This window comes from Echinops telfairi, unplaced genomic scaffold (assembly GCF_000313985.2).
Source record: "Echinops telfairi isolate 266 unplaced genomic scaffold, ASM31398v2 ScPeMD7_6;HRSCAF=24_1, whole genome shotgun sequence".
Classification (NCBI taxonomy): domain Eukaryota; kingdom Metazoa; phylum Chordata; class Mammalia; order Afrosoricida; family Tenrecidae; genus Echinops; species Echinops telfairi.
Window position 1 is genome coordinate 15,438,084 of NW_022103903.1, and position 72,089 is coordinate 15,510,172.

General features: G+C 36.4%; 1 pseudogene; it reads left to right on the plus strand.

Moving 5' to 3' along the window:
* The first annotated feature begins 19,109 nt into the window (after positions 1-19,109).
* On the plus strand, positions 19,110-49,892 carry LOC101652522 (annotated as a pseudogene).
* Positions 49,893-72,089: the final 22,197 nt, after the last annotated feature.

A 72,089-nucleotide genomic window follows, 5' to 3' on the forward strand; every position in this document is an offset into this window, starting at 1 on the left:
CTCCCCCTGAGGCACCCATCCCCCATTACCCCTTCCTCTAATGCAGGTTATAGGTTTCCTCACCTGTGAGCTTTGGGACTTTACTGTGGTTACCACCCACCTTGTGAGGCATGTAGCTACTGAATATGCAAAACTTATGGCTACCTATAAAACCCCCCAAATAGTAAAGACACTCTCTCCTCTCCTCTGTCCCCCTTCCTGTCTCCTCCTCTCCTCTCCCTCCTGCACATGGACAACCACAAGGGACTTAGGTGAGCATGGTACTTTTATTTTATCGTCTCTCCTATCTCTCCTGTCTTCTATGACTTTACTCTAATCATTCTTTATCATCACTGTACAATTGCTTCCACAGACCCCCGATGTTGTCACGGGCTGGTTACTGTGACACTTGAAAAGGGTAAAACAGAGGCTCAGGAAAAGTGGGAGGACCTCTGTGAAATGTGTTGACATGGCGGCTGCAACAATGGATTCGCACACATCGACCTTTGGGAGGATGGTGCAGCACCCGACAGCGGTTCATTCTACCGTACCTACAATCCACTTCAATGTCACCTAACCATAAGATCAACAGCGGACATCAAATAAGAAAGGTCACGTGTAGAGAGCATCTGAGGCCAGGTCATAGTGTGGCAGTGTGGGAGGTTCATAGGATTCTTTCTTTGATTTTATGTTTGAAAAATCTTATACCAGGAAGTTTTTAAATAAATGAATGTCATTTTTAAAGAAAATACTTAACCTTTACATAATTCCACTGCTTGGTTGGTATAGCCTAACATTTTTTTTCCTTTCCCTTCTTTCTTCTTTCTGCTATTATTTTTCTCTCTGCTCTCCCTGTCTGCCTCTCTCCTAGTAACAACAACAAGAACAAAGACACAAATGTTTACCTTTTATCATGAAAAGTTGCCACGAACCAGTCCTTGACACTAGCCATAATCAAGACCTCCTTTAACTTAACCAAAAATTTAGAGCAGTCACTGTAGATAAAATTTCAAACTTGTATTTACTGTGTGTGGAATTCTGCTGTTTTTACAAGCACTAAATTATTTACTCCTCACCACTCACCTATGATGGGGACTATTACCATATTAAATCTTAACATTTAAAGAATGTGGCACAGCGATATTAAAGAAATTAAGTAAATCAACTAGCAAGGAAGTAGTGGAAATGGGATTGGAAGCTGAGCTATGTGTTCTGAATTGGCAACTATATAACACTAACCCTGTACTTACAATAATTCTTAGGTTGGCAATTATGTTAGGCTAGGTTGACTAGTGAAACAAATTGAGTGACACTCACATTTGTAAGAGAGTTTTATATCAGGAAGTAATTATGTAACAGGAAAATATCCCATCCCAGTCCCCATCAAGTCCATAAGTCTGATACCAGTCCATAAATCCCTTTTCAGACTCCTGCAACCACAAACACTGAGGTAAAACAGGACTGTCACAGGTTGGTGGGTGAAACGTCTTGTGGATCCAATGATGATGGACACATCTCCAGGACTCCCACAGGTCTCCAGCAGGTCTCCGAATGGCTCACCACCAGGAAGATGAAGCAGAAAGAGAGAGGGAAGTTCCCAGGACCTTCCTTATGAGGAGGTCATGCCCACAAAGAAGCATCATCAGGCTGTGACCTCAATGACAGGCTAGACCACCCTTACACTTCAAGTTGACACGAAATTATGCAACTACCACAGAAATCAAATCCAACAGAACAACCACCCTGCTCCTACAATGACCCTGGGGTGGGGGGAATGGGATGTTTCCTTTTTGTTTTGTTATAAACCTCACTTGTTTGATAACACATGATCTGAATACTCTAAACTTTACTTTTATATGTCTTTACAATATTTTCATCTCATATATTTTGAAGCATGTAAGTTTAGACTGCATCATGCTATTTCATATTTTATATTAAGATAGCTCATGAGTAAGGGGGACTATTTACCAGAATAGACAAGATTTCAACCTCCATTACCTTCAAAACTACTGAAGGCAAGACAGCCTCATAGGTTGTACTAATGCATTGCAATCTAATTAGTTTATAATAAATGTAATAAACTCTCACAAATGTGAAGAGCAAGGAGCCAAGTGCCACTGAATTAGTTATGCTGTCTGAGCATCAATAACTTAACTCATAGTTAATTATATACCTCAGTTTTTATTTTGTCTATTTTAAGGTGCTTACATATGTTTTTAACTTTGTAAATACTTAAAGTGTATTTTTGGTACTTTATGTTAGCATCCTCAACAACTGTATTTTATATACATAATATAAAACCTAGGGCAGAATAACATAGTATCCTAGATTACAGTATAACTTAACATATAGTTCTCTATATTAATTGTGCTTAGAGTAAATAGTTGTATAGCGGATAGATAACTGTAGTTACATATATAAATCTTCATACTAGTTTTTCTTATGAGAAATACATGAGTTTTTATTATTTATTTATATATTTTACATTCTCCAGAGAAATTCTTCAAAATGTGTGCAGTGATTCTTGCTTCCATTTATCACAAGTTATTTTATCACTAAACTCTACACTCTGACTTATATTGTTTCTCCAAAACATTGACTAATCTTTTACTGTATTTTGCCTTCTGTGTGTGTGTGCTCTGCTTGAACAAATACCATATTCTTAGTTATTTCAACTTCCATTAAAATTGGTTTCCACTGTTTTCCTTCTGCCTTTGACTCTGACAAGTGTTTTTTCTCAGGTTATTCCCTTGACACACAAATGCAGGATATCTTAAATTTGACTTTTTGGCTTTCCTGTTTCTACCTCTGCATATTCTTATTCTCAATGACAATTTCTCCATCTGAACTGTCTTGGCTGTCACATATTTCCTTTGATTCCAGCTTTTAAGTTCACACTTTTAGGACCTTTATTATCACTTGCCTATACTTAAGTGATAATAGAACTAACAAATCTGTCGTGGAAGAAGTACAACATGAATGCTCCAAAGATGGAGAGACTTTGTCTTATGTACTTTGGATAGGTTGTCAGGAGAGACCAGTTCTCGAGAAGGGAATTGTGCTTGGTAAAGTAGAAGAGCAGCAAAGCAGAGGAAGACCCTCCGCAGGATGGACTGACACAATAGCTGCAACAAGGGCTCAAATATGGGAATTATTTTGACAATGGTAAAAGACCTGGACGTGTTTCATTCTGTTGTGCTATGGACTCGAGGGCACCTAACAACAGGCCATCTCTTTAATATTCAGTCACCATTAACAGCCCAGTGTCTAGAGATTTTTAAAAGTAAACTTTTGATAGACATACAAATTACGCATTTAAATAAATAAATAAATAATAAATTTTATTTAATTAATCTTTAAAAATGATGTCGAGCCCTGGATCCAGCACTCATTTCATAATATATATTTCTAGTACACTCAGGAAGTTTCTGATGCTGTTCCACCTATTGATTGTCCCTTTAAAAGCATTCTCACTATAAAATAGTTTTCAAATTTCTATTTCATACATGTGGAGTCATATTAGTGCAAGTTATTTAACAATTGTCTCCTGTTTTAAATGTATATTGAGAATAGTTGCAATTTTTGGTACTCACCAATAACTCACATTATATATGTATATACACCACTATTTTTCTTTATCTGCTTTATGATGGATGAAACATTTGTTTACTTACTGTTTGGGAGCTACTATGATGAATGCTTATTATGGAATTTTTTGGTACATTTTTGTGGAGTTGGGATAATGGCATGGAAATGATATCTCCTCCAGCTATATTCCAAAAAAACCAAACCCAAACTCATTGCCATCGCGGATGCCAGATCCCAGGGACCCTACCCAACAGGCGAGGACTGCCCCTGTGCGTATTCCAGACTGTAGCTCTTTACAGGAGTAAAAAGCTGACCTTGCATTTATCAGACCAACAAGTGACCACTCGCTCCGTTGAAAAATAGAAAAATTTAACTCCACACCATCCCCTGACTGATTCCTATGAGGCAGTGGTTAAACATGGCTCTGCACCCACAGCTTTCCACACGACACTCAACGTCTCTCCTGGGCTTGGTAATCCATTGCAATGCCATATGAAACTCACAGACAATATTAATGATTAAGATTGATGATTAATGATGGATTAAATTAAAGAACTTAAGCGGTGACAATAAATGTTATGAATACAATTATTTTGTGCACAGCACTTTTCAGTCAAACTGGCCGGTCCTGCTCTGTCAGATTCTCAGCCTCTTCGGCCTGCGCTAACAGGTGTTACATGTTCCCTTAGCCTTGAAAATGCCCACAGGACACCCCACTGTACAACCAGCCTCCTGCTCCATCACTCAGCTCAGCGAGTCCTATGGCCCCGGAGGTCTGTCTCTGCCTCATGCTCTTTGCTGTTGACAGTTCTTCATACTGGCATCTCCGATGGGTTCCACTCCTGGTTCTTCTTTTGGCTAGTTGTGGGATTCTCCATTTTCAGGTTCTGAGAAGACTCATTTCATGACTAACAGAATGGCAAACCTGCCCAATCTCCCTACGTTAGTTCCATACACTCTAAATAGTGTTCCCACACTCACTTTTGTGTTTTTTATTGATCACAGTAATAAAGAGCCATATCAACCGATTCACTTCACAACATGGGTATAAAACACTTCGATGAAAACATCTTTTCTGTAAAATTACTGCAAAGCCCTGATCACATGGTGGACTGCTAACCACAAAGTCTCCATGGGAGAAACAAAGGGCTTTCTACTCCTGTAAAGATGTAAAGAGTCTTAAAACCTCACAGGGATAATGCTTGCCCACCCACAGGTTGATATGAATCAACATTGACTCGAGGACAGTGAGTCTACCAAGTCACAAACGGAGCACATGTCTACCTTCCAAAGTGATTAAACCAGTGCACATATCAGCACAAATATGTGTAAGCTTCTGTTAGCATATCTCTTGGGGGATTTTGTATATAAATGTTCATAATTGCTTTATTTGTAAAAAAGCAAACAGAATGTCCACGAATACATACATACATAAGTCCATTTAATGAAACACTGCTCAATAAAATAAAACAAACAAAACCTCCGGTGCATGATACCACATAAATGAATCTCAGAATAATTTTACTTGAGCAAAATAAGCATGGCAATAAAGAGTATATATCACATAATTAAGTATGTATGTAATTGTAGGGAAAAAAGCAAACTTGAAGTAGAGTGACAGAGAACAGTAGTTTCCTGGGAAATGGAGTGGATGGGCCTGAAGAAGGTTATAAGAGCTTAGCAAGGGCTGAAGACAGAGGAGCTGAAACATAAGTTCACTACCTTGTTTGTGAAGATGCTTCCACATGAGCTATAATTAAGTCAACACTTACCAAAGTGTTTACTTTAAATATGTGCAGTTCATTATATGTCAAGCATATTCCAATAAAGCTATTACAATGTAATTAAATCTACATTTTAGAGATTCTATAAAACTATCATTTTCATTTTTAAATATTCATTACTTTGATGCATAGTTTGTTTTATTTTTCTGAGAACAGTTGAGAAATTTATTTTTAAATTACAAAGAATAAACTAAATGGCATAAATATTAGTTCACTGGAAAATACTGTGTGTGTGTGTGTGTGTATTCACAGTATAGAGTAGAAACAAAGAATTTTAATTCAATAAATAAAACTAAATAGGAGATCATTCTTGATGATAATAAGGCTACTAGTAGTTAATCATGTGGTGTCTACTGATCTTCTCAGAGCTACATATTACTGTGGTTTAAGCAACCTATTCCTTCGGGTTTGGAAACATAAATTATCATTTGTAGTTGTTCTCCAAGCATTTTATTAGAAACCCACAACACGTAGAGCACAAGAAGGGGCAAGGCTGACATCAGACACCTCAGAAACATGGATGGCTTATTCTGCAAAGCCCAGCATCTGCTTCCTTTGCAAAGGGAGACTGGTTAAAAATGAAATAAAAACCAAAACCTACTGTTGGAATTCACCATCTTTGAGTTCCTGTGTTGTTGATTCGGGTCTTGGGGTGCAGATGATGAGAACTTGTCTGATTTCTCGGAACTCTAATCACACTACTGCCATAATTAACATATATGTTATATAAAATTATTATCAATAAAGTGAAAATACTAATATAGAGCAATGCAACTGTTCAGGCAATGCAAACAATTAATAATTTGTGAAACTGAGACTGTTTGAAACTTCCACAGTAATTTGTCTTTGCCACAGCTATCTAGAAAGTGATATCTTCTTTGTTAACAAAGTACTGCTATTTGTACAAAAATTAAATGGGAAAAAAACTATAAATATATATGTATATATAACATGTATGAGTATATATGTATATATAACATGCATATATAGTTTTACACATGTATATACAGTCATATGTATATAACTACAAACATGTTTCTCCTTTATATTTGCATAAATATACATAAACACATATGCATGAGGTATATATATATGGTATAATTATGTATGTTAGTGTAATATACACTGGCTTATATTACAAAGTTGGAAATAGATCAGAAAAGGCCATACACAGCATACTAAACTGTTATAAATGAAGCTATGAGTAAGATTTTGTGAAGTACAATGTATACCTGTGCATATAACAATTTTGGCAGCTATACAATGCACATATTGAATTAAAGAGGCATTAGAAACAGAAAGACCTACCTGAAAGTGATTGCAGTGGTTCAAGTTACTAGCAATAAAGATTAGGAAGGCAAAGATAGAAAAGTGTAGACTTTAGGAACATTTTAAAAGTAAAATTTACTGATCTGAGTGATACATTGCATTCATTGAAGGGATGGATGATGGTTTAGAGAAAGTAGTTCTATATATGAGTAACTCCAAGTTTTCTACATTTAGAAATTGGTAAGTAGAAGTTTTTTGTATGGGAAAGTGATGTTTACTCTTAAATATTTGAGTTTGAGGTAACTTGGCATTAAAAAAATTTCCTCCCTGCTCCCACTATCATGATGCGAATTCTACCTTGCAAGTCTGGCTAGACCAGAGGATGTACACTGGTACAGATAGGAATTGGAAATCCAGGGAATCCAGGGCAGATGAGCCCTACAGGACCAATGGCGTGAGTGGTGATACTGGGAGGGTAGAGGGAGAGTGGGTAGGAAAGAGGGAACTGATTACAAGGAACTATATGTGACTTCCTCCCTGGGGGACGGACAACAGAAAAGTGGGTGAAGGGAGACGTCAGACAGGGCAAGATATGACAAAATAACAATTTATAAATTATCAAGGGCTCATGAGGGAGGGGGGAGTGGGGAGGGAGGGGAAAAATGAGGACCTGATGCCAGGGCCTTAAGTGGAGAGGAGATGTTTTGAGAATGATGAGGATAATGAATGTACAAATGCACTTTACACACTTGATGTATGTATGGATTGTGATAAGAGTTGTATGAGCCCCTAATAAAATGATTAGAAATAAATAAATAAATAAAAATCTAATAGAAATACAAGTATAGCTCTAAATTTCAGAAGTAGAATCCAAGATGTGTCGTAGCTAGGAGCCAATGGGTCAGCTGTGACCCATAGTGACCCCATGCGCTGCAGAATGAAACACTGCACAGTCCTGCACCATCCTCACAATTGCTTCTATGCTTGAGCCCATTGATGCAGCCACTGTGTCAATGTAGCTCATTGAGAACCTTCCTCTTTTCATCACCCTTTTATTTTACTAGGCATGATGTCCTTCTCCAGGGACTGGCCTCTACTAGCAATATGTCCAAAGTATGTAATATGATGTATTGTCATTTTTGCCTCTAAGGGGTACTATGTCCTTGCTTCTTTCAATACATATCAGTTTGTCTTTTTAGCTGTCCATGGTATTTTCCATATTTAGCGTCACAATTCAAATGCATCAATTTGCTATGGTCTTCCTTATTCAATGTCTAACTTTCACATGATCTTCAATATTCTAAAGAGGTCTTGTACAGCTTATTTATCTAATGCAATATGTCTATTGAACTTTGACTGATGCTTCCATGAACATTGATTGTAAATCCAAATAAAATGAAATTCTTGTCAACCTCAACCTTTTCTCCATTTATCATGATGTTACCTATTGGCCAGTTCCGAGGGTTATGGGTTTCCTTACATTGAGTTGTAATCCATAGTGAAACCTATATTCCTTGATCTTCATCAGCAAGTGCTTCAATTTCTCCTCACTTTCAGGAAGTAAGGTGTGCCATCTGCATGTATCAGGTTACTACTAAGCCATCTCCAATCCTAATGCCACATGCTTCATATAACCCAGCTTCTCTGATGACTTGCACAGCATAGAGATTGAATAAGTATGGTGAGAGGATACAACCCTGACATACACTTTTCCTGCTTTTAAACCATAGAGTATTGCTTTGTTCTGTCCATACAACTGCCTATTAAACCATGTTCAAGTTCTGAATGAGCACAATTATGGAATCCCCATTGTTCTCAAGCTTATTCACAGTTTATTATAGTCCACACAGTTGAAGACTTGATTTTCACATTTTTCAATAATATAACTTGAGGCTTAAAAATTTTCTTTAGTTATTTCAACTTGAAAAACACTAAACTTTTCTTTCCATGTCTTTTCACATTTCATTATAAAACTTTATTTTATTTCATCATTTTTTTGCCTTAACTACTCTTCATATTACATACGATGGTAGGAATACACTGAGTCATTGTACAAAAACAAACAAACTTGTTAGTGTTCATCCAGTTCAAAATGTAGCTTATGATCAAGAACCACAGATATTTGCGGGAAGCTGGGTTGTCTAGAGAAACAAATCCAGTGACAATCATTTATGTACAAGAAACAACTTTATTTCAAGATCTAATGATATATCAAGAAAGCATCGCAGCCCAGTCCAACTCAAATCCAATACTAGTGCATAAGGACCTCTTCAGACTCTTGTAACGGCAGGCCAGTGAACCAGGAATCAGGAAGGTCCCCAGCTAGTGGTGAAGAGTAATATGGATCAAAGTCAGTGGAAATATGGCAAGGGGCATGTAGTTCCAGCAGGCAGGGAAGTGGAGAGGCAGAGAGAGAGAGCTGTTCCCATTTCTCATAGATATGAGAAGAATGTAAATTTCAGAACGCTTAATTTTGTTCATGTAGAATCTCTATATAGACAAAGAGGTGGTACTTCAGACAAAAAAGGGGGGCGGTTACTACATGGTTTACAATCAGGAAAGTTATGCTATCCTTTTACCACACTTATTCCAACTGTCCAGCTGTACAGTCAGTGAAAGTCATGGTCTGGAAAACATGGCTGACCTCCTCTGGCTATATAAGAGAAAGGAGAACTGAACTCTACATCAGCCCAAGGCCAATCCCTATCCTGTATCTTTTTTTTTAATTCTGACACAAACCATCCCAGCCACAACATTTAGTTTTCTGGTAGGTTCCATTGCAGTGGTCAAACAAAACTCATAGACAGGAGTCATAATTAGGGGGCTTTATTTAAAAAATTACAAATTACCACAAGTCAGGATTATAAAACAAGAAAAACACAGTCCTTTGGTCTGCAATCTCTTAACTTCACCATGCTAGCATGTATGGTCCTAAGCCGCAAGCCAAATGGTCCCTTGGTCCCAGTCCTACTCACGTTTTATGATGTTCCTTTATGACTGATAAATGCCCAGACAGTGACTCATTCTGCAAATCAACTTCCTGTCTTAAGGCACTCAACTTTACTCAGTCTGTAGCTTCATAAGGTCACCTGTCTGTTCTATGGCCGCAGTGATACCCCCTGCACCAGCTAGCATGGCTCCTCTGTTCTGTTTCACTACCTGGATGCTGTGGCCTCTGGTGTCTGCTGCCTCCACTACTTTAGACAGGGATGTCTCATGCAATCTGAAAGTGCATCCTATTCTTGGTTGTCATATAATTCCTCCATCTTTACTTCTAAAATGATTCACTTATACCCAGGGCAATGAAAAATTTGACAAATTCCTAAGATAGAATTCTGTAGACTCTATTTGTATGGACCAATTCAGCCAATTGGAAGATAAAAGAATATGAATAGAAAAAAATCATAACACGTAATTTAACTCCACAGAAATCACCATTTGTGCTCTTGAAAAGTAACACAGATGTTCCTCATTTTAAACGTTTGATTTTTGCTTCACTTCATTTTCATCAAAGACCTGCACTCATACCTGTTTTTTGTTAATGGAAATAAATCCAAAAAAGAGTTTCTCTTTACTGGAAGAAGTTGAAAAATACTTGATAAAGTGGAGCTTTGGTGTTTGTTTTGTCGCCAGCCGTTAGACATGACAAGAAACGTGATTAGTATTAGGGGCTCCCAAGTGCCTGCTCTAGAAACTATGCTGTGCATTCATTATTTCTACTTTATATAGACTTGTGTTCCTCATATAATTACTGTTCGTACTTTCTGTTAGTGTTGGCTTCTATTTCATGTGTTATTTGCTCCAATTTGATGAGCAATTTTGGGGTCTAGGAATTCCCCCCAAAATTCCAAAATATATTGAGATAAATGCTCCTTTCCTTACTCTGCTTTAGCATCTAGAAGTTTCATAGCAATGCTCTACTTTCATTAAATGTGGGCAATTGTGTGTCCAACGAATACTTCATTGTTTTGAAAAATTCTATCAGATAATCTCCAGAATGATTTCTAACATGGAGGACACATTTTCCAGCTACAGTACATCACTTGGTAGCCAAGCTTGTTTGGTTCTTGGACCTACATGGACAAGAGAGCTGAGGAATACTCAAACCTCATGTATAAAATGTGTAGGATTTATGTATAACTTAGATATCCTCCCATAAGTTTTAAACCATTCCTAGATTACTTAAGTGCCTAGTAAATTATGAATGTTGTGCAAATAGCACTGCATGCTTCCTCCTCACCTTTAAGAGGTTAATTGTATCACCTGATTACTTTCCTTTTTTTCCTGGTATTTTCTATCTGTGATTGGTTGAATTCTTGGAGGTAGAATAATGGGATGTAGAGGGTACATTGTATTAATCCTTCTTTGTTTCCAGATTTTGCTTTCCAATCACCAGTAATTATCAATATACTTTGATTGTAAGTTTGATGTTGATAAAAATATTTAATTTAATTTCTTTACCTTTGACATTTGTGGTTGGACTAATTTGAGTAATGTAACATCTTAATTGACTCAGCTGTAAAGTGTAGTGATTTCTTTACATCATTTTGAGAGTTCTTCCTAGAAGTAGCATTGTTATGTAATACAATTAATAGACAAAATACAAACACAAAAATGTTTGAAATATGGTCTTAATGTATGTGCAATCCTGATGTTGCCTTTTTCTATAATAAACTAGTGTTTACATAAAGTATACCATGACTATTTTGCTGTTTACTTCCATTTTATAGAATAATACTAAATTATAATTCAATATCATATCACTATCTGAGGAGCCCTGGAAACACAGTGGTTAATATACTTAGCTACTAGCTGAAAGGGGAATGGTTTGAACATGCCAGCTACTTTATGGCAGGGAAATGGAGCTGTGTGCTTTTGTAAAGATTAACCACTTTGGAAACCCTATGGAGCTGTTCTCAATTATAGTATTGCTGTAAGTCAAGATCTATTTTATATCAGTGAGCTTGAATTGGTTTGGTTTAATCATCATTTTAAAATTAGCTTAAAATTCGTGAGAAATGTGACATTTTCAAAGGATTCTTATGTGATACTATTTTAAACCGTTCCGTTTTCTTTTCATTCTTTTCATTTTTTCATGAACTTTTTGAAGCCTCTTTGATTTAGAATCAGAAACCAGATTCTCTTTAGAGTTGTGTACTTTCTTTGTGTAATTGGAAAATGTAATATAATACAAAGAACATACATTTGTATAATTTGAAGCACAATCATAAAAAATTTCTACTATGACATTTTTAGCATTGTTTATTCAATAGATACGGATGCTGGCAATGACAGCTCAGCATTACCTTATAATCAAACAAACAAGTAATAATCCCAGGGGAAAAGGGATGAGATTATTTGTAGACAACTAAATATCTTATTAAGTTGATTCCCAATAATGAACTAAATAAATAAAAACTTGCTACCCATTGAGTTGCACCCATACGGACACTATTGGACAGGGTAGAACTCTCCTCTAGGTTTTATGATGCTGTAACCTTTATAGAAGCAGATGACCGACCGCCTCCTCTTTATCCTACAGAAAGAGTGGTGGCTTGAAAAACTACGTTATTGATCCAGTGCTTAACTAAGACACTACCAAGCCTTTTTTTCTTTTCAGAAAATCCACCTTAATGAAGGGTTTCCAAGACTCTAAGTATTGGGAAGAGCAGGCAGGTTAATCTCTCTTCCAAGAAGCGGATAAATGGCTTGAACCTCCAAATTTAGGAAGCCTATTAGCTAACCCATGCTACTACCAGGGCTCCCTGAGAGCAGCTGTGTATTATGCTCTCATTTGAGTACATGGGAAATAATATATCAATAATCAGTGTTCCCGTATTTTCATCATAATGCATATAGTGTATCCATGCTGTTATACGTAACATAGCAAAATTGACGGCACTTGTGATATTTGGACAAGAGTCAAGTCCTCATTAGGACATGCTGTTTTCTGCTGCCCGCAGGTTAGTTGATGAACATGCATTTGATTCACCAGCATCCTGTTAGTAATTTCTGATCAACATGTGGTCTCTGACTATTTTAATACATACCACCAGAATGCATTAACTTACAAAACAATTCCTTTTTTCATTAACTCTCAGACAGGAACCACTTAATTTACACAATAACATGGTATTGGTATTGGAAGTCTTTAGTAATTGCTCCTCTTAATCACGACTGTGGCCTTTACCAATCTGTCAGGGAATAATTTATTTTGTTTGAAGTATTTATTTTAAAATTGCATGCTTGATGGAAATTTTAACCTATTTTATATCATTTAAAATTCTTCATGTCAATCTGTTTTCCCTTTTCTTTTTAAAGCTAAATTATCTTTCTGAATAAACAGCATTTGAGAAGATATTGTAAAAAAAGATAACTTTTATCTATGGTTGTGTGCACACAAATTTTTATTTGGCAGGTTCTTCTTTTTAACCTTTACATATTTTATTAGGAGTAAATAAAGAAATAAGTCACTTTGAGGACTAAGGATTCATGCCTTGTTATTTTTAATGACCTAAAAATTGGACAAGTCTGGAAGACTACAGAGTAATTGATTCATTTGAATTATTTTTTATGAAGAATATTGAAAGTGTCATGAACTGTCTGAAGAACAAACAAATCTTTCTTGAAAGAAGTAAAGCCAGAATATTCCTTTGAAACCCGAATGATGGGAATTGTCTCAAGTTTTCTGGAACATTGTCCATTCTTGGAGAAGTATGCTTGGTCACACTGAGGATAGGTGAAATAGAGAAGCCTCTCACTGGGATGGAATGACACACTGGCTGCAATAATGTGCTCAACCATAACAATTGGGAGGATGGTGAAAAACTAAGATTTTTCCTACTATTGTACACGGGAGTCAGAGCCGACTTGAAGACGCCTAAAAACAACATGCATTTCGTGCAAATGGACATAATTGAAATGTGTGATTTACATTTTGTGTTCTGTTTTAAAGAGCTCTGCCTATAGAAGAAATTTATATGGCATTTCTTCACTTAATACCAACCATAAAATACTTCCTACAGTTCAGGGGTAGGCAGGGGGTGGGAACGGTAGAGGACAAAAACCAATATTTGATTGGTTGATTATTCATCTTTATATTTAACATAGAGGTTGTCAATACTGTAACTTGTAATTTTTATTCCCAGATTTTAAAAGCATACTTAAGTGAAATAATAAAACACAGTGAGTGGGTCAGAGGAATGCACTGTTATATAATTCTTTACCAACAATGTTTTTCCAGATGAGATTGTGAGGTTTTAAGGACATATAAATATTATTTTTAATGGTGACTCAATAGAGGTCACACACACACAAAATGGGCATTAATTACGCCAACTTTTTACTAGTATAAAATAATATCATATAACTTAATTGTTATGCAAAAGCCCTCTAGAACACTACTGAATTAATTGAGACATTATAGCATAGGTCTTAAAGTAAACCTGCAACCACCACTGCCATCAAGTTTATTCCGACTCAGTTCCACAGGGTTTCCAAGACTGGGCATCTTTACAGGAAAAGATCATTTCAACTTTTTCCTGTGCAGCAGCTTGTGGGTTTGAACCACTGACCTTGCAATTAGTCCTCCAACTTGACACCTTTTCCATAGCTCCTTAAAAGTGAGCAAAACAACATGAAGCCTCAAAAATGTTGGTTAAGTCTATTGGTTAAATTTGAAAGAAAATTCACATTTTTGGAGCCTCCTTGGTATCAGCGGCTTTACTAACAAAGACAGATAATTTCCTACAATAACTGGAATTTTCTTCTCTTTCCCTGTTTAGAGTAAATCTAAACACTTTCAATTTCCGTTTACCTTGCATTTGATTATTGATATTATACTTTGTTCACACCTTAGATTAAATAGTCCTGGTTCCCTAGTTGTATTTGCAAAGAGAAACAGATTTTCAATCTTGAGGGGGTGTATTAGTCTAGGTACTTTAGAGGAACAAATCCACAGCAACTCATGTATAGAGTCTTATGTAAAGAAAGTGTGCATCATGAAAACATCCCAACCCAATGCTGCCCAAGTCCACAAGTCCAACATTAACCCATTAACCCAATACCAGTCCACAAAGTTCTCCACCTCACAAAAGAGAGGCAATGATGCCGGCTGCAGGAGGAAAGCTGAGTCAGTGAGCGAACAAGCATCTCAGCACTAGCAGGGGTCTCCACACGGCTGCTCCTGACCCAGGGCTGCATCAGGATAGGTCCATGTGGCTTCTCCTTGGGGATGTCTTGTAGGAAGTTAATCTTGCAAGCTGAAGCAGGGAACTGCTAATGCAGCTGCACCCTGGTACGACCATCACAAAGCAAGAGACCCGAGAACTAGAAAGGTGAGGCTCACCACCCATTTCTCCTTCCGCCTTTCAATTAGCCCCACATGTGATTATTAGCCAGGTTGGCACAATTAACTAACTCAGGGGGTAACCAAAAAATTTTTTTAAAGGACATTTTTTTTTTTTTTACAAAACAACTTTATCACTTTCAAATTACTTTCTATTACACTTGACACATTTTTCAAATTTGCGATTCCACTCGTGGAAACATTTTTCAAACTCATCCATTTAGATAGCTGACAGAGGCTCCTTCATTTTTTTATTCACCTCTTCTATGTCCTCAAATGGCTGTTCAATCATGTCTCTCTTCATTCACAGAAACAAAATAAAGTTGCACGAGAGGTCAGGTGAGTAAGGTGTGTGGAGCAAGAGAGGCATGCTGTTTTTTTTTGGTCAAAAACTGGCGCCCTGAGATGGCTGCATGAGCAGGTGCATTGTTGTAGTGGCAAAACCCATCTGCCACAAATTGGGCCTTTTTGTTGCACACTTACACAATCTTTTCAGAACTTCTAAACAGAAAACTTAATTTATAGTCTGACCTGGTAGAATGAACTCCTAATGCATTATCCCCTTCACATCAAAATAGCCCAAATGAGCATTGTCTTGATCTTTGATTTTACTTGAGCTTTTGGGGGGGTGAGGTGACAATGGCATCTTCCACTAGCTTGATTGATGTTTGGTTTTGAGGTCTTAAAAATAGCACCACGTTTGGTCACCAATAATGACCTTGAAAAACGTGTGGATCTCTTCAGAGCTGTTTTTTCAAAGCACAGCATGTCTCCAGTTGATGCTCATTTTCCTGGTCAGTCAGAAAATTTTGCAGCAGCCCTTCCCATTACCAAATACTCCATTAAAATTCGCTGAACCAAGCTTCCATATAGTCCAGATTACTTCCCCATCTCCTCAATTGTCCCCCATTGATTTTAGAGCACAAGTGCATGTGTTTTATTGACATTTTCATCAATTCAGGAAGTTGACGGATGTCCAGAATGAGGTTTGTCATCAACTGAATTCTCATCTTTTTTGAAATGAGAAAACCACTTGTACACTTGAGTTTTTCCCATACTGCTGTCCTTCTAAGTTATGTTCAACAACACAGCAGTTTTTGCAGCATTTTTCCTGAGCAGGAAACAAAATTTCACAGCTGCACACTATCTTTTAAATTAACCATCACAAAAAAATAAGATTCCAGGGAAACTATTTTAATGGAAAAATGCACTGTGACCAGAGTGAACCTTCCCAGGCGATGCCATTGAGTGCACTAACTCAGAGCAAGTTCCTGGATTCTTGCCTAGTGGGAAAAATGCGTACTATTAAAGCTCCACCTAGCGGAGCTCTTTCCTGTTTTTTGTTTTGGATACAATTAAGTTAGTCATTTTTCTATTTAAGATGTTGCCGAAATATTAAAAATATTATTTCTTGTAATATCTAGATGGCAAGGTATAGTTCAGAACATATTGTATAGATACTGGCACTAAATTTTAATGACATTTATGATTTTGGAATAGGAAGCAAGCTATAAAAGTTTTGATAAAGAAGTTATGACAAAATTACGCTTAGAAATTATTTTTTAAACTTTTAAAACTTGCTTCTATTTTGTTTACCTTTTAATACATGTATATAATTATCATCCTGAATATCCATATAACCAGTTTGTGTTCACAAAATTAAAGAAAAAAGGGTCTACATTTTTCTCCAAAATTAGGTGATTTTACTGAATAAGGAGTTATATGATTGTTAACCATTTCCTTAGAATACAGAAAGGTAAAAAATCCAAGGTAACTGTACAAATGATTAGTAAACTTTATGAGAACTGACCATTTTAACCCCTCCCCCATATACACATAGGTATTACATGAGGGAAATAATCAACCATTGTTACAGGCCGTTATAAAAAATCAGTGAAATAGGATATTAGGTGATATGGATGCTGAGAGAACAGCATGCTTGATAAAGGTAGTTCCAGGATTATGAACGTGTGAATGAATTCTGTTTGTAAGTCTAATTTTGAGTGGCTTTTGTACACAAATAAAGATGGCTCATACAGAAAGTCAGTTTAGGCAAATATTTAGCTTAGTGCACCTTTCTAGGCTTAAAAAAAAACAGATTTAGAAATGTATTTCCAGGTACATTAAAAACATATTTAACACAATATTGTAATAATGATGATGTTTAGATGCATATTCCAAAGTAGCACCCATTTGTGGTTAAAACCATATGTGCCTTTAATTTTTACCATAATCTTTATGGGGGTTGGGACCACAGAAGTAAGTGCGGCCTGTGAAAAAATTACATGGCACATGACTGTATAGATTAGTCCTGCTGTTTCCTAGCCTTTCCGCGATATGAGAATGTCTTTCCAGATCTTTATAGAAGAGTTATATTTTTGAAAAACATAATTTGAATGTTAATTAATTTTTAAAAGCCCAAGTAGGCTTTCATGTATTGCCGAGTGTTGGTTGGAAATAACAATAAATACATTAAAATGGATAATTGTGATTTTAATGTATTTATTTGTAAACAGATATTGTATTCATTATCAAGAACTTACCATCAATTCAATCATAAACATAACGCCTCATATCCTAAGACACAAAGAACCTATAATACTATTTTTTTTTTTAGCAATGAACTTGAGTGCACAGAAACCTAACACCAAACCAAACTCGTTGCTGTTGGGTCAATGCCGGCTCATGGCCCCCTGCTCTCGGTTTCAGACACTGTAACTGTGTACAGGATGAGAAAGCTTAGCTTTTCTCCCATGGAACTGCTGGTGGTTTCCAATTGCCGACATTCAGTGGCGGCCGAATGTGTAACCACAACTCCACCAGGGCTCCTAAAGGAAATTTCAGTTAATATTAAACACAATTACAATTACAGACTTTACTATGAGATATGCATGAAACACATGATTTTATCTTGCATTTTTAAAATAAATTTAAGCAATATTTAAATAAAATAAGCTTTTATTTGTATTAGAATAGTAATACTATTTTACTAATTATTTGGATTACGTGTACCTCTTAAAAATAAGAGATATCACAATACAAAATAATATTTGTATCTTATTTCCAGTAAATGATACGAAAAAGGCCGAAATAGCCTTGGAGTGACTGAAGAATATTATAACTGGTTTGCTTATCTCAACTCTTCAAACAACTTATACACCACTGGAGAGCCATAAGAAACAGCTGTCTTGGTGGTCATCTACCAGAACTTTTAAGTACAAGCTCCAGTGTACTGTAGAAAGGGAAGAGGTTTAAGATTTTTTGCTAATTCTACTGACTCCGTTTTTACGTGACCTCCCCCAATTTGCTAAAATGTTAGGGATTTACTTTGCCCTTCTTTATAAAAAAAAATACTCTCTGATTTCCAAAATTCAAAGCAGTTTACACATCCTACAACAGATTAGGAATCTACAACAGACTCGGAAAATGGAAATGTTAGCACTAGAAGGTGGAAAGACACATCATCCGCATGACACTTTTGTGCTTGAACCTGAAGAGCTAAGAACATTTCTGAGATTCCAGAGATGGCTGGTCTTCTTTCAAGGCTGTAATGTAGATGTGCTACTGTTCAAGATAATTTATTGCTACTATGTAGAGTTTTGTATTTTTTAATAACAATTAAAACTGAAATGATAGGCAGTATCCAATTCAATGTATCCATGGTCTGTACATTAAGAATATCGCACCATACAGCACACACATAAACCTTAGTTTTATGGCATGTCTTTACTTAATTTTAAACCCTAGTGTTACTTATCAGGGAAAAACTGTATTATATAGTTTTTAAAATTTATCATTCTAACCATCTGAAGAGTAATATTAAATGGGAAAATAACATTAAAATGTCCCCAGCAGTTTGACGCTGTAAAACAAGCAAAATGCCCTACCTTTTTCCCCTTCTTTTTTTCTTTTATTTATTTTTTAAACAAGTGAACAACTTTAACCACTGAACTACCAGGGATCCTTTAGACTTCTGGTGTATTCTGTGAAATTATGGTGGAGTACTATAAAGTGATTCAGGAGGAATTCGTGAATATTCCCACCACTTGTCTGTCAGTTTGTCATGCTGTGGTGGTTTTCCTGTTTTCGTAAAGTTGGAAACTCTGCCACTGATATTTCAAATACTAGCAGGATCACCCAAAATGAACAGGTTTCAGCGAAACTTCCAGATTGAGAACAAATTCCAAAGCAAAAATGAGCCATCCACTTGTGAGGAATTAGCCGCTGAAAGCCTTACTCATAACAGCAGAGCACTGTCATCAGTGAATACCCACGAACAGCTGCAGAACATTCAGAGACTGTGCCAGAAGATGAGCGCTTCAGATCAGAAGACTCTCTGCATTATGCAGGGTTCTCCAGAGAAACAAAACTTGGACACTTATGATCATATATATAAAAGAATTGGTTTATAGCAAGAAGGAATACAACAGCTAATTAATCAACATATTAGTACAGAGGGCTCAGTTCAACTCACTTTCGTGGAACAGTTAATATACTGAAAGTCCTTCAGCTCACACATACTGCTGGTCCAGGTCAAGGAAACAGACTGGAATCTGCCCTCAAGCAAGATGAACAGAGGCCACCCACAGGCAGCAGACATGGCATGGTAGGGTGGCAACAGCAGAAAAATTAGAACTTGGGGCTAGCAGAAGCCGGTAGCACAAGAGTTTAGAGAAGCAGGTCCCAATGGAGCCTCAAGCTCTTGCCATGCATGGCAAGGTGATTCAATCGATGCACAGCACACGATTGAGGCAAAGGACTAGCTTTGCCTCAGGTCCTTTCACCAGGGAGAAAGAAAGGAAGAAGCCAGCTTTGGAGAGCCATTTATCTCAGTCGTCCTCATCAATCTGTGACCTTATTACACTCCACACACATGTTTCTACAGGAGCCTAGTTTGCACAATAAACCTATCATGCTCTCAAAATAAGTCTGAGGAAGAGCTGCCTTCTCAAAGTACTGCCATCTATAATGACGTGGCTGATGTAATGCCTTCGGGACATTCATTTGCTGATGGGGTTCGATGAAAAGTGAGGAATAAAACAATGGAATTGTTTTAATTATTTGTAACTGGAATTTATGAAATATGAATCTAGGAAATTTGGAATTCATCAAAAATGAAATGGACTGTATAAAGACTATCCTACTCATTTATGAGCTGAATTGAACTGGTATTAGCTATTTTAAATCAGACAATCAAATAGGGAATGGCAAATGCAAGAGGAATGGGTCACATTCATCAGAAAAAAAAGGACATTTTAAGATCTACCTTGAAGCACAATGCTGTGTGTGATGGGATAGTAATAAATTGAAATGGTCAAGGATATCGATCCACAGAGGCATCTTTAAAGTGGTGAAAAGTATGGGTGTTACTGTGAGCACTAAGATATGCCTGACCCAAGCTACAGTATTTCATGCAGAACTCATATGCCCTGCACGCGCAAGTTGTACAGTGAATGAGGAAGAACAAAGAATAGAAGTAAATGTCTCGGAAATGTCTGTCTTGGAAGAAGTACAGCCAGAATGTTCCTTAGAAGCAAGGATGATGAGACTTCTTTTCACTTACTTTGAACATACTATCAGAAGACACCTGCCCTGGAAAAGGACATCATGCGTGATAAAGGAGAGGGGTGGTGAACAAGACCCTTAACCAGATGGATTGATAGCGTGGGTGCAATGATGGACTTGCACATAACAACAATTGTGAGACTGGCCCAGGACCGGTCAGTGTTTGGTTTTTTTGGACAGTAGGTGGCTAGGAGTTCAAACTGACTCAATGGTACCTAACAATAGCAACTACTGTGACTCGTCCGTTTAATAATATACTGTGCATGTTTTACATGATAATACATTCATTTATTTTCCTCTTTTGGCTTAATAATTCTACCTGACAATTGTTTATATATTTAATAAAACCACTACAAATAAATGTCTTTAAAACTATAGATAATAAGTATATATATAAACTTCCTCACTGTGCTTGGCATGATCAACATGCACTACTTTAAGTCTTTATAGAATTTTAAAATTACAACTTGAAGAAAATATAAATATGCTACTCTAGACATATATGGTCAATTTCATTGTAGCAATTTTCCTAGCAACATGAAAGCCTGCCAATACAGCATCTTTGTCTATTGATTCAACTCAGCAAGTAGCTATATTAAGACAGATGTTAAAGCCTATTAGAACTATAAATGTCAGAAGTATGTATGACTGTTATTTACAATGTTTTTGTATGCAATGTAGTTTGGACTATTTGCCAATTAATGAAGAAATAGTGAAAATGTAATACAATTTCCAACTACTAGATTCTTTCCACATTTTTCCCTCCACAGTGATAAAAAAAATATTTCCTAGCCAAAGGTTAATCCTAAATCATCAGCAGCGTGACTGTAGATCGTTCACATTCAGTGTTTCCGTTTGCAAACTATCAACTTTGAGTAGCAACAGCTCCTCCTGGAAATGAGTTACTGAATCTTACTCACCCCATTTTATTACTTGTTGGTCATGAGAAATCTGAGACATAGTGTAGGAGGACTGTACAGCTGGGCTGCTAACCACAGTTCAGCAGTTTGAAAAGACCAATGGCTCCTTCAGAGAAAGATTAGGCTTTTTGCTTTATTAAAGAACTGTTATTGTTGTTCTTGTTCTTGTTAGGTACCACTGAACCTGTATGAGCCTTCAGTATGGTTGACAACTAACTAAATGTAAGGAGGACTAAAATCCTCAAAACTTTACATATTGGCAACATAATAAATGGAAAATAGTTGAAGTTGTCAATGATTTTGTCTTACTTGTATCACCATCAATGCTCATGGAAGCAGCAGTCAGGTGATCAAGAGATGTACTGCATTTGATAAGTTTGCTGCACAAGACCTCTTTAGATTTAAATTTTTGCATTTCAAAATTTCAGTATTTTATTTCTTACTTAAAGATTTTCACATTTGTTATATAACCTTCCTTGGTCCTTCCTTCCCCTCCCCCTGCCCACCCTTGATACTGCTAGATATAGCTTTAGATGATATATAGATATAGATATATGATATAAATATATAATCTTCACTTTTTTATTTTTATTATTCTTATGTTATTATTTTTAAAGATTTTAACTCTTTCATCTTCTATTCAATTTAAGACTTTAACCATATTCATGTGCCTTTTTTTTTTAATCAATTTATTGGGGCTCATACAATTCGTCACAATACATAGATCAATTGTGTAAAGCACATCTATACAGTGCCTTTTGATTTAGATGTTTCTAGCATGAACTTTTGTTTTAGTATAACTCTTCTGTGGCTTGTAATGATTTACTTCATTTCTGAATTTTCTAAAGTTTATACATTTTTTTCATTTTTTATGCCACTTATCTAATGTCTTTGGTCATCTTTTGAAATAGGTTGTAGTTGACACAAATTGTGAGAACTTTTGGGAGGGTGGGGGTAAACTTCATTATTGTTAAAAATGGTATCTTTAGTTTCCTTTTTTTTATTTTACATGAAGATTTTGTATTCCTAATTTGTCATATGCAATTAATTTTCTAACTTTTAGGAAATTTACTACACAATAGCTTTTATAACTTCACAAATTCCCTTTATCTGTTGAATTCATATAGTGTTTAAATATATGGTCGATTGCTCCTTGAGTCTGGGGAATTGGTCTTCTTACTTGGCTTTTTCTGAATCTTCTTTGCAGTTAGTCTCTTGTCCTTGTCTTCATCAACTTAATTTTCATTATCAGGAATATCTTTATGGTGTGGGGTTCAACCCTAAAACAGCCAAGAAACTACTTTCAAGAGCTCAAAGTGGTTACACTGCCCCACCTTCTGCAGACCTTACAAGGAGCTTTGGACACTCAACTATTACTAGATTAAGATGGTAAGGCACACTGCATGTTAGTTCCTGTTGCTGATCTGTGGTGTCACGCAGTCCTGTAGATAACGGTAGATACAGACAGAAGTGTGCTGCTGCTAAATTTCTCATGTGCATTACTGCTTTCCTATATTTTGACATTAATAATAAGATGATAAATTCTTGCATTTTTGGTGTTTGTTCCAACCTGTTTGCCTTTTGGGGTTCATGATACTGTTGTCCTAGTTTGGCCTTGATTATTTTCAAGTTGACTATTAGTTTCTCACTTATTTTTGGTTTTTGTTTATTGTTTGTATGTGCATGGATGAGTGTATGCAGATATGTTTCTTCCAGGAAATCAATGACCTATGCTGCCATTGTCATCTTACCTAATATACTTGCTTTTGTTTTTGCTTTGTTTTTAATGTTGGGCCAAAGTTTTATTTTTAAATAATTAGAAAAATGGGAATGAAGACATTCTAGATGAAATTGTAGGTAATTATAGACTATGTAAATTTCATAATGTCCTTATATCATAAAAATATACAATCAGATTTACCAGAATTTTAATTAATTTTAAGCTTTGTGATGTTTCCCTCTTCTCTTTTTCTTCTTATAATGAATCTGATAACTCATTAAGAGCCATCATTTGGCATGTTTGTTTGTTGTTTTTTATAATACACTTAGAACTTAATTGAATAAATCTAATATGTTTTGTTTAGTTTGAATACTAAACATTTTTATTGGAAGCTTGAGATGAATATTGGGCATTTTTGTTCCTCTTCTCTTTTTCTTTATGCAAACCTTACTTTACAAACTTTGATTTAAATCTGTTTTCTCTTTATCTAAAAAGTGAAATACTTCAGTTAGAATACTTACTTTTCTATTTCTTTCATCTATTAAATGATGCTAACATTCTCTATTTCTTAACGTTTCTCTCCATTGCTGCATAAAGTAAAGGAATTCCCTTGAAAGACACAGTCCTTCTTTAGATAGTGTTGGAGATGTAAGGAGAAGTAATGGTATCTATGTGGATAATCATGAGCAGATTGTAATCCATGAAAAGTGAATCCTTCCATAATTATCTATTACACATCCCCACAACTGATTACGATTCATCAATTTATCATTGCACGGTTGTTAAAACCATTGGATTGCAGCTAGTGTGCCTTTTCAATTACTTTTCTAAATGGTTTGTGCAAATTTTACGTTTTAAAGAAGGCTCCACCTGTGTGTAATAAAAATGTTATCATAATTTATCTCCACTGCTGTGGGTAATTTTATTTACTCAGGGATTAACTCGCTTTAGCATCCTTTAATTTTATAATTATGTAAATAATTTCACAATTTTTTTCTAGAACCCATTCTAAAGGTTGTAAACATAAACTTATTAGAACATAGATCTTTGACCTGTTACGGCAGTGACCAGTCACAGTGCTGGGTGCTCCGTGCCCGACTGGGTGGGCTCCCCGGAAGCCCCGCTGCAATCTAGCCTTCTTTTGCAATACTTGGTTGGTGACAAGCATCAGCCCCGGCGCCTGGAGCTTGGGAGCTTAGGCTGGATGCTGAGTCAGGCCAAGAGTGAGGAGCGGAAGATGGTTGAGACGGCCATGGAAAGGGGCGCCTTCAGGGTGGTGCTGGCCTGCTGGGAGGCTACGTCTTGGGAGGTGCCTTTGGGGTGTTCGCTGCTGGTATTGACACCAACGTGGGCTTTGGTCCCTACTGAATACCTACCACGAGAGAAGTTCTTAAAGACTTGGGGCAGAGAGGAATGTCCTAGGCCGAAAACTTCGCCATTGTGGGCGCCATGCTTTCTTGCACCGAGTGTTTGGTGGAATCTTACCAAGGCAAGGCAGATTGGAAGAATAGCGTCATCGGTGGCTGCATCACAGGCGGAGCCATCCGTTTCAGAGCGGCCTTAAAGGCCAGGGCCATGGTGTGGAGGGTTTGCTCCTTTCTCGGCTGCCATTGATTATTACCTGCGGCGAGAGAGCTTCTCTAGGCCGGGGAAGCAACTGAGCTGGGTGAGGACGACTTCCCGCACCACACCAGGGCCACTTGTTGTGCCATCTTTGTTTTAAAATATATATAGGTATATTTATATTATCATTTTAAAAAATAAAGAACATAGATCTTTGGTTTTAGAGCAGGTACACACAACTGTTGGTGTCTTCGTGGCTCAGTTGTGAAAGAATAATCATATTTTAAATAGAGGATTTTTCTGGTCCTGGTATACATTGTCATTACTTGAAAATTATTAAATCCATTTTGGACCTCACCCAATGTATTTTTTTAAAAACTAAATGCAAACTAATATTCTAAGGTCACAATAATTTTATTTTAGAAGAAACTAGAATATGATAAAGTCTTATTTATGAATATAAAAATGTTTACTATGGAGCTAGAAATAGAGAATCTAGTCAACTACCTGCATATGATGCTTTGTTCTGTTTATTTTTTTATTGGTTACATAGCTTTGGCTTTTAACTATCATTTTCTTTTGCATTGACATTTTTTCCCATGCTGAAGATTACCTATTCATACATTTATACCACCACTTTCTTCACAGTTTTTCTTACTATGGTGAATTTCATGTTGTTGGAATGTATGGTCTCTTATATGTTTATATAGAAGTTTAAGAAAATTAAAATTCATGAGAGACCAAACATAATCTAGAACATCCCACCTGAATTTAGAGAACATCTCAAGAACCAAAAACTCAAACTCACTGTCTCTGAGTTGATACTGACTCATAGTGACCCTATAGGACAGGGTTGAACTTCCCCGGCTAGTTTCCAAGAGTGTAACTCTTTACAGGAGTGGAAACCCTGCCTTGTCCTGTGGAGAAGCAGGTGATTTTGAACTGCTAACCTTATGGATGGTAGCCCAATGCGTAACTACTAAGCAACCAGGCCTCCAGATCTCAAGAACAGACCTGATACATTGTACACTAATGACTGAAGACCTGTGGAACTCTGGTATTACATCACAAAAATCATACATGAAGAAAGCAAAGGTCATTGAAACTTTGTCACCAATATTTCAAATACTAATAGGGTCATCCAAGGTGAATAGGTTTCTGTGGAACTTTCAGAATAAAAACAGACTAGAAAGAAGAAAAGGTGGTTTATTTCTGATGGATTAGCCACTGAAAATTTATGAATAACATTGTCAGATATAGTACCAAAAATGAGTCCCAGAGTTTGGAAGGCCTTCAAAACCCTAGGGGTAAGCTAAGTCCTCAAAGTAGAGTCAGCCATAATGAAGTGGGTGAAATAAAGCTTTAGCGATCTTCATTTTTTGTTAAGGTATGATCCAAAATGAGAATCAATAGCTTGAGAAAGTCAATGAATAATATTAATATGAAGTGTACATGATATGAATTTAAGAAAATTGGAAAGCATCAAAAATTAAATGAAAATGCTATAAATAATCAATATGCTAGGTATTTGTGAACTGAAATGGGAAGGTGTTCATCATTTTCAAATAGAGAATCCTATGTTTTACTATGCTGGTAATAAAAGTTCAGGAGGAATAGAGTGGCATTCATTGTCAAAAAGAACATTTCAAAATCTATTTTGAAGTACAGTGCTCTCTGTGATAGGATAATAGTTATATATCTACAAGAAAGTTAAGTTAGCACAACTACTATTCAAATTTAAAAAAACAAACAATCAAAATCAAGGCTGAAGTGATCAAGACCTTGGAGAAATCAACCAAATTTTTTGCATCTAAAATTGATCAAACATGTGATCAGAATGCACTGACAGTTATTGGAGATTGTGAAGGGAAAATTTGAAACAAAGAGGAAGCAATAGTATTTGGCAAATACAGCCTTGGTGATAGAATGACACTAGAAATCCCATGACAGAATTCTTCCAGTCCAATGATTTCTTCATTACAAATATCTCTTTTTCAATAATTTAAATGGAAAATATATGTGGACTTCACCAGGTAGAATACACAACAATAAAAGTGACTGTATCTAAGTGAAGTTTCAGTGGAGAAATCCAATATCTTCAGTCAATACAAGACCAAGGGCCAACTGTAGAATATACCATAAATTGCTCATATGCGAGTTCCTATTGAAACTTAAGAAAATCACACAATTTCATGAGATCCAATACACAATGTTAAACATATCTCACCTGAATTTGGAGAAAATTTCAAGATTTGTTCTGATGAATTAAACACTAGTAACAGAAGACTCGAAGAGCTACGGATGACATTAAGGACATCATATATGAAGAAACAAAATGTCTTTTAAAAGACAGGAAAGAAATAAAAGATCAAATGGATGTCAGAAGAGACCCTGCAACTTGCTCTTAATCAGAGTGACTAAGGCAAAGGGAAGGCATAATGAAGTCGGTCAAAGAGCTGAGCAGAAACGTTCAGCGCTATGTAATGAAATGGGAAATATGTATGGAGTTGGGAAACTAAAAAGAAAGCACTCAGCAGATCTCAAACAGATAGAACTTAAGAAAAAATGCAACCATCTCGTTGCCACGTGGAAATATCTATACACCTACACCCACGGGCAAAATACTGAATGATACAGGATGAATCAATTAAAAGGAGGGAATACATAGACTCACTGTACCATAAAGAAATGGTTGATTTTCTACCATTGTAAGAGGTAGCATCCTTAAGAACTAATGACGTAAAAGGAATCAGTCCAAGCTGCACTGAAGGCATTAGGGGAAAACTATTTAGGAATTCATGCATAACCAACAGATTTATTTCAACACTGGAAGTACTCACTCACCCATGGCAAGAAATTTGGAAGAGAGTCACCTGCCCAATTGACTGGGAAAACAAATCTATATTTGTACTCCTTCCAAAGAAAGATGACCCAACAGAATGCGCAACTTATAGAATAATATTATTGATATCATATCCAAGTAAAATTTTGTTGAAAATAAATCAAAAACTGCTATAGCAGTACAGACAGGGAGCTGCCAGAAAGTCAAGCTGGATTCAGAAGCACATGCTGTATGAGTGAGATCATTACTGTTGTTAAATGGATCTTGGCTGACAGAAGAGAATCACGGTAAGATGTAAACTTGGGTTTTATTGACTGCAAAGGTATTCTACTGTGTGGATAATAACAAAGAATGTGTAACAGTATGCAGAGTTATAATTCCAGAACAATGATTATTCTCATAAGGAATATGTACTCGACCAAAAGGCAATTATTTAAAAATAACAAAGACTAATGAGTTTTAAAATCAGCAAAGTATGTGTCAGCATTGTATTCTTTCCCCACATTTATTAAACCTGTATGCTGAATAAATAATCTGATTATCTGGAATATACAAAGAAGAATTTGGCATCAGGATTAGACAAAGGCTTATTAAGATCCTGTGACTTGCTGACGACACTAGTTTGCTTCCTGAGATCAAGGAGGAGTTGAAGAACCTGATGGTGAAGGTCAAGGACTGCAACTTTCAGTATGAATTGCAGCTCGATGCCAAAAATGAAATTCCAGGAGTGTACCTATCTACCCAGGTCCATGCAGAATCCTTTTTCTCCACAGGAACATCCATCTACCTGGGATCACCACACATCCAGGATTACCACCCATTGTGCACCAGTGTGTCTGTGTGAAAATGGTTAATCTTTCAATCTCCCTTTTTAACATTATTCATATCCATTAAATTGAAGAGAGGTGGAATGAGAGAGATGAAGGACTTGAGGTTGAGAAGGGAATCACTCTTTGATTAAAAACACATTTTCTTACTGGCTGTAAGGCGATTTACGTAATTTTCAACAGTTGTTATAAGTTGCAAATGGTGGGGAATTATAGAGTTGATAAGTGAGGAGTAGATCTCTACCAGACACGCTGTCACCTGAAAGTCACAGCAGAGCTGCCAGGGCTTCCTTCGGAAACTGGCTACACTTTCACCCAAGTGACCTCTGGGAAGAACATGCCATTGTCCTTAATTCAGTATATATGTGCAATCAAACACCCAGTGTATGATAGGAAGACTGGGAAAGATAAGGTTTTAAATTTCTGCCATTGATATAAGCTTTGAACCCCTCGTACATATATGAGAATCCTCAGATATAGGGAGGAAATTTAGATCCTGGTAAACTCAGAAGAAAAAAACATCCAAAAAATATCTTTTTTTTTTGTTTTTTTCAGATTTTTCACAGTTGTTTTTGTGTGCAATTTTCTTCGTGTGGATCCTAAAGATTCTGATGGAATAGAAAAAAAGCTTTGCTTACCATTTAACATCTAAACAGAGCCAAGTAATTTTGTTCAGTATTTCTAACTCTTTCTTTCTGTCTAAGAATAAAACCAAAAGGTTATCAGACCCTGAGTTCCATTATCCCTCTTTTGACTTCTTTTTAGGAGAAATAGGAAGCTTTGCCCTAGTGACAGTAGTCTATTCATGAAATAATGACATTGATTGTGACAGATTAATCATCAATCAATGTACCTTTAACCATAGAAAGGAAATGCACTGATCTTTCAAGTGTGTATCCTAAGCTTGGCCTAAGGGATAAAGTGGATTAGTTATTTGATTTGGGTTTTGTTTGTCAAGTTGAAAACCAAAAAATTTCTTTGATTTTGCCTTTTGTATTCTTGCTGCTTTCTAGACTCCTGTTTCTGGCAAAAGGTCAAATAGCTTAGCGGAAAGAGCTCTTGAATATTGTTTTTCTGCCCTGGCCTGTGTATGTAAGTCTGCTATGGTTCAAATCCAGTCCAATGAGGATTTGAAATAACTCCTCTTTTCCCTGGTTCATAATCAAACTCTGTCAAAAAGCCTCAAAAATTTGTGAAAATGGAATAGAGGATTTACTCAGTCATAAAGTCCTTCAATTTAATTCATAATTGCATGTCATCTTCCATTGTCACCATCATTATTTACTACTGGGAATTTCACTGTTAGGGATAGATATATGAGAGATTGTCTAAAAATTCATGGTAAAATGAAATTAAAAGATAAGGGCATCTTTCTATGAATTTTTGAGGACCCTTGTATGCTCAACAAAAATGCAGGAATAAATGAGCTTTGCATGAAAGGTATGCAAAAGCTATACTCAGAAAAATAATACTAATAATAGCCTAAACTCATATCATTAGGAATGGTCTGGATAATGCCAGAATATCTGGTCATCAGCCCATTCTGCTGTTTGAACTTACCTCAGTGGACTTATGTTTTACTTGACCTTTTGTGCATGGCTAACTTCATTCAGCATAATATCTGCTAGCTCCTTCTACAAAAGGAAGTGTTTCATCACTATTGTATTAGGAATGTTTAGTATTCCATTGTGTGTATATGCCAGAGTTTTTTATTCAATTCATTAATTGATGGAAATTTAGGCTGTTTCCAGTTTTGCAATAGTGAACTGTGCAGCGATGAACATTGGAGAACAGATGACTGGTCTTGTCTGTTTCTTAATTCGTCTCAGTATATGCCCAGTAGTGGAATTGCTAAATTGTAAGGTACCTCAATTTCCAACTGATTTAAGTATCACCAAATCACTTTCCACAGTGGCTGTACATATCTACAAGACCACCAGCAGTGAATGAGAGTTCTAATGTCACCACACACCCTCCAACATTTGTTGCTTCTTGTTTTTTATCATTGTGGGTGGTAGGTGGTATCTCATAGTTGTTTTAATGGGCATTTCCCAGATGGCCAACAATTGTGAACATTTTCTCTTGTGTTTATTTGTCATTGGGGTTTCCTCCTTTGTGACTCTTCTGTTCAAGTCTTTTGCCCACCTCTTCAGTGGGTTATTCATTTTTTTTCTTGTTGTCGTCTTGGAGGATTCCATACTTTAGTAATAAGCCCTTTATCTGATAAGTCATTGCTAAATATCTTTTCCCAATCTGTGGTCTCTTTTATTACTCTTGCTGAAGTCCATCAATGTGCATAAGTGTTTCATTTTTATTATGTCCCACCTGTCTATTATGTCTTCCTCAGGGAGTATAACCTCCCTTAATTCTGACAGCCCATGTATTCCCTGTGCTAAGGTTCTTAGCTCTGTCCCAATTTTTTCACTGATGCTCCTGATAGTTTGGGGTTTTACCTCGAGGTCCAAGATCCACCTTGAATTATTCTTGTGTATGTAATGAAGTAAGGATTGTAGCTCATTCTTCTGTGAGTGGATAACCACCTTTTCCAGCACCATTTGTTAAACAGGGCACAAATTCCCTATTTGATAATTTTTTGGCCCTTAATCAAAGATCAGTTGTCTGTATGCTGCTGTTTTTATTTCTGGATTTTCTATTCTTATCCATTGTTTCAAATATCTATCATTATATAAGCACCATGCCGTTTTGACAACTGTTTTAATGTCCAATAATGCAAGCCCACCCATTTTATTCTTCTTCTTGGGTTCTCTGTCAATTTTGGGCTTCTTCTGTTTCCATATGAAGTTGGTAATCACTTTTTCCATTTCTTTGAAAAAAAGATGCTGGCATTTGTATTGGGATTGCATTGAACTTAAATAGTGCCTTAGGTAAAATAGACATCTTTACAAAATTGAGTCTCTTGAACCATGAGCATGGAATATTCTTCCATTTGTGAGGGTCCCTTTTGGTCTTGTCATAATGTTCTCTAGTTTTCTTTGTACAGATCTTTTGTTTTGGGGTTGTTGTTTTTTTTAGTTAGGTATATCCCTAGATATTTCACTTTATACTTAGAGGAATTTTTGCATGGTAAACCATCCCTGCATCCCTGGAATGAATCCCACTTTATCATGATAGATTATTCTTTTATACACTTTGTATTTTGTTGGTAAAAAATATTGTAAGGATTTTTGCTTTGATATTCATTAGAGATATCAAGCTGTTATACATTCTCTATTCTTTTGGGATCTTTGCCCGGTTTTGGTATTAGTGCTATACTAGCTTCATAGGATGTGTTTGGGTGTTTACTGATCTTTTCTATGTTCTGGAAGAACCTGTACAGAATTAGTGTCAGCTCTTCCCTGAATGATTGGTAGAATTCTCCCGTGTCGCCCTCTGAGTCAGGCCTTTTTTTTGTTGGTAGTTATTTTATAATTTTATCTATTTCTTCTTTTGGTATGAGTCTGTTCAAGTTCTTGACATCTATATGAGGTAATCTTGGGGGTGGGGTGGCTATTGTTCCAGGTATTTATCCTTGTCTTCCAAGTTGTTGTTATAATTAGAGTACAGTCCTTCATAGTACTGTGCAATAAGTCTTTTATTTTCCTTAGGGTCTGTTGTAATCCCGTTTCATCCCTCATCCAGGATATTAATGTCTGATCTTTCCTATCTTTTGTTAGGTTCACCAAGGACGTATTGATTCTGTTTTTCCTTTTGAAGAACCAGCTTTTTGCTGTGTGGATGTTCTCCATCATTTTTTTTTTTTGCTTTCACACTTATTAATCTCCACGCTGGATTTTAGAATTTGTTTTCTTTTGCTATTAGAGGGATTATTGTGTTGACTCAGTTCCAATTGCTGAAGGTTTGGGACTAGGCTGTTGACCTTAAGCCTCTCTTCCTTCTTCATATATGCATTTATTATTAATCAGGATCCTCTGATGACTGCCTTGGTGTATTCTTCTTGGGGTTCAGGCTAATTGGTGTCCTCTCGGCTTCCTGGAAGATTGTCTGGTTCTCCTTCATCAAGTTGGGGAAGGTTTTTTCCAGGAATTCTCTCACAATCTTGGTTGTTGATTTTTTCATTATGTCTAGCTCCACTATCTCAATTACTCAAGTATTGTTCCTCTTCATTGCATCCCTCTTTATCCACAGGTTTGCTTCAGCTTCTTTGATTATTTTGTTTGTTTATCTTTCACATTTGTTGAATTGTGCTTGACTACCTTTAAGGTCGGTGATAGGATTTTCTGCTTCTTCCAGCCTGTTGGTAATGTCTTTTATTGTTCTCTTCGCTACTGCTTTCTCCTCTCTTAACTCTTGTATTTCATTTCATAAAGTAGACTCTATTTTATCTTTTTATCCTTCTTTTCTACCGATTCCCTCATATCATGAATAACACTAAGCAGCATTCTGAGGAATTATTCTTATGGTAGGTCAAAGTTTACCTCTTCTATATACATCTATAAGTTCAGGTCCTCTTCAGACATTGTGGTTTGTTTCTCTTGCTTTCTTGTAGTGACTGCTGGTGTATATAGTAGTTTATGTGGCATTTTGGTGTTGTTGGGGCTGGTTATTATGTGTGGAGCATGCATCACAGTGGACAGGGATAACCAGGTTGATGTGGTGTGGGTTGGGGTGGCCAGGGCCTCAAACAGTGAAGTGGTTTGCTGCATGAACCACTGGCTGCACTGTGTGCTCAGCTCAGGTTTCACTGGCTGAAGGCTGCCAGCCGCTGACTTCAGGCTGCACAAGCAGTGCAAGTAGAGGGGCAGGACCAGTCACTATCATGAGCTCTTGGCAGCACCAGTACCTTGGATTGCATGAGCTGGGCCAGTCAGGTCCACAGGCCACTCAGGTTCTACAGGCAGTGCAGGAGATGGGAGTAAGTGGAGTACGCAGTAGCCATGATCTCTGGAAAATGGTGGCAGGCTGCCAGCAGCAAGGGCAGCAGACAGGCTGCAGGTGGTGAACGGTGGCAGGCAGGCCCTGTACTCTGTGAGAAGCAGTGGGCAGATCTATAGACCACGACCAGGTGGTGAGGGGCTGAGGGATGTTGATTGAAGGGAGGAAGGATGGAAGTTGTGGCCCTAATGAGGGTGGCAGGTGGGCCTCCAATGGTGAGCCGTGGCAGGTGGGGCATGCCAATGTGGCCTGGGCACCATGTCACACACTGTAGCAGCTCTGTAGCATGTGTAGGAGGACAAGGCACATTAATGCCACAGGGAACTTTGGCCCATGTGATGGAGCAGACCTCTGAGTTATTGTGAGGTCCGACTGCACGTCCTGGATCTCCCTCTCAGCCTCACCTCCCCAAAACCAGCAATCACCCACAGAGCCCCAAATGCAGGTACCTCTACCTGGCCACCATTTCCTCTAATCTCACCATTTGATTTTTTGGCTTCTACTTCCAAGAGAATTGATTGTAGATCCATACAAAATGAATTTCTTGACTTTCATCTTTTTATCATGATGTTACCTATGGGTCCATTGAGAGGATTTTGGTTTTCTTGACACTGAGTTGTAATCCACACTGGAGGCTGCAATCCTTGCTCTTCATCAGTAAGGGCTTATAGTCCTCTTTACTTTCAGAAAGTTGGGTTGTATCATCTGAATAATCACAGTTTGTTAATAAGCCTTTCTGTAACTCCAGGAGTTTGTTCTTTTTCATGTTGTCCTACACACGTTGTTTAAGTATGGGGAAATTATATAAATCTGATGCACATATTGTATGATTTTCCTTCCTTCTGTTCCAGCAACTGTCTCTTGGTATATGTACATTTTCCACATGAGCATAGTGAAATATTCTGGAATTCCAATTCCTCAGAATGTTATCAATAAGGTGTTATGATCCACACTATGTTTGCATAGTCTATAAAACACAAGTAAACATCTTGCTGGTATTCTTTGCTTTCAGCCAGTATTCTTCTGTCAGCAATGATTTTCCTCTGACCACACCTTCCACTGAATTCAGCTGGGATTTCTGGCAGCTCTCTGTCAAAATAGTACTAAAATTACTGTTGAATGATCTTCATCAAATTTTACTTCTATGTGATATTGATGATATTCAATAATTTTCACATTGTGTGGGGGCAGGTTTCTTTGAAAATAGCTATAAATATGGATCTTTTCCAATCAGTTAGCCAGGTAGCTGTTTCCAGATTTCTTAACATATTCAGTACTTCAAGCTTCATCAAGTTGAAACCATTTCTTTTGGTATTGTGTTAATATCTGGAGCCTTGTTTTTGGCTAATGTCCTTAGTGCAGGTTGTACTTCTTTCATCAGTATAATTGGATCTCAATCAGATGCTACCTCTTGAAATGGTGGAATGTCAACTAGTTCCTTTAGCTACAGTGGCTTTGTGTTTTTCTTCCACATTATTTTGCTGCTTCCTACACTGTTCATTGTAGTCCCGGTCTTTACATATTTAATTATAATATTTTGCATTTTTGAGCTGCCCTTTGAAATTGTATGTTAAGTTTTTTCACTTCGTTTTTTCCAGTTGTTTTAGCTGCTGTATGAAAAGAGGGAGTTTCAGAATTTCTTCTGACATCCACTTCAAAATTTTCTCTCATTTCTGTCATTTCAATGACCTTTACTTCCTTCATAAATGACATTCTTGATGTCATCACATTTGTCAAGTCTTCTGTCATTAGTGTTTAGTGAGTCAAATTTATACTTGACATTTTTCTGGAGATTCAGGTGGAATATGCTCAAGGTCCTATTTTAATTTTTATGGACTGATTTTAATTTTGAACTCCAACTTGAACACATATATGAACAATTGACAGTCTGTTTCACAGTTATCATCTGGCTTTTGCTTGGCTGAAGATAATTGAGCTTTTCTATTGTCTCTTCCCACAAATGTAGTCAATTTGAATCCTGTGTATTCCATTTGGAGAGGTCCACATACATAGTTGCTCTTTATGTTGTTGAACAAATGGGATATGCAATGTGGAAGTAATTAGTCATGCAAATTTCTATCATGTGATCTCCAGTTCTATCACCAAGGCCATATTTTCCAACTACTATCCTTGCTTGTTTCCAAATGTCACATTCCAACCTCCAATAATCATCAATAGATCCTGATTTCTCATTTAATCAATTTCACTCTAAAGAAGTTCAGAAAATTATCCAATTTCTTCATCACTAACTTTAGAGGTTGGTGTGTAGATTTGAAAAAAAATAGTTGTATTAACTGGGTTTCCTTGTAGACATAAAGGCATTATGTTATAAAAAGCAGCATTGCTCTCCATTAGAGATCTTCATGTGTTCTTTTTGTCAATAAGTTTCACTCCTTTTTTCTTAAGTTTTTTGTTCCCTGTATAGGAAAACATAAGGTTGTCTGATTTAAAATGGCTAATACCAGTTCATTTCAGCTCATTCATGCAAAGAGTGCTGATCCTTACATGCTCCATTTAATTTCTGAAGACTTTCAATTTTCCTAGATTTAAACTTTGTACACTCCATGTTTCAATTAATTAATAGTGGTGGTTTTCAGCAATTTATTTTAATTGTAAGTCATGTCAATCAGCAAATAATCAACACTACTTTGCTTAGGCAACTTTTCCTAAGATGTATTTTGAATGCGTTCTGATGTGAGGGGCTTAGCTTTGGCACTGTATCTGACAATATTCTGTTGCTATTTATATGATTTTCAGTGGATAATTGGACAGCCTATGCCTTCTTCATACTCTGTTCTTAGTCTGAAAGCTCTAACAATAGTTCACATTGTTGAGCCTATTGGTATTTGAAATACCAGTGACATAACTTCCAGCAGCATGGCAATATGCAAGTCACCACAGTATGGAAAACAGACGGTGAGAGGTAATCAATAGGATGACTTCTTTAAAATCTTAAAATAACAAAATTCATCTAGGTTAATAGATAACAATGATATTAGTTACTTTTGGTAAATAATAGTAGCTGGTTGATCCATGTGTTAGTCTGGGTTGACAAGGGAAGCAAATTCAGAGACACTCATATGTGTATAAGAAAGAGTTTTATATAAAAGAGCAATTTTATATTGAGAAGACATCCCAACCCAGTCCAGATCAAGTCTATAAGTCTGATATTACCCTATATCAATCTATAAATTCCTCTTTAGACTCACGCAACACATGCAATGACACTGAAAGCAGGAAGATCACAGGCCAGTGGGTGAAAAATCTTTTGGATCCAGTGACAGTGGAAACATCTCAGTGTTCGCAAGGGTCTCCACGTGGCTACTCCACCTCCAGCTCTAGTGCAGCTCCGTGTGTCTTGTCAGCAGCAATGTCTCACAAGGAGTGAGTGTGTGTCCCAACTCCAGTGAGCTATATATCTCCTTAGCGCCTCCAAATGAGTTCATCAAGTTGTGACCTGATTGATAGGCCAAAGTATACCCCTTCACTCTTAATAGTCTCAAGTTGGCAACAGATCATGTAACTACTGCAATCTATAGTTACAGGAAATATGATAGTTGTTATTTATTGATATTTATTAATTTTGGTTTTATTTTCATGGGTCAGTTCGTCCTCTTTTATGTCAAACAACCTTATTTTGTGTTTTTTAGATGTATGTTACATTTGTACATAAGTAAATATTAAATATATAATTCACTAAATTATAAAGTATTAATATTTAAAAAACAGTTTTGACATATATTTCACATATAATACTATTCAGTACTTCAGTCATATTAATAAAAACTATGTGATTATCTCCATAATCAGTTTTAGAATGCTTATTTTTCTCTTGTACTCTTTGTCATGACCTCCCATCTATTCCCAAACTCACCACCATAACCCCCTAGAAACCATTAATGCAGTCACAGTCTACCCATCCTGGATTTCATAGAAAAAAAGAAGATAAAATGCAGAAGAAAATTTTTAAATCTCTCCACCACACTCTGCTTGGTATTAAGGCAATTCACATATGTGGTCTGTGGTCAGAGGGAATTCACTGGAGGCTTAAACCCTGCAAATGGTTTTTAGATCCCAGGGCCAACCATAGCTTGTAATCCAGGTATTCAAAATGTATGTTCTGATACCATTCCCTTCTTCAGGTTTGGATTTTATCATTCACATCCTTGTGTAATATAGGCTTGTGTGCTGCTTCTGTGTGGGTCCACCTGTTGCCTCATTCAAATGGCTGCTTGTATGAAGACAAGCCGTTAAAACCTGAGATGCTATTCATTCTCTCAGTCAGGCACCAACTACACTTTGCTATGACACTCATATCTTCAGTGATCTTTTCATTAGGGCGAGCATCAAGTAGGGCCATGTAATAAGAATAACTTGTTCTCAGCTTGGAGCTAGAATTGTGAGCCCCAAATCCAAACATATAGCTACATAAATCAGTAATATAGATACATTTTAATATTTCTCTTATTCTCAAAGATTGGTATTATTCATTGTTTCAGAAAATCTGAGTTTCAAATTTATCTTAAAGAGACTTACTATTGATTCTCATTGCTCTGAGTCCCACTACCATGCTCAATTTCTGGGCAATTCATTCAACTCTGTGTTGTCTAGCAAAGAATTGTAAATAAATCATCTATGAGTGGAATAATTTTGAAATAAAGAAATGTGCCATAAACAACACTGACTAACTCACTTTTTGTTGCCTCAAATGTTATGCTTGTTTCTGAGTATACTTGCCAAATGATTCAAAAATTTGGACCTGTTATAGGCTCCAGTTTTAAAGATACAGACTATATTGCATATACCTTTCTTTACTTTGCTCACCCATATAAAATCAGGATATTTTAATGTAATATTACCTAGCGTGAGATAGAGGCAGTGAATGCTAACTTTATTTAAACTACTTGTTGTCTTACTAAATATGTATATCAAACTATACTTCATATGGTATCTTTCGATCCAGAAATATATTTGAACAGTCCATATTACATGAAATTTGGGATTTTCCCCCAATATTGTTTCACTTTTATTAAAAACTGAATAGCAGGCAATTCCAATTGATTATGTCAAAAATGGGCCAGAAATAAGAGTTACTCTTCAATAAATAAGGAGCCCTTTTGGCATAATGGATTACGTGTTTGATTGCAAACCACAAGGACAGCTACTTAAACCCACTAAATGCTCTTCAAGAGCAAGTTGAGACTTCTGCTACCACAAAAACTTACAGCTTTAGAATCTCACAGATGTTCCACTCTATCCTACAGGGTCACTCTGAGTTGTGATTAACTGATTGCTAGTGATTTGGGGCAAATAAATAGAGATTCAAGTATTCTGAAACTCAAAATGAGTCTGACAGAGCTCAAACTCCTTTATTAAAATTAAGATGTTATAGTCGTGTTATACCTTGGCACATTTTCTCCACCTGTGCCTAGAAATTCTTAAAAGAAAAGTTGGAATTTTTATTATAAAAAAAGTTTAGACTCAACCTCACCTCTGAAATATTTAACATGAATTATCAGTTGACTTTTGCATATGAAAATGTGTTCTGAAATGTTTACTCTACAGCAGCGGTTCTCTTTTGGGGGTCGAATGAACGACCCCTTCCCAGGGGTCTCCTGATTCATAACAGTAGCAAAATTACAGTTATGAAGTATCAATGAAAATAATTTTATGGTTGGGGGGGGTCACCACAACATGAGGAACCATATTAAAGGGTCACGGCATTAGGAAGGCAGAGAACCACTGCTCTACAGTCTTCAGAAGAAAAACTTAGCTCTTCAAAATGTTTATGAAATTGCTATAAAATCTTACATTTCTGACACTCTAAGTTGCCCTCACATTTTCCATGTATGTGCCTTTTCAATTTTCTCTATTTTCTACTCTTCTCCAGCAGTTTTCTAGTTTTGTAATATCTAAATTTTAATCTCTGTGTATATTCCATAGCCTCCCTTACTAAAGAGAAAAACCCACCTCCACCCAATTGATTCAAATGCATAGTGACCCTATAGAAGAGAAAAAAGCTACCCCTTCTAAAGATTGTACAATCACATATGGGATTATGATTACAGTTACATGTTTTAAGATTTATAATATATAATTTTGGAGGACATTTTTCAATTTATAACAGTTCTGTAAATGGATCTCTGATAAACTCAAGACTTAATTCTATTCCCATTTTTCTTCAAATTCTGCTCTGACTTTTCTTAAAATATACTGAAGATTTTAATAATGTATAGTTGGGCTTCTGAATGTTACAAATATTTGTATTTATATATTAAAAATTCAAATAATGTTCACCAAACTTCATGGTTTTTTTTCATGTTCAGCACTAATGCAAGATCCCCAGATTCTTTACATTTAGGTTAAGAGAGAAGTATTCAATTCTTGCAAATGGTACATGGAAGAAATAAAATAGACAATTTTAAGGTTAAGTTTATAAAACATGCTAGTGTTCTTATTGCATATCAGTTTTGTAAATAATATCTTGAAAGCCATTGAAAATCATAAAAAACTCTAGAGTTCCTAAATTACCCTTTGAAACATAATACGTTTCCACCTAACTATTTAGATTATGATATGAACACTATGTAAACCACTAGTGATTTAAGCCATTTAGAATTTTTTACTTGCTTCTTAAAATATTACATAGATTAAAACCTGAACAATCCTGAATAAGGCAGAAATCTGTCAGAGAAAGAAATCCCAAGTATTTCCCCACAACAATGAAAACTAGAAAAGTGTTAAAGATGCACATTCTCAAAAGCAAAGATATTGCAAACCCCAAATAAGACTACTCTGTCCAGCTCCAATTCTCAAAATATTCACTGTTTATATTTATATATATATATATATATTTACACTAGAAAACAATTGAATCCTACTGTGGCATGCCACTGTAATGAGAAGTTTAAATGTATGGTCTTGGCTTAATTGCTCAAATGTGGGCAATTTAAAAAAGCAAAAATGGTTTCAGAGAGTGAAAATATAGTGATATATTTTGTAAAACTAAAGCCATTAGTAAAACTGTTGCTTATGCGACTTTAGAAAACAATGATTTTTATTGATCTAGCATCATACAGTATTATAATAAGTGGTGATCACAGAAGAGAATTACATATGTATTGGTTTGAAAGCAGAAATTAAAAGGTCCATTAAGGCTAATCTTGGATTAAAAATCATATAAATGGCTTTTGCTTGTTGGTGTCTGAATACCTCAATGTGACCACAAATAAGGTGAGAAAGAGGCAAAATGGAAGGAACCAGATTTAAAAAACAAATGTGAGACTTGTGTCTAAAAATGCCTTTGAATGTAAAACTGCTGCATAGAATGAGACCAAAGAGCTTAGGCATTGATGGAAATTTTAAGGAATATTACTTGATAATGATCTTCTGAGATCAGATTTAAAACAACTTTAGCATTACTGTCTATTAAACAATTTTCAGCTTCCTTGGCTTACTCTAGTAGGTAGTTGAGAAAATTTGCATAGTCTTCAAAGCCAGTCTTCTTAATTTAAGTTTTGTATAAATTTAAATGTACCTTATCTCTGACTCATCACTGGGTATTCGGTATGGGGTTGAAAATGGGCAGATAACTAGATATTTCAGTGGTAACTTGTTGAAAATAGAGGTGCCATGTTTAGCTACAATAGGGATAGTCAAGCAACACAAAATGTGAAAATATGACCTTAAGGCTGGATGCAAAAATGGATGGAATGTGAAATGTTCTCATGAGAAGGGAAAGTGGAAATAAAAGAGAAGAAAAATATTTGGTTCTCAGAACTGCAGATTGAGGAAGAACAAAGATAGTGCTGGCTCATGGGTGTCTTTTCCCTTTTCTTTCTGGGCACACATATATGGGACACTTCCAAGTCCCCTTTCTGTTAGGTTGGAGTTTCTGAGTTCTGGTCAGCAAAGTGCCTGACCCATAAAAAATATCTCAGATTGTCTCACTTCATATTCATAATTGAAGGTCACAGCTTAATACTGCAGATGGTGGTGGCACAATAAAAACTCATTGTCATGATCAAGTCAATGGCAATTCGTAGTGACTCTGTGTGACAGGATAGAGCTGACGCTGTGAGTTTCAGAAACTGTAACACTTTACAGGAGTAGAAAGCTCCATCTTTCTCCTCAGGATAGCCTGATGACATTGCAGTGAGCAGCCCGATATATAACCACTATGCCACCAGGCCTCTTGACTGAATTAAGAATGCTGAACAACTTCTTGGTACACCACTCCCCTTTCCCTATTCCTCATCTCCCAACTGAATTAGTCTGTGGCATGAAAAAACAAATGCATCTTTGGTTGTCAAACTGTCCATTGGAAAGTTGCTATCATGTCCTATTAAACATGGTTAGCATATTAGGGATTATGCTTATTAAAGTCTATGTTCACACAATGAAGATTACAATAGAAACCACATGAAACATGTCAAATGAATAGGTATGATCTGTATTACATAAAGAAAAGCTCTACAAAATGGGCCAGAAAGTCCCCATTACAAGGGATACCCCCAGAAAATGGAATTTTTTTTCAAAACTAGGTTTTAAAATATTTTACAAAACAACCTTATCACTTTCAAAGTAATCTGCATTACATTTAATACATTGGTAAAATCTGTGATTCCATTCTTAAAACATTTTCCAAACTCATCTTTTGGAAAGCTGATAGCACCTCCCTCGTTTGTTTTGTTGTTTTTTCTTCACCTCTTCTATGCCACCAAATCCCAGTCCTTTCATGTCCTTCTTCATTCACAAAAACAAAAATAAGTCTCATGGAATGAGGTCAGGTTAGTAAGGTGCATGGGGCAAGAGATGCATGCTGGGTTTTTTGCCCCAAACTGGCACAATGAGATGGCTGCATGAAGAGGTGCATTGTTGTGGTGGCTAAAACAGCCCCCAACTATGGCAAATCAAGCCTTTTTTGTTGCACACTGTTATTCAATCTTTTCAGAACTTCTAAATAGAAAACTTGATGAACAGTCTGACCTACTGGAATGAACTCCAAATGCACTATGAGTTGATATTTTCATTCATGAGGTTTTTCATCAATCTACATTTCACCATTTTTTCAAATGAGAAAATCACTTGTACGCTTGAGTTTTTCCTATAGTGATGTCCTTGTAAGCTGTGGTCAGTATCATAACAGCCTCTGTGGCATTTTTCCAGAGCAGGAAACAAAAGTTCACAGCCGCATGCTGTCCTTCTGAATTGGCCATCACAAAAAATAAGGTTTGAGTGAAAAGCTGCTTTCACAAAAAAATGCACTGTGACCAGAGAGAGCCTTCCCAGGTAACACCGCTGGGTGCACTAACTCAAAGTGAGTTGCTTGACGCTTGCTTAGTGGGAAAAATGTGTACTATAAAAACTCCGCTCCCCCCAGCACAATTCAGTTTTTAGGTGGAGTACTCTTTCGTATTTTGAAAATTGGGACGACAAATTGAGCTTATGAGAGAAACGCTTTTTGAGAATGGAAGCATGGACGGTTAGTGATTTAGAAGGAAATGTATAACATCTACACTCCTTCTAGTCTAAAAATAGTATAATCTTCGGAACAATAAGTGCAAGAAGGTTATGGATCATCTTTTGATATTCACAGGGCAATCATACTAATAATCCAGTTAGTGTAATCTAAAAAAAGCATTCTTTCCTAATTAAGAAGAAAGGAGAATCAAGGTGATTGAATTATGGAAAATTTTGGAGTTGGTCAAATGTATTATGTGGTAATTATAGGAAGGAAATTTTAGTCCCCAGAGATGTTAACAAAAGTAACCAGGAAGTAGTCTAGTAAGTCCAGAGGAATTTCATTGTCTATTACTAAAAACAAAACAAAATTCAATTGCCATAGTCTCTATTACTACTCATGGCGACCATGCTTTTCAGCATATAACTGTTCCATAGAGTTCCCAATGATTATGTCTTCTCTGAAACTAGATCTCTAGAATTTTCCCCTCACGTGCCCTCTATGTATTCTGGAGTCTCCACGTATTCAGTTAGCAGTTGACTTATACAGTCTAGGTTGAAGAGTGAACAGAGCTTGAAACATTTGCTGATGAAGATCAAGGATTGAATCCTTCAATGTGGATCACAACTTAATGTAATGGAAACCCAAAATCCTTAAAACGGAATCAATTGTTAACATCATGATAAACAGAGAAAAGATTGAAATTGTCGAGAATTTTATCTTGCTCAAATCCACAATCAGTGCTCATGGAAGCAGAAATCCAGAGATCAAACTACACACAGCATGGGGTAAATCTCTTGCATAACCTCTGTAAGGTGTTGGACAGCAAGGATATTACTTTGAGGAATAAGATGTGCCTGACCCAAGTTATAGTATTTTCAATTTTCTCAAATACATGTGAAAGTTGGACATTGGCTAAGAAAAATCAAAGAATTATGCATTTGAGTTATGGAGGTAGTGAAGAATATTGCAAATACCATAGACTGCCAAAAATTCAACAAATTAGTATTGGAAGAAGGACAAACAGAATGCTGCTTGGAAGCTAGGATGGTGAGACTTCAGTGCATATACTTTGTCGTTACTAGAAGAGACCTTGAAGAGAACATCGTGCTTGATAAAGTAGAGGACAGTCAAATAGAGGAAGACTGTCAATGAGATGGATTGACACAGTAGTTCCAAAATTGAGCTGAAACATAAACATTGTGAGGATAGCATAGGACCAGGCAGTGTTCTGTTGGACATAGGGTCATTATGAATCATAATCTATTTAATGGCAAATGGGTTTAAGTGCCTGGAATCTTTTAAGTACTTACCTATCTTCAAACTGCTATTATAAACCTGGCACACTGACAGAAATTATGGGGGCACAGAACTATGCGGACACCTAGGTGATCCTTGGGTGCTAATGAAGTCTAGTCAAGAATCAGGCTTCCATGTTTAGGGACATACACTTGGCTGTTTTTATTTTATCTTTGTACTTACTATGCAAAATAAAATGGACAGAAACAGCATCTCTCTGTGTCATCTGAGCACAATGCTTGGCACATGGAAATGATAAATATTTAATTAATAAGATAATAGCTATATTCAATTGATATATTTTAACCTCAGAGACTTCATTCTAACATATGTATGTTTGTTTCAGAAGTAGCTACAATTCAAGAAAAAGTGGACATAGTTGGGTTGTTTTAAAGGATTTGAATCTGCTATCACAATTTATGCAGGATTATGACTATAATGGTATTATTATAGAAAAATCAAAGGCATATTAGTTTAATATTTTTTCTTCACATAATACGTAGATAGAGTAGTTTATACTTAGAATATTTTAGAGTCTGACAAATCTTTGGAGCATTTATTTTAAGCTTAATCCTTAGTGATAATTGTGATGTATATTCTTTCATATGTTATGCTATGGCATGTATACATATACTAATAAAAGTATTTTATTTCACACAAAAACAAACATTCCCCCCAGAAGAGGTCTATTGCTGTGCAACCACCCCATACATTTCTGTAGTTACGCAGGACGAATTACACCACGTGTTGGGAGAATTCAACATTTTCTTTCATAGAGGCAGAAAGTAAAAAATGAGACCTTTGTCTGTCACTGCCATTTAGGGTGAGAGTGCAGATATGCTGTTGTGGTGTTGAGGAAAGCAGACATCATCAGCACCACCATGATAGCAGGCAAAGTCACAGAGGATGAGCTGGAGGACATGATCAATTTTATGTAAAACCCATATCAGTGCAGGATTCCAGATTGGTTCTTGAACAAACAGAAAGGCCTGAATAGTGGTGAGTACAGCCAGGTCCTAACCAATGCTCTGGACAAGTTCCATGAAATGTGCAGCAACTGAAGAATATTCTGGCCCCCAACGGACTACACTACAAGTCAGCACACCAAGAAAGCTGCTTGCTGGGGCCCTGCTCAAGGCATACCCAAGAAGAAATGAGATTATTGACCTTGTCTTTTAATAAATAGTTCATACTCCAAAAAGTTATCCAAAATCTTAGCTGGAAGCTTTAGAAATTATAGTATTGGACCTTTATCTAAGGTTTGATTTCCCCTAATTGTTTTTGAAGGTCCTCCCTGGCAGAGCCTTGTGGAGTTTCCCCTCCCTCTTCCTCCACGACATCCTTTCTCTTCAATTTGTAAGGGGAAAAAAAAGAAGAATGGCAAAAAGGCAACTGCATCCACAACTGTTTGAGTGTCAGAGCATTTGATGAGTCAAGGCATTGTGTATATAGTGATACATCTGCCATTGCCTTTCTTGTTGTTAATGTGATTCTGATTAGACCAATCACTTTTAATTAGTATGCTGTCATGCATTCAGAAAAATTGATCTGGCCTTGATGCTAATTACTCAGCTTGATGCAAAGCTTTATAAAAGTAGGAATTGATTACTTCCAGGCAACCTATGTTGTTTTCTTTCCTTTGTTTTCTCAAAACAGCATTTCTATTTAAGTTCTGTTCTTAATTCATATGTATATCCATTCTCAATTTATTTTAATAATCCCTTGATCTCTTGTGTGATATAAAAAGAGAAAGTCTTTAATACTTACTTGTCAGAGAAACTATTCCTCCGTTAACTCTTTTTCTCTAAGCCATGTCCCATATTCCTAAAGACTGGCTCTGAATAAGGCAGGCGGGGTTAGGCTCAGGTCAGCCTCCACATAAATCAAGGACAGAAAGAAACAAGAGTGTGGTTAGAATCTTAGAAATACAGAGATAACAACCTTAACATTACAAAAGAGGAGCTCTATTAGTTTTCATGTGGGATGTTTGCTTCTTTTATCTTAAAACATTGTGGCATTTTTAAGGTAAAATAAATGAATACTTCTAGGAATCAGGTGACTGATGGATGGTTCTCTAGCTGCCATTCAAATACCTTCAATCCAAAATAATTTGAGATAACTGATATTTTTGTTTAGTCACAATATACTTAGAATACAAATCCTGAAGAATTGTTTAAATATCTTAGCTTTTATTTTTTATTTAGCTCATTAGTTGAACATCTAGACATTTTAATAATCTGTCACTGGAAACAAAATTCAAATACATCTTCTTACTTAAAAGTAAATTGAATTACATGATCTTCTTCCTATCATTAAATGTATTTTATTTTACTGATGTTTTAAATCTAGTGACAGGTGGAAATTAATTCAAAGGAAGATTTTTGGGGGAGCTCTTTTTTATAGATCATTTAAAATATATTATTGTAACGATCGGTTTAGATGTTAACGATTTCCATCAACTATGTAAATTGGTTTTTGCATATGATTCTCAGGAAGTTAGTATTTACAGATTTTTTGATTTTCCAATGAAATAGGTATCCGGAGTAGGTAATTAGTGTATGGAGCTCTAAAATATTTGAAAACCCTATGGACTATGTAATCTTTATTTTGGAATCCCATTCACTGCTCCAGCATACGTAAAAGACTGAAACAGTAAGATTTATACATGAATAGTGATCAACTTATGAATTTTTTGTTACCCTGATACAAGGAGAAAGGAACTTAAGCTAGAATTAAAATCACTTAGTTCATTAAGCATACTATGTAAGCCAGCTGAGATTTGCTTTTGATAGCAATACTTTGTCAATAAAGAAAACAGAAAATTGAATTGTGTTCTAGCACAAGATCCTTAATCATTAGATAGTGACACTTTAAATAGTCTTTTTGTCGATATGTGGTTAGGTTGAGCATGGAAAGGTATTTTCCTAACAATGTGACACTTCTTAAAAAGTTAGAAATAGAAATAACATGATTCAGTAACCCCACTACTAGGTACATATCTTGAAGAAAAAAGAGAATTACCATGATATATATACTCATGTGCACGGCAACATTATTCATGATAACAATAAGATAGAAACAATCTAAGTGTTCATCAATGGTGAATGAACAAATAAAATAAAGCATGTAGTAGGCAATGTTAAAGGATAACGATGCGCCTGGGAAACACCTCATAATGTGAATGAACTTAGAGGACACTGACATTAGTCAAGCACAAAGGGATACATGTTGTAGGAGACTATTACTGTATAAAGTCAAGAAAAGGGTTACACGCAGAAAGAATCATTCTTTGTAGATTACTAGAGGTAGGAGAGAAAGGGGCTGTGCATCACGAACTAGAGCGATAGTTGGATAAGGGCAAGATAATACACAGTGAGGGAGAGGACAGTATAAAATGATCGAAGCAAAGGAAGACACCAGGAGGAGCACAACAGGTGAAGACATCAAAGGCATGCTCTGTTACATACAAAATTCTACCAGAGCAGCAAGAACAAGAGTCGAAAAATGGATATACATTAACACTCAAGATAAACATGGGCAGAAAAGTGATTGGCACTACGCCCATGAATATATGGAGAGGTTTGCCAGAGTTTATTCCCATATATTTATTCATAAGTGCTGCAAATATATCCATGAATATTATGGAGCTTATAGGAAGCAAGGTTATTAAAACTCCTTATGCATAACTAACTATCTTAAGGGAAGGAGTTGAGGTACACCACTCTTCTATCAGCTTGTCGTACTGCCATGGCTTGCATGCTTCTCTGATAATCGAAGCTATGAAACCAATATTATTTTGAAAACCAGTTTCAACAGCACTTCCAGACTAGGACACATGAGGAAAATATAATATGTGGTCCAATTTTGAGGGATTAACCACTGAACACATTATGAATAGTAGTCGAATAGTGTATGGTATAATGCTGAAAAATGATCCTTTCAGGTGGGAAGGCACTCAAAACACAACAAAAGCAGTTCTACTTTTTCAAAATAAAGTCAAGATTAATAATGTGGATGGAACAAAGTGATCAGTATCTTTTCCAGCTGAGGCGCACAACTCAAAATGAGAAGACACTGTTGCAAATATTTACTAATAATGGGAAAGTGAAATGTAGGAAGTATGAATATATGAGAATTGGAAAGTGTCAAAAATGAAGCAGAATTTGCAAAGATCTATATCCAAGGTATTAGTGAGCTGAAATGAATAGATATTAGCCATTTTGAGTTAGATGATGATATGACTTACTATGCTCAGAATGACAACTCTAAGAGTAATGACATTTCATTTATTGACAAAAATAACTTTCCGAGATCTATCTTGTGGTACAAATGTATATTTCATCAAATGATTTCTATATTACTACAAGGAAGTAAGTTAATACAACTATTATGCAAATTCACACACCAATCACTAAATCCAGGACTTGATGAAAGGCAATGTAACTGAGAGGAATTACTGAAACCCAAATGAAGGCCAAACATGATAGTGAGACAAGAGGAAAGTAAAAGGAAATAGAGGAAAGAACTAGGAGGCAAAGAACTTTTACAGAGGTCTAAATATAGGAATGTACATATGAAAATACATATATATAAAATGATAGGGAAATAGATCTAGGTACATATATATATATATGTTGAGTATTAAGGTAGTAGACAGACATTGGTCTTCTACTCAAGTACTCCCTCAATGCACAAACACTTTGTTCTAATAATCTGGCATTCCGTGATGCTCATCTTCCCGATCACTGAAGACAAAATGGGTGCATAAGCAAATGTGGTGAGGAGAGCAGATGGTGCCTGGCTATCAAAATGTATAGTGTCTGGGGTCTTAAAGGCTTGAAGATAAACAAGCAGCCATCAAGCTGAGAAGCAACAAAGCTTACCAGCCTGTGTGATCATGAGGTTTTGATGGGGATTGGGTATTAGGCATCAGAAACCTGAACAAAAAATCATATCAATGTGAATGAGGGGAGGGCAAAGTGGAGACCCAAAGCCCATCTGTAGACAATTAGACATCCCCTTACAGGAGGGTCACAAGGAAGAGACATGCCAGTTTGGGTACAGCATAGCACCGATAAAACATACAACTTTCCTTTAGTTTTTTAATGCTTCCTCACCCCGACTATCATGACCCCAATTATACTATACAAATTTGGCTAGACCCGAGCATGTACATTGGTACAGATAAGAGCTGGAAACATAGGGAATCCAGGACAGATAATCCCCTCAGGACCAACCAATAATGAGAGTAGCAATACCAAGAGGATAAGTGTAAGGTGGGTGTAGAAAAGGGAACCCTCCTTCCCAGGGGGATGGGCAATATAAAAGTGGGTTAAGGGTGACATTGATCAGTGTAAAACATGAAAGAAATTATAAATTATCAAGGGTTCATGAGGGAAGGAGTGTGGGGGATGGAGGGAAAAAATGAAGAGCTGATACCAAAGGCTCAAGTAGAAAGAAAATGTTTTGACAATGATCATGGCAAGAAATGTACAAACGTGCTTGACACAATGGATGGATGGATGGATTGAAATAAGAGCTGTACTAGCCCCCAATAAAATGATTACGAACCGCAGGTTCTGACATTTGGTGTATGTGCTTGGTTGAGGAGCCAATGGGGCGAAGCTACCATCTGTGGGATTATGACTGAACGCTTCTAAGTCAGAATCCCGCCCAGGAGGAACTATACGGCAGCGCCGCGGAGCCTCGGTTGGCCTCAGATAGCTGCGTGCCCCTCGTCCCGGGAAATGGGGCGTGGCCGGAAAGGCGGCCGCCCCCTCGCCCCGTCACGCACCGCACGTTCCTGGGGAGCCTGGTGCTAAACCATTCGTAGACGACCTGCTTCTGGGTCGGGGTTTCATACGTAGCAGAGCAGCTCCCTCGCTGCGATCTATTGAAAGTCAGCCCTTGACACAAGGGTTTGTCAAAAAAAAAAAAGAAAAAAAATTTAAAAAAAAGAAAAAGAAATGAAAAAGAAAAAAAAATGATTACGAAAAAGAAATGATTGAAGAATTCTATCAACTTCCTCAGCCTAACATTGCCTAAAAATGCAATCAAGATGCAGTTATAATTATTAGTGATTAGAAGGAAAAAGTTGGAAACAAAGAGATATGGACTGATCATTGGAAAATATAGCCTTGGTGATAACAACTATGCTGGAGATGAAAGGCCAATGATTTTTTTCATGTGAACACATTTTTTTCAACAACCAAAAAGTTACTCTTTACATGTGGATCTCTCCAGATATGGAATCAAATTAACTAAACCTGTGGGAGGGTGCCATGCAGAAGTATTATTGACAAGCTATAGTCTGTTCAGGTTTTCCCCTCTCCTTTCAAGTTGATTCTGACTCATAGAAACCCTATAGTAAGGTTCTATAGGCAAAGATACCATCAAGAAATTATTGACTTATTCAAGGACCCTCAAGAGAAGATGGGAAGAATACAAGTCACTCTACCAAAAATAACTAGGTGACAGTCCACCATGTCAAGAGCTAGCATGTGAGCAAGAACCAACGGTGCTGAAAGAAAACATTCAGGCTGAACTGAATATATTGGCCAAAAGCAAGGCTCCAGGAATTAATGGAATACCCACTGAAACAGTTCAGCAAGCTAAAGTAGCACTGGAAGAGCTCACTCATCTATGCCAGGAAAATTTGGCCAAAAGACTGGGCGAGATCCTTGTTTGTGCTAATTCCCAAGAAAGATTACCTAGTAGAATGCTAACACTGTATAATGATATCATTGATATTGCACACAGTAAAATTTTAAGATCATCCAATAATGGTTGCAGCAGTACAGTCACAGTGAACTGTCAGAAGCTCAGGCCAGATTCAGAAGAGGACATGGAACAAGGTCAGATGTACCTTGGCTGAAAGCAGAGAATACCAGAAAGATGTTTACTTGTCTTTCATTGACTATTCAAAGGCATTCAACTTTGTGGTCAATAATAAACTGTGGACAGCCTTGAGAAGAATGGGAATTCCAGAACACTTCACTGGGCTCATGAGGAATTTGTACCTGGATGAAGAAGCAGTTGTACAAACAGAACAAGAGCATACTGTGTGGTTTATAATCAGGAAAGATATGCATCAGGGTTGCATCCTCTCACCATGCTTGTTCAATCTATATGTTGAGAAAATCATCAGAGAAGCTGGCTTATATGACATCAGGATTGGAGGAAGGCTAATTAACACCCTGCATTATGCAGATGACACACCTTTGCTTGCTGAAAGTGAGGGGAACTAGAAGCACTTGCCATGAAGATAAGGATTGTAACCTTCAGTTTGGATTACAACTCAATACAAGGAAGAAAAAACCCTCCCATTGGACAGTTAACATCATGATAAACAAAGAAAGGATTGAAGTCATCAAGGATTTGATCCTTCTTGTATCTCCAACCAATGCTCATGGAAGCAGCAGTTGAGAGATCAAGTTACACTTTGCATTAGGTAACTCTGGTGTATAAAACCTCTTTAGATTTAAAGAGCAAGGGTGTTAATTTGAGGAGTAAGGTGCACCTGATCCAAGCCCTGGTTTTCTCCATTGCTTCCTATGTATGTGAAAGTTGGGGATTGAATAAGAAAGATTGTAGAAGAATAGATGCTTTTGAATTGTGGTGCTGGAGAAGAATATTGAAAGTATCATGGACTGCTAAAAGGACAAACCAATCGGTATTGGAAGAAGTAAGGCAAGCGTGCTCCTTAGAGGCAAGGATGGCAAGACTTCCTCTTACATACTTTGGACATATTGTCAGGAAAGACCAGTAACTGGAGAAGGGCATCATGTATGGCAAAGTGGAAGGGTGACGAAAAGAGGAAGACCTTCATTGAGAAGGATCGACTCCTTAGTTGCATCAATGGGCTCGGGCAAAAGGACAATGGTGAAGATGGGGCAGGACCAGGCAGTGTTTCAGTTCTGTTGTGCAAAGGACCGCTATTGGTGGGAACCAACTCGATAGCACCTAACAACAGTAATACTAACATTGCAGAATAAAATTGTTCTATAAATTTTACAAAACCGTGAATCTTTATAGAAGCAGACTGTCTCATATTTCTTGGGTGAAGGGGTTGGTAGGTTCAAACCACCAACCTTTCAGTTAGTAGGTTAATGTTACTACATTGTGCCACCAGAGTTCACTGTGTTCATATTGGGAGGAACACAAAAATAAAGACATTTGTATGTGGCCCAGGGACAGGAAGCTGTGAGCAAAGGGCAGTTTGTGCCCTTTATCACAGAGAAAGGCAAATAGACTTATTTGTCACAAATTATTCTCCATAATGCAAAGAAAAAATTTTAAAGACTTATGGAATCTTAGAAGCAGAAGACAGAGATCATGCATAAGATGGGCTGATAAGTTAGCATCTAGAATTCCTTTCCATACTGGATGATGTGAAAAACAAAAACCTACTTTTCTTCTATGACCTTCCTGATAAGGTTCCAAATACAAATCACTTTGTTCAGTCATCTTATGAAGGCAAAATTTAAGTGGGTGCAATTTCCCTATTAGAAATATTACTGATTTCTGTATTATTGTAGCAGCACTCTATTTACCATTTTATAAATTTGCTATTGTCCATGAAAGATGTGGGGGCATGATAACTAGATTCAAGACTCCCATATTTACTCACTAGGCTTGGAAGTGTCAAAGGGTAGTAGCAAAGGCAGTAGAAACAATGTCCTGACACACACATCATAAATTGGGTAGTCACTAGTATTTGCACATCAGTATTTGGGCCATTCATCCTCCAAAAAAAGCATGTTTAGATTGCATGTCCTCAACTTATTTTAGGAGATGGGAACATGGTACTTACTTTAATCAATAGACTACTAAAATGCATTTATTACTTTCCAGTAGAAGCATAGATGGGCTACCATCCCATTTTATTTTCTTCCTTGTCTAGGAGCACACATGACAATGTACTTGTAGTGGATCTGCCATGCTGATCCACTACATGGGTGACAATGGCCCTGGGAAGCTTTAGAGTGGTAGTATATTCGTATGAGCAATACGTGACAGTTTATTAATGTTGTAAGTTATGATATGAGCATCATTTGCTACCATTGTATGGCCTCGCCTAATCAATCACTAAGACCAGATTTGGAACAGAATACCAGATCTGAAATATTGTCATTACAAAGCCTTAAATATACAGCATCAGTTTTAGAAGAAGTAACAAAGTGCCTATAAGAGTGGAATTAAAGCTGATTGTATGTGCTTTGCATTGGCAAAATAATTAGTTAAACAGACATTGAAGATATTTGGATGACAAATCATGTGCTTCATGAGATTGTAAGTCTAGGGAAAAAAGATAGCAATGTGAACTTCAGTGATGTGTGTTGATGAAAATTGACTGTGTTTGAAAGTTAGAAGAATAAATAAAGGAGCAAAAAAATAACTGGACTTTAACAGTAATGTAAAAGAATAGAAACAGCTCAGAAATTTGGGGATTTTTGTAGTTGGAAAAACAACTATTTTCCAAACCCACAATATGCATATAAAACTAATAAATGCTATGAGTGACAAAAAGTAAGTATATGTCTATGATGTTTGTTATTATAATTATAAGAATTTAAGACTGTATTTAATTATTTTAAAATTTGATTAAAATATCTAATCCGGAGTGATTAATGCATATGACATTAATCTTTATGACAGAGATACCACAATAAAGTATATCGATTCATCATTAGAGGGAGACAGAAATTAAATAAATACCGCAAATCTTAAATTAGTCCTTCAAATAAGCTATGGATTTGACTACAAGCACATATTACTGGTTGAGACTAATAAACAGGGAGTCAACTAAAATTTTGAAGAGCCTTTGTATCAATGGAAGTCCAAAGATTAATTACAGATAATCTGTGATGGAGATTTGAGAAAATGAGAAATTTGTTCAGCAACAAAGACAGGTATAATCTCCAACGTTCATTTCAATACCAAAGAAAGGTCGTTCAAGGATCACAGTTACCCTACCTGTGCAATCACAAAATGCGATCACTGACTTGGCGTCCGGTGCTATCCTCACCACTGCTATGTCTGGGCCCGTCCCTGAGGAGCTTTCCATACAAGAAAGCAATCACTCTTCTAAATAGAAATGGGAGAAATACAAAGCAGTAATTAAAGGAAATGTATATTTAAATTGGAAATGGATCAGCAAATTTAATATTCAGCTGTCAATATGCATATTTATTCATACACATACATTCCATATTATAAGACTATTAGAGTATTGATATAAAATTGGAGCCAGTTTGATAAAAACTTGCTCTTTGATGATTCTAGAATGAGGTGTCTGTGTCCTGAGTAATTTCACCACTAGACACTAAGAATTTTGAACCTCTATTCAGCATTAAAAATTTATACCCTGAAAATACTGGTTTGAAGAATCATTATAGACATTCTTTAGTTAAATTTAAAAAAAATCTTTTAAGTAGCTAAAAATGTGTTTCTATTAAAACAGCTACTGAGAGAAACACAAACACACACAGTAACATTGAAACTATCAGGTTTTTAACTTATTACGAAGGAAATTATAAGTGCAGGTGATATCAGCAACAGGATGCTACTTAGCCAGTTTGAGAACATAGCCTATAAAGTGTGTAATTTCCCCTTAGGTAATGTAAATTGGCCACATACCATAAAAAATTTCAAGTGTGAGAACAAATGAGATCATGCATGTAGGCTAATTGCTGAGATGATAAACTGTAAAACAAGGGAAAAGGTGTTATTTGGAATGTATATCATGATATTGGGCAGTTGTTATACTTTGAAATCCCACATTTGCTTTCAAAAACCTTAAATTGAAAATCAGGCTGGGGCATGACTGACTAGCCTTTGAAGATATTATTTTCTTTAAATCGCTTAGTGTTTGCCAAACTTTTCCCTGTCCCTTTATTATTATTCTTTTACTAATAAAGGATTCTACAATGTCCCTAAGGTTGTTTATTTTATTTTTCTCCCAAAACATGATTCTATACTTATTGAGATTCAGGCCTACATTCTACTAATAGCTTGACATTGTACCCCATACACCAAGGATGTATATTTTAATGGTATATAGATTCTGTTCTAAACTAATAAAAATTTCAATCTATAAGGGAGCTTCACAAATTTCATAGAAATTGGAAATAATAAATAAGGGCATTTTTCAAAGATATTTTGAAATACTTTTGATTGCTTTGTATTTGACTTGGTCAACAGAGAATAATTGTTTTAGATGTTTTTTCATTAGTCAAGCATGCAACACATAGTCAGCAGTTTGTTCTTTGTGTAAATGTGCTCAGCCTGGTTATAAACATCCCGGGTTTGCTAATCACTTATTTGTTCCAGTTAGATTAGATACGATTCATTACTTTGTTCCCGGACTAGTCTAACAATAAGAGGGGAAGAGTATAGTTCAGCGCATGAAAGACCTCATGATAAAGCAAGATAAAGTAAAGAAAAATCTGTGGAAGCCGAAATTCACGTAAGGTAGAAACATCAGAGATGGAAAGGTCAAATATTTTCCATTAATCAAAATAAGTAGAAAAGTGTTAAGTTAGCAGATGGAAATTGGGACGCTACTCAAGTACTCGCACAACACAGGAACACTTTGTTCTATTAACCTGGCACTCCGTGATGCTCACCTTCCCAACATGATTGCTGAAGACAAGCAGGTGCATAAGTAAATGTGGTGAAGAAAGCTAATAGTGCCCAGCTATCAAGAGATACAGCATCTTGGTTCTTAAAGGCTTGACAATAAACATGTGGCTATCTAGTTGAGGAGCAACAAAGCCCACATGGAAGAAGCACACCAGCCTATGTAATCACGAGATGTCGATAGAATCAGATATCAGGCATCAAAGACCAAAACAAAACAAAAAGCATATCAATGGGAATGAGGGGGAGTGCAGAGTAGAGACCGAAAGCCCATCTGTAGGCAACTGGACATCCCCTTACAGAAGGGTCACAGGGAGGAGACGAGCCAGTGAGGGTGCAGTATAGCACTGATGAAACACACAACTTTCCTCTATTTCTTTAAGTCTTCATTCTGTCTCCCCTGGCCCCTATTATCATGATCCCAATTCTACCTTACAAATCCGGCTAGACCAGAGGATGTACACTGGTACAGATAAGAGCTGGAAACACAGGGAATCTGGAACAGATAAACCCCTCAGGGCCAGTAATGAGAGTAGTGATACCAGGAGGCTTAGGGGAAGGTGGGAGGAGAAATGGGGAACCGATCACAATGATCTACATATAACACCCTCCCTGGGGGACAGGAAACATGAAAACCACACTCTTCTCTTCCCTTCTGCCACAGCTCCTTGTTACTACACAAAATAGAGAAGAGAGTAAATTTTGGATTGCTGTCATATTGGTGTCAATTTCAAATAAGGAAATGACTAGTTGGGAGGCGAGGAAATAAGTTTATTTATAACTTTTCTATCAGAGATAATTAGGATATAGACTACAGTGGCAGAGATGAAGTAAAGAATATGTGTTTGAAAATATATGCATATTTGGAAGCTCATTTACAGAGCGTTTACCTAAATAGAGAGGAATTAAGATTCATATTATTCCAAGGTTTATGATAACTTCAAATGTCTCAACTAAGCTTTTAAATTATCGATTTATTTTGTCGTTGCTGCTGAGAATATACCAAACATAACATACAGTCATCTAACAGTTTCTTCATGTTTGATGCAATGACACAGATGACACTGTTTAAGCTGTGTCACCGTTGCTTGCCTCCTTTTCAGAGTTGCTCCTAAGCCTTCAACATAAATGCACTGCTCCCAAAGATTCCGATATACTCTTTGCGGTTGCTGCTGTCGATTTGATCCCATACAGATAGTTCTGAGCCTGATGCTCACAGAAGAAGTTTTTTACCAGTCAAGGTAAACCACTTTTCAATTTTAAGACTTCAGGGGATATTTTGGTATAAGATTTAAGGATTATTGTAGGGCAATAGTTTCAGAAAGTCTGGGGTCCAGGAGAATTTAGTAGTCTGCGTATTCTCATTTGTTCAGGATTTTTTCTATCATCCCGTCAGGGTACGATGTAGCAACGATGAAACACAACTTTCCTCTAGTTCCTAAATGTTTCCTCCCCACCCCCACTATCATGATCTGAATTCTACCTTGCAAGTCTGGCTGGACCAGAGGATGTACACTGGTACAAATAGGAACTGGAAATACAGGGAACCCAGGGCAGATAATCCCTTCAGGACCAGTGGTGTGAGTGGCGATACTGGGAGCATAGAGGGAGGGCATGTTGGAAAGGGGGAACCAATTATAAAGATCTACATGTGACCTCCTCCCTGGGGGACGGACAACAGAAAAGTGGGTGAAAGGAGACATCAGATAGGGAAAGATATAACAAAATAATAATTTATAAATTATCAAGGGTTCACGAGGGAGGGAGGAGCAGGGAGGGAGGGGAAAAAATGAGGACCTGATGCCAAGGGCTTAAGTGGAGAGCAAATCTTTTGAGAATGATGAGGGCAATGAATGTACAAATGTGCTTTACACAATTGATGTATGTATGGATTGTGATAAGAGCTGTATGAGCCCCTAATAAAACGATTAAAAAAAAAGATTTTCAGAAAGGTAGCAGGGAAGGTAAATAGATATTTTTCTAAAAGTTATTTAGATTATTTTTGATATTTTCAAAAGATAGTATAGAACATAATTTAGCTTTATTATAGTTTACAGTCACCACTTATTATAATTCATTTATAGTGTAATTTTATTTATATATTTTGCATTTACTTTTCTTTCTCTGGTTTTAGGCTCTGTCCTTGGCCATTGTGAAGAGCATTTTAGATATCTGGAAGAATTTCAATGTTCTTGCTTCGAATAGAGATTAAATTGGGAAACCAGATAAAAACAATAAAGAAGGCGTACTGTTGAGTTGAAAATTATGAGTAAAAGTCAAGGGGCATTTTGATGTGACAAAAGAGATGGGAGTTAAGAGTCTTCATGGCCTAAGTCTGGCTGCTACTGTGTTTCCTCGAAAGTAAGACATTCCCAGAAAATAAGACCTACTTACAGTTTTGCCTCTCGCTGAAATATAAGGTATCCCCCTGAAAATAAGGTGCCCTGAAGCTATCATAGCACTGAACTCTGGACCGTAGCAGTAGGCGTCGCCGCGCAACTCACTGTTGCCTGCAGTGCAGCCGGAGCAGACAGGAAGTGTGAAGTCTCTTTTAATAAAATGATAAATGTGTACCGTATTCTTCATGGAAAAATAAGATATCCACTTTGGGAGCAAAAATTATTATAAGACACTGTCTTATTTTCGGGGAAACAGGGAAGCTGCAATGTCAGCACTTTGAACCCAAGAGCGTCTCCTCGGGAGAAAGCCAGGGCTTTCTCTCCTGTAGACACAGTCTTAGAAACTCACAGGGAAGGTTTTCCCTGCCTTTTACATTCGCTATGAGTTGGTATCAACCAGATGGCTTTGAGTTTGTTTTTGTGTGCATATATATGTTGTTTAGTAATGAGATTTTGGGACAGGTTTATGTGTGTGTGTTCCACTCAAGTTTTATTCACTTATTAACTTATAAATCATTACCTTGAAAGTAGACAAGCAGTTAAAACAACAACACAGCTATATTATATTTAAGCATTATGTGAATAATAGCACTGTCAAGTAAGTGTTGGGCTGTTGTCCAAAAGGTCAGGTGTTCATACCCACCAGCCTCTTTCCAGGACAGAAAGATAAGAAGAGTGTGTACTCCTGGAAAGATTTCCAGATTTTGAAACCCCATGGATGGTTGCTATAAGTGAAAATGGACTTGTTGGCAGTGAGTCTCTTTTGGAACACCCATTTAAATAAGAACTGTGCTTGTGGTGAACAAAGTGGAAGGTTTATTGATCTTTTAAGGAATATGTCCCTTGAAAAATATGTATTATGATTAATAAGGCCTGTCTTCTAAAAATATTTATTAATCATTTCACTGAGAAGGCTTAAAAGTAAATGATAATTTATATGACATTGTCTTTGAAAGATGCATGTCAGATTCAGATATATTTCTTATTCAATGAAGAAAATAATGCAAGTCATAATCAAGGAGAAAATAGACTCCAAATTAATAGCCTGTGGCTGTATACGGCCCCTTTTCTAATACCAGTTCTTTTGATGTTTTTCTCTGAAAAGGAAAATTCTGTTGTATCCCAGTTTTCTTATCTACAGAATGGATATACTACTAGGAAATTATTTATAGAATTAAGGTGAAGATTAAAAGCCATCTTAAACACATCATAAGCAGCAGGATTAGAAATTATTAGCTAGTTTTCATTCTACTGTCTATGCTGCAAGCAACATTGTACCTATATTCTAGCTGTAAGGATAATCTACCATCTAGATCTCTAACAAGAAGATGGCATAAACTGGGTGCAGCTGTGAACATCCCTTGTGGGACTTTAATTTCTATATCTCTAATACTTTCTAAGGACCAGTGTGACACTGAGGTAGTTTGATAGTTATTTTCTACACCTGTTATGTGCTTTCCCAATTTGTCCACATTTTAAAAATTTCTATTTCTTTTTTATCATCTGGCTGCTGAGAATTTTTGGCTTTACTTACTGCAAGTATGTAATACGTAGGATTTTCTGTTCAAAAGAACTTCCATTTAGTCTCCAATACCCATAATTTTTGGCAAACCCTTCAAGAATATCTGTGTGGGGGTGTTGGGGGAGAGTTTTACTGAAGTGTTTCCATTTAACTAAGATAAATATAATTCAACACTCACAGAACTTCTTTACTCTTTATACTATGCACTTATTTTCGAACTAAAAATACATTAATGTTTTTTTGTTTCTTGTTTTCCAAAACCATTTCATTGGGACCTCTTACAGATATCAAACCATTCCATAGTTCAATCACATCAAGCAGTATTATACATTTGTTACTACAATCCATCTCAAAATATTTTTTCCTTCTTGAACTCCTCGATATCAGCTCCCTTAGCGTGCCTTTCCACTCCCCTCCCCCTTAATTGTATTCCCCGGGAACCATTGACTGTTGACTTTTACTGGTCTGTACTGAGCAGAGTCAAACAGATAATTATGAAACTTTATTGTTGTTTGTGAAATATTTTTCTGTAGTCTCATGAAGACAGCAGGACATAAAATTAGTGATACGTAACCGTTGTAATACTCTCACATCAATATCATATTAAAACATCAGGTGGAAAAGCAAGATCAACAGAAAAAGAAAAACAAGAATACAATTTTGAGAAAGAATTAGATGCTCTGTTCCACCACAGGCAGCCACACTTTTAGGAGCAAAGTCAGACACAATGTTGCTGATACATTTGTAGTATTTTGCTTTAGGTTGTATATAAATTTAATAGAAAAAAATCTGACACTTGTAAAGTATTAGAATTTCTAAAAGCAATCTTTAGTAGTTTAACCATACCAAGTAATAACATACACTGGAATATGAAAGATTTGTAGGTTATAATTTTAACTAAATTTACCTTTAATCATCTGGAGACGACTTAATGCAAGTTATTGTGATTATTGTCATTAAACATTAGGATCAAACCAAGGGAAGTAGGTTCTTGAATATAAGTATCCAATGTTTAATATTAAAGAACATGCTCTCTAAGATACTTGACTTTCTATTCTGAGAAGTACGCTGATGCACAAAGCTGGAGTGGGGAATCAAGCACTTGAGAAAATAGCACTCTTGAGACATTTTTGTCAAATGCAGTAGATAGACACTACTGATGTGATCAAGCTATAAATATCACAGGCATCCCAAAATAAAAGGAAAGAACTGGAGACTTGAAAGATCCCCAGATAAAAGTGGTTTATTGTATACTTAGAGGTATCTAAGAAGAGAAACTCTACTGCTCTTTTGGTAGCATATTCTAGGACTTAATTACTTTCTTACTTTATCAACTAATGTATATGTTAATACTCTGTCTTTTCTATAGTAAAAAGTGCTTTGATTGATTTCTAAATAACTATTCTGTACTAAGGTTCGCGACTTATGTGAACTATTGTTTTTTGAGGGGTTCTGAAAAAAGTTGTCCCAATACTTTCTATCTTTTGTTATAAATGCAAGTTGCAATGAACCAATAGCCAACTAATGGTCAAGAGTATACCACTCTGTACAAAGAAATCTTGTCTTATTTAATTTTTGCATTACCGTGTAGATATTGTCAAAATATAAATAGTTATAAATTTTATATGAGAAAGCAAACTTGGATAAAAGTAAGTTACTTTTTTTCCAAACTACTTTATTCTAACATTGGTCTAACTAAGAATAAAATTCTTAACTGTTCTAGAAACTATTTGATAGGGTTGTTTTCAAAATCTGATTTAATTCATTCCTTCTATAATGTCAACATCTACACTATAATTTTTAATAAAACTTTTTATTGGGCTATTCAAATGCCAAACATTCATTCTGAAGAAGATGTAAAAGCATAAAAGGACAGTTACATGTGTAAGTTTATAGTGGCTCAAGGGAAGATATAATAGAGAATCCATGTTGTGTATAACTTATTTCTGACATTTGTCTGCATATGAATTAAAATGTTAATGTTTGAACCTTTTTAGCTGCCATTTGTCCATGAAATGATAAATTTCACTGAAGACATAGTAATAAAATGCCCAACCAAATTATAAAGGGCATCCTTTTGAGTGAACATGTGCTGAAATGAGTGTAATGAATTATACTTTCATCATAATTATAGGAGGACAAAAGAGATTTCATTTACATTTTGTATGAAGAATCAGCAATTGGCCCTAGTGTTTTTCTAACAAATTTTGCACTGGCTAATACTTAAGATTAAGGGCCTGCTAATTATCTGAAAGTGCCTGATGGTAATGTCAGATAAGCATTGATCTGCTTAAGTTGAAGTTAGTGATTCAAACCCACCAGTCACTTTGCAAGAGAGAGATGAGTCTCTCTGCTCCTGTAACTATTTATAGTCTCATAAACCCTATGCTGTCTACAATTCAAAATTGACCCACTAACAATGGTTTATTTTCTGTACTTACTGTTGAGTCATTTCCGACTCATAGTGACCCTGAAGGACAGGGTAGAACTGCCCTGTGTGGTTTCTGGGGCTGTAACGGCTCACAGGAGTAGAAAACTTCATTTTTCTCCTGAGGAGCAACTAGTCATTTGAATTGCTGATCATAAGGTTAGCAGCCCAAAGCCACAGGGGCTCATATTTCCCACACTAATGTTTTTTTTATTGCTCTATCAATTTGTATTTAAATTAATTACAAATTGTAAATATTTATTCAAAATTATTCAGAGCTAAAGATGAGCTCTGGTTAGAGTAAAAGGTTGGACTATATATCTTTTCAGGTGCTCCAAGTTTGTACTTTCTCAATTCACAGGTGGTCATCATGAACATGTAACATGTTTATTTTTTAACTTTGCCCTCTATACTAGGATATAACTGCTGACACATGATTATGAGATTACAGCTCTTTCACCTACAATAGCTTGACTCTTTCATCATAAATACTGCATTGATTTATTTTTATCCACTCTATTGACAATATGGTGACCCATCATGAAAATAACTGAAATGTCTTACATTGTTGCCTGTCATATCTCTAAAATATGCACATGTATGCATATGTATTTAAAAAAACATTAAAATATACATCATATTTCATTTTATTTTCCCACAAACTTTTAAAAACATCTCCTGTGTATGTGGATATAATTCTTCTCCTGAAATGTATATTTGGCTCTAGAATTAGATAAACGTATATCATGACTTTCTATTAATATACTTGTAAAAATTTATGTTGTTACTTTCATCCTCCAAAAGTCTTTTTTCTGAAAATAGAGAAGACATTCTCCAGTCGTGGCAAGTCTTGTAGGTTGTCCGTGAAGTGGTTGCTGAAATAAACATAATTATTGGAAAATAATAAATGTGGAAGGAAAAGGGAAGGAATAAAATTGGACAGTGATAGCTTTCAGACCTTGACCATGTATTTGCCAGTATAATGTGGATATATAGACCTATGATTGCCCTTCAGAGTCCAGTGTTAGATAGGAAGAGCTAGGCCTTGGTCCATAAGCTTACACAATCATTGACTGAGAGTTATTCTGAGGATAGGAGTATAATTGAAAGCCAAGTAGGACTCTCAATTAGTTAACAGATTTTGTCCTTGGGTCCACAAACAATGCTCATGGAAGCAGTAGTCAAGAAATTAAATGACATGTTATATCGAGCAAATCCTACTGCATGCGACCTCAAAGTGTTTAAGGAAAAAGATGTAACTTTGAGGACTAAGGTACACCTGACCCAAGCCAGGATATTTTCAATTTTTTTCATATGCATGTGGATGGTGGACAATGAAGAAGGAAGACCTAGTGCATTTGAGCATTGGGTTAGCAAAGGATATTGAAAGTACCATGGACTGACAACAGAACAAACGCATTTGTCTGGGAAATACAATCCTTAGACAAGAAGACGTCACAACATTTATGTAATTTGGACATGTTCTTTAGAGAAACTAATATCTGGGGAAAGACCTAATACTTGGTAACATGTGTTGTTGTTGTTGTTGTTGTTGTTGTTGTCGTTATTAGGGGACTTCAAGTCAGTTCCAACTGATAACAGCCCTTTGTGCAATAGAGCAAAACAGTGCCCAGTCTCTGACATTTGAGCCCATTGCTGCAGTTAATCCATCTCATCAAAGGTTTTCCTTTTTATCACTGCCTTTCAACTTTACCAAGCCTGATGTGCTTTCGTAGGTCACTCCTGTAATATATATCCAAGGTGTGTGAGAGGAAATCTTGAAATCTTTATCATTGAGCAGCATGGTTCAGTCTGTACTTCTTCCAAGCCAGAAGCATTGTTGTGTTAGTCCAAGTAGACTAGAGAAATAAATCTAGGTAGACTCATATGTGTCAAGAAAGAGCTTTATATAACAGAGCAATTGAATATTTAGAAAACATTCCAGTCCAGTCTAGATCAAATCCATAAGTCCGGTATTAGCCCATATGTCCGATACCAATCTATAATTTCATCTTCAGACTCATGAAACACATGCAATGACCCTGAATGTAGGAAGATCACAGGCCAGTGGTAGAAAGTCTTGTGGATTCAGTAGCGGAGTAAGCATCTAAGTGCTGGCATGGATCTCCATAAGGCTCCTCCAGCTCCAAGGCTCTAGTGGAGCTCCCTGTGTCTTGTCATCAGGAATTCCCAGTAGAGAGTGCCCGTGTCCCACCTCTAGTGAGATAGTGATCTCCATAGCACCTCCAAATGAGGTCATACCCAACTGACAGACTAAATTCCACTCCTTCACTCTAAGAAGTCTCAAGTCGACACCAGATTATTTAACTACCACAATTCTTTTGGCAGTCCATGTTAGTTTCAATATTCTTCATCAACACCTTAAGTCAAATGTCTCCATTCTTATTCTGTCTTCCTTATTCAATGTCCAACTTTCACATACTGATGTGGCAATTGAAAATTCCATGGCTAGGGTCAGGTTAACCACAGTCCTCAAAGTAACATTCTTGCTTTTTAACACTTTAGAGGTCTTGTGCAGTAGATTTATCTAATACAATGCATCTTTGAACTCTTTACGGCTGCTTCCATAAGTATTGGTTTGGGATCCAAGCAAGAATAAATCCTGGACTATTTCAATCTTTTCTGTTTATCATGATGTTACTGATTGGTCCAGGTATGAGGAGTTTGGCTTTCTTTACATTGAGTTGAATCCTTACTGAAGTCTGCAGTCTTTGATATTCATTAGCAAGTGTTTCAAGTCCTCCTAACTTTCAGCAAGCAAGGTTGTCATAGCATATTGATGGTTGTATAAACCTTCTCCCAACCCTGATAACACATTCTCCTTCATATAATCTCATTTCCTGATGATTATTTAGCATACATATTGAATAAGTATGGTGAGAGGTTACAACTCTGACACACACACCTATCATGCTTTTAAAATATACAGAATTCCCTTGTTCTATTCTCACAACTACCTCTTGATCCATTTACAATTTCTGCGTGATTACAATTAAGTATTCTGGAATTCCCATCCTTCTCAAGTTTGTTATGTTCCCCACAGTTGAATGCCTTGGCACAGAGAAGGAAACACAAGTGAACTTCTTTCTGGTATTCTCATCTTTCAGCCAAGAACCATCTGATATCAGCCATGATACCCATTGTTCTAAGTCCTTTATTGAATTCTACCTGAACCTATCAATGTATTTCTGAAGTTGTTGAATGATCTTAAGCAAAATTGCACTTGCATATGACATCAATGATATTGCTGAATAATGTACGCATTTTGTTTAGTCAATTTTCCTTGGAATGGGTACAAATATAGATGTCATCCAATTGGGCAAGTAGCTGTCTTCCAAATTTCTTGATATAAGACAGTGAGTCATTCCAATACTTAATCAGCTTGTTGAAACATTTCACTTGTCAGTTCAGCAATTCCCAGAGCCTTGCTGTTGGTTAACACTTTCAGTGCTGCTCAAACTTCTTCTTTCAGCACCATTGATTCTTGCTCATATGCTAACTCTTGAAATGATGGAGTGTTAATGGTTTATTTTTGGTACAGTGACTCAGTGTATTTTTTCCATCTTCTTTGGATGCTTCCAGCATCCTGCAATATTTTGCCCATAGAATCTTTCGCTATTACCAAAAAAGACGTGAATTTTTTTCTTTAGTTCTTTCAGTTTAAGATATATTGAGTACTCTTCCTATTTGGTTTTATAACTCTAGGTCTTTGCACATTTCATTATAATATTTGACTTTGTTTTCTTGAGCTGCTATTTGAAATATCCTGTTAAGCTCTTTGACTCCATCATTTCTTTCATTTGCCTCATCTCTTCTTCCTTTAAAAGCAAGTTTCGGAGTGTATTCTGACATCTACTTTGATCTTTTCTTTCCTGTCTTTTTAATGCTCTCTACATGCATGATGCTTATGATGTTCTCCCACAGTTCATCAGGTCTTCTGCCAGTTATGTCCAGTGCATCAAATCTGTTTTTGAGATGGTCACAACATTCAAGGGGGATAGACTCGAGGTTGGATTTTGGATCTTGTTGACTTGTCTTTATTTTCTTCAGTTATATCCTGAATTACCATATGAGCAATAGGTGATCTATTCCATGGACAACCCCTGGCCTGGTTTTAGCTGCTGATATTGAGCTTCCCCAGCATCTCTTCCCACAAATATATTCAATTTGATTTCATTATTTTTATGTAGAGTCACAGTTTGTGCTCAAGAAGTTGTTGGTCTTACAGAATTCTTTTATGTGTTCTCCAGCTTTGTTCCCATCACCAAGACCAATTTTTCAGAGTCTGTCCATCTTTTTTCCAACTTTTTTACGCCAATAGCCAATAATTATTGTTGCATCTTGATTGCATATTTCATCCATTTCAGACTAAAGATATTGGTAGAATTCCTCTATTTCTTTATCACTAGTTTTGATGGCGGGTTCATAAATTTGAATAATAGTTTAAATTATTGGATTTCCTTGTATGTGGGTAGACATTGTCCTATAACAGACAGCATTATATTTCAAGATAGATCCTGAAATATCCTTTTAGAGGATTACTGTAATGACATTCCTCTTGATTGTGTCATTCCTGAATAGTAAACCATAGTAAACCATTCTGATTCAAAATGTCAGATACTAGTCCGTTTTGTCTCACTAATGCATAGGATATCAATGTTTATGTGTTACATTTCATTTTTAGGACTTCCAATTTTCCTAAATTCATATTTGTACTTTTCAAATCTCAATTATTAATTGGTGATTGCATCCGTTTCTTCTAATTTTGATCCATTCCTCAACAGTAGCTAATCAGTTATAAGAATATAAAAGTGGAATGCAAACTCCTTACTCCACTCATCCCTGATACAATTGAAAGAAAATTTCTTCAGGGTTGTGGCCTACTTCCTATATATGGACACTGAAGCAAAGAATGCTTTCTTTGGGGGAGGTCTAATACATCTGTTTCTTTGGACTTGAACCAACAGCCTACTATTTTGCCTGGGGACCTGGGAATCCATCAGTGGCTTGCCATTTGGCTTGACATCTATCCTGTTGACTGTAGATTAATCTGCCTCTGCAGTCTGATATCAGGATGTGTTCACCCTGCTGATGTTGAATTTTTCCAGCCCTAAAGCTACATGAGTCAGGAAAAGCTCTAGCTTAACATTTGAGCCACAAAACACAGATTGAACATGCCTGTTTTACAACTGTGTGAATCTTTTACTTTATAAAAATCTCTCACTATCATTCATATATATATGATAACCATCATTGTTTTTGCTTCTCTAGTGATCTTAGTCTAAAAAATACCATTATGGGAATACTATAAACATAAACAAAGAAAACAGTAAGTTTCTTTATTTTTACTGAATAGAGTTTTGTTTTCTCATCCTGGAACATTCCTTCAAAAATTCTAAGAAATAGATTGTTCTTTCCAGCAAAGGTTCAATGGCAATAGAGTTGAGGAAAAGATTTCCCCCAAGTTTTCTGAATTTCTGCACTTCATATGAATACGGATTGTTAATTATGTTTTGTTCCAAACTATCTTTTCAAATATTTTGGCGTAGAAAACAGCCTTGGAAGACAAAGACAGTGTCTTTCTCCAGTGCAAAGGGCATACTTGTTTTTTTCTAGGTGTGTTAGACAGAGTTATCTAGAGAAATAAATCTAGTGACACTCATCTATGTATAAAACTTAGCTTCATAACAAGAAATGATCATATTGCCAGAAGACACCACGGCCCAGTCCAACTTAAGTCCACAAGTCCCTCTTCAGACTCATGTGGCCACATGCCGGTGATTCAAATAGTGAACTGGGAAGCAGAAAGATCAAAGGTTGGTTGATGTAGAGGTTTTTGGATCCCAGGTCTGTGGGAACAGGGTAGGATTCTGGCAGCTCTCAGGGTCAGGCAGACAACTTGGGCCCATCCCTGAGGCAGGCAGAGTTAGAGCAAGCAGGAAGTCTGATAGGCTCTGAGATCACCTCTGTTCATCTGGCAGTGTCATCAGATTGATCTTGATTGACAGGTTTGAATCCACCTGTAGTGTCTAGGTGACGTAATCCCTAACTAGGTTAATAAAGATAATGCCCTCCTACAGGGTAAATTTTGGATACTTCTGACAATAACTTTTTTATGAGACAGAAGGTTTCCAAAGTTGACAGTTCCTCCCTTGTGACTTACAGGCACTGTCTGGGTAGCATCCACTTGGACTTCTCTACATAGCACTCATGGCATTGGGGCAAGTGGGATTGATAAGAACATGAAATTCATACTGCCCATTTGTACTAATAAGTAGTCTGTCTCTAAATCATGTGTTTCATGTCTTATGTCAGCATCTATAACATTGTGAAAAGCTAACCTGTTACCATATAAGCGAGGTAAATTTCAGACTTCACAGTTCTTAAAGCTGGAAGAAACAATGTTAGAATTTGAATTCTAAAACTCTGGCTTGAAACTGAGAATTTGAATATTAGATAATGACCACTAAGGGAGCCATTGAAAAACATGCTAGCATACATGTAATGCAGACAGCTGGAAATTCTTTTGATAAGACTGCTTTCCCCAGAGTTAATAATAGGAGTTTGTTTTGTTTTGTTTTATAAACAACACTATCAACATATTTATTTTTCAAAGTATACTTGGCTAAAAACTATCTAGTTCTAAAATCTAAGTAAGTCCTGGTCAAATAAATTGAGGGACTAAAACAACCTTGGCACATCTTACACTGTTTAGAAATTCTGAACACATTAGAATTTCAATCTGTTAGAAATCCTGCAATAAATAAGCTTGTTTGGCTTGCTTCCTTTATCCCAAGTACTTACAACTAATTTGATAACAAAACTTCTGGCTGTTCCTTATAAATCTAGAGTTTCACCGAGTGTCTTCCGGGAATAACTGATTGGGATTAATATATCCTCTGGGCCAATTCCCATTCTGTTTCTCAAAGTCTTAAGTAAATTCAAGTTTAAATGGGGTGGTAATAATTTGTTTTTCTTTCTTTCTTTTTTCCCCTAGTTAAAAATACTTTTTTGACATTTTTATTGGCACAGGTGCCAATATCATACATAGTATACAATTCAATGGTTCATTCAGTCAAGAACAGTTGTACAATCATTATCACAGTAAAATTTAGAACAATCACACCCCCCACGGTTAAATCAACTTTATACTGATTTTTGTAATCAAAGTCAGTTCTAGTGTTCCCTCCTCACTCCAGCCTTCATTGTTTACCCCCCAAATCCCTTCACCTTCCTTATCTCCAACCCAATAATTTCTTTTGTAAGAATTAAAACCAGACCAGGTCCACCGAGTTAGCAATTGAAGATATCCCAAATGTCTAATTCTTCCAAGATATCACTTTGCTCAATTCCTCCCCTCTAACCCCACTCCTCCTTTAAGTGTATTCCCTCATGTCTTTAGGTTCTGCAATTTGCTGAAACATCCCACAGAAATTGTGAAACTTTGACAAAGTATCTCCCATGGTTGTGACTGCTGTTTAGTCCAACATCCCAGGGCCTGGTGGAAGGTAACCAAATACAGGGTCTAGATCCAGAAGTCAAAAATGCCCCCCCAAACCATAGCAGGTCATCTTGTTTCTACCTAAGGTCAGTCAGAGAAACAGAGGTCTGGCTTTCCAGGTGAGACAACGAATATGTGGGGTTTTATGGTAGCACCATTATATTTCCAAGAAAAACAATCAGTGTGGCTTGCTTCAAACCCAGTTCTGAAAAGAAATCATAAACATGTCATCAAGGAAACATAGAGTATGACTTAGTTCATGTCTGGTTCTAAGGTAGGGTCTTAAAGATGGAATAAAGCAAACCAAGGGTCCAAAACAAGGGCATAAAGCAAACCAAGGGGCCACTAAGGTCAGGTTTTAATTTCACCCTATTCCTGTTCATTACAAGAATATGCCCTCCAAATTGGACTATACCCAAAAGCTCATGAAGTCCAGAATTACTTCACATAAGGAATTATGGCTCAAAAGGCCATATTAATTGACCATGACTCAGGTGGCTGTACTTGTGCTGCATAGTATATAGAAAGATTTGTGAACCCACACTTGAGCTATAGCACTTGTTAGTTTTGCTCATATTAAAACCATCAAAATGGTGTTAAAATGTTAATATTGGGTTAGTTTCATGTATATCCAGTATAAAGTATCACACTGATAGAATTGTAAGGCAGCAACCCACTCTTGGGAAAACCATGAGGTACAGAAGTCTATAACCAATATACTATCCTGTGCAAAAATGCCAGCTAATGCTCACATGTGATTATATAAATTGAACTTAACGTAACTAAATAAAATAAAAGTTCGATTCATTTGCCATACTGGGCATCGTTGACATACTCAATAGCCATATGCCATAGGGGCTACAGTCGTAGAGAGCTCCAATAGGAACAGAGTATTTCCATCACTGCATAACGTTCTAGAACAGAATGCTAGCATTTAAGGCATTTCCCTCCTTTTCTGACTAAAACCAAACTTGCAGGTTCTAAGTTTGATTTTATGAAGACAGAAGTGAATTCCCTGTGGCGGACACACTCACAAAGTGATAAGCACCGAATCTGTGTGAGATGTGTAGGTGTATGTGTGGGTTCGAGTCAATTTAGAATCTCCTTTGACTTTAAATAATATCCACTACTCTAGATTTATAGAATATTATCATAAAGACAATTAAGCAAATGTCAGAAAGGACTTATTATCTGAAAGGCTCGTATAACTAAGTCAGTGTTGATCGTCTTTTTGTTATTTCTCCAAAGGACTTTCTCTGAAGCCACTGCTACTCATTTTCCCCTGAAGTTCACTTATTTCTTTGATTCTTGTCTCAGAATGTCCTGATTGCTAAAGAAATTCTATATTCAATAGTTTTGTCACATATTCTCTAAGCTGTTGCTATGAACTACAATATCTGAAACTATAAGAACATAGATTTTTCTTCAGTATAATACACAATAAATTATAGGGGAATAATTGTAAGTTGGCAAAATGAATATGGTCTCCTGAGAACACCTCATTAATTTTCTATATAAGAAGAAAAAACATATTTTGTTTTTCTTATTGGAGGCTTTAATATTTAGCAAATGTGTATAAACTGGAGAGAAATGCGTTCTTTAAATAGCTTCACAGTTATCAGGAATATCACTTGCTGAGGGACATAAATTGTAGGAGCCAATAAACCCTTAAAGATTACTTATCATGTTAAAATCCAATGCTTAGCTCTAGGGAATGGTGGTTTGTGTTTCTTTTCTATGGAGTCTCTGAGAAAGACCCAATAAAGTATTTTTTTTTTACTCTAATCTGAGCTTTTAAAACAGACTTCATGTAACATGAGAATATGAACACTTAATGATGACAAATATTAAGAACTATTCTTAATAACCGTAACACTATTTTGCTGTTCTTTAATATTTCATATTGCTGTCATTCTATGGAATTAAGGAAAGGGAATACATTTCCCAGTTTTTTCATTATATTTTATGCTTTATTTGCTTTAATTCATTGTAATTTTGCAAGGCAGATGAGATTAAGGAGCAATAGTTTAAATTTAATTATTTTCTCAAGAACTACATCAACTGTGCTAACCTAAGAATAGAAAGCATAAACAGAAAAAAATTATTTCATAAAGAAGTTATATAATAGTACTTCTCCACTACCCAGCACTCATTGGTTTAAACCTCCTAACAACCACAAAAATTCAGATGGGGAAGCATATTTCATTAATTTTATAGTGGAAACTGAAACTTCTAGATCAAGAAGCATGGAGAACTATAGAAACTGTGCTATAAAGCCACCCCTGTGCTCTGGTTTAATGTTCTCTTCATATAGCATAATATCCCTCTGGAAATGTATATGATGCTTCAGTCTTTGGAGTTTCAGTCACTGGAATTATATAAATCAATATGCTACTATGGCTATATAATGTTATTTAATAAGTATTCATTTAAGGTTGCTTCAAATGCACTTGAAATTCTATATTTATTCTGATATAGAAAAGAACAAAACCCAGAAGGAGTTAAGAATACAGATGTTG